Here is a 72089-nt window from a genome sequence, read left to right as displayed (position 1 = left end):
ATTCACAGAACAGACTCTGTTGGCAAAAGGAGGTGAGGAGCAATGCAGTGCTGTTTAGAATCAGTAACTTGTCAATGATTAATTTAAAGAAAACTATCATCTGACATGATCAAAACTGAGAAATAGTCCACCATAACAAGAGTCAAACAAGGGAGTGAATTGCCCAACCCTTGAGAAACAAAAATGGAGCTGGAGGAATCAGGCTCCCTGACTTCAGACTATACTACAAAGTTACACTAATCAAGGAAGTATGGTACTGGCACAAAAACAGAAATACAGATCAGTGGAATAGGATAGAAAGCCCAGAGATAAATCCACTAACCTATGGTCACCTAATCTATGACAAAGGAAGCCAGAATATACAATGGAGCAAAGATAGCCTTTTCAATAAGTGGTGCTGGGGAAACTGGACAGCTACATGTAAAAGAATGAAATTAGAACACTCACTAACACCATAAACAAAAATAAACTCTAAATGGATTAAAGACCTAAACGTAAGGCCAGACACTATAAAACTCTTAGATGAAAACATAGGCAGAACACTCTTTGACATAAATCACAGCAAGATCTTTTTTGACCCACCTCCTAGAGCAATGGAAATAAAAACAAAAATAAACAAATGGGACCTAATGAAACTTAAAAGCTTTTGCACAGCAAAAAAACCCATAAACAAGAAGAAAAGACAACCCTCAGAATGGGAGAAAATATTTGCAAATGAAGCAACTGACAAAGGATTAATCTCCAAAATATACAAACAGCTCATGAAGCACAATATCAAAAAAAAAAAACAACCCAATTAAAATATGGGCAGAAGACCTAAATAGACTTTCCTCCAAAGAATACCTACAGATGGCCAACAAACACATGAGAAGATGCTCAACATCATTAATTATTAGAGAAATGCAAATCAAAACTACAATGAGGTATCACCTTACACCAGTCAGAATGGCCATCATGAAAAAATCTACAAACAATAAAGGCTGGAGAGGTTGTGGAGAAAAGGGAACCCTCTTGCACTGTTGGTGGAATGTAAATTGATACAGCCACTATGGAGAACAGTATGGAGTTTCCTCAAAAAACTAAAAATAGAACTACCATATGACCCAGCAATCCCACTACTGGGCATATACCCAGAGAAAACCGTAATTCAAAAAGACACATGCACCCCAGTGTTCATTGCAGCACTATTTACAACAGCCAGGACATGAAAACAACCTAAATGTCCATCAACAGAGGAATGGATAAAGAAGATGTGGTACATATATACAATGGAATATTACTCAGCCATAAGAAGGAACGAAACTGGGTCATTTGTAAAGATGTGGATGGACCTAGAGACTGTCATACAGAGTGAAGTAAGTCAGAAAGAGAAAAACAAGTATTAATGCATATATGTGGAATCTGAAAAAATTGGTATAGATGATCTTATTTACAAAGGAGAAATAGAGACACACACGTAGAGAACAAACGTATGGATACCAAGGGGGAAAGGGGAAGGGGTGGGATGAATTGGGAGATTGGGATTGACATATATACACTATTGATACTATGCATAAAATAGATAACTAGTGAGAACCTACTATATAGCACAGGGAACCCTATTCAGTGCTCTGTGGTGACCTAAATGAGAAGGAAATCCAAAAAAGAGGGGATATATGTATACATATAGCTGATTCACTTTGCTGTACAGTATAAACTAACAGAATATTGTAAAGCAACTATACTCCAATAAATTTTTTTTAATAGAGGATGATTCTGGAACAGACTGTTACACTCATGAAACAGGTTCCTTTTGTTCTTTTTATTTATTGTGAATTTTTTAAAAATTTATTGTGATATAAATTGACATTAAAATTTTTTAATGCTATAAAAAAGGTGAGGAGCAATGCAATGCTGCTTAGAATCAGTAACTTGTCAATGATTAATTTAAAGATGACTATCATCTGACACGATCAAAACTGAGAAATAATCCTCCATAATAAGAGTCAAACAAGGGCATGAATTGCCCAACCATCGTTTCTTATTCAAGAATCACTAGAGTTCATTTAGGAATTTCATTTTGTAACTGAAATAAAAGAGTTGAATGTACATTGCAGGATGTTCTCTCCATTTTTCAGGCCAGTGTTTGAGATGCTAAATATCAAAGGCAACAGAGATTTTTGTATCAGTGCTTGAGAAAATTGACATTCTGTGTTCTGTCATCCAGACAAGAAATGTGGTGGGGGTGGGGGTGGAGTGAATGCCACTTTCCTCATTTCAATTCATTCTGAAAACCCCTTCTAAGGGAAATATAACAAGTGCTTAGTGGAATGTTTTTCTAGGCTTTATTTGAATTTTAATGTGTTAATTAAGCCCCCAAACTGTGTTTTCACTTCATCTGTAATTAGATACTTGAGTTTTTGAAAGCGACATTGCAGCTAAGTGGGGAAAGGTTAGTCATCCCGTAACTGAGCAGGACCCTATGAGGCCTTCCCAGAATAGACCCCCCCACCCATGTCCTCCGCCTGCCTTTTGTCTGTAGAAAAACTTTAGCCAAAGAATAAATTTAATCAGAGAAGTGAGAAAATGCATGAAAAAAGGGAAACAGTCAATCAAGACAAAATAATAATAACTTAGCCATTAAACAAGTCAAGGACATTTAGTTTTTCCTCAAGGACTATAGATAATATTCTGAGCCATGTCCTTTAAGCTGTTTTGCAGATACTGACACTCCCACCAGGTGGAAGAGATTAACCATATGCTGACCCCAAGCACATTTTTGCTGTGCCGCACAGTTTGCGGGATCTCAGCTCCCCCACCAGGAATTGAACCCAGGCCACAGCAGTGAAAGCACCAAATCCTAACCACTAGACCACCAGGGAACTTCTGGGACACACAGTCCTGAGGTTACTAGCCCACTGTGGCCCCCTTTGCCTGGAAAAGCAATAAATCTACTCTTTTCTACTTCACCCAGCACACTGTCTCCACATTTCTACTTGGCACTGGTAAACAGAAAGCAAGTTTGGGCAACAATCCATGTAGAAGAAAGAATGAAATGGAATCCCTACCTCACACCAAACATAAAGATCAGTTCTAGACAAATTAAGTAAAACAGAGATAAAAACTTCATCAAATTAAGCCCTGAATCCAAATGGCTTTACTGGTATAATGCTGTTCATAGTATTCTCTTATTATATGACCAAGTTCTACAGTTTATAGAATCAACCCATATTACAGGCATACCTTGGAGATATTGCAGGTTCAGTTCGAGACCACTGAAATAAAGTGAATATTCAAATAAAGTGAGTCATACAAATTTTTTTGGTTTCCTAGTGCATATAAAAGTTATGTTTATACTCTAGTCTATGAAATGAGCAATAGCATCGTGTCTAAAAATATAATGTACATACCTTAATTTAAAGCAATACCTCCTTGGGAATTCCTAGCAGTCCAGTGGTTAGGACTCTGAGCTTTCACTGCCAAGGACATGGGTTCAATCTCTGGGCTAAGATCTCACAAGCCACATGGCATGGCCAAAAAAAAAAAAAAAAAAACTTTCTTTCTAAAAAATGCTAACCATCATCTGAGCCTTCAGCAAGTCATAATCTTTTTGCAATAGCAACATCAAAGATCACTGATCAATGAGCCAGCTCTCTTTACCTGTGACTTGCGAGAGTGGCACCTCCAGTGGAATCCTGTGGGACATAACTCATTTTCCATGTGGATAGGAATTATCAAAGCAAAAACTGCACTGGGCAGAGTTATAGAGATTTCAAAAATTTTGTCTTGAAGTGGACCTTCAGGATGACGGAGGAGTAAGATGTGGAGATCACCTTCCTCCCCACAAATACATCAAAAATACATCTACACGTGGAACAACTCCTACAGAACACCTAATGAACGCTGGCATAAGACCTCAGACTTCCCAAAAGGCAAGAAAATCCCCCACATACCTGGGTAGGGCAAAAGAATAAACAGAGACAAAAGGATAGGGATGGGACCTGCACATCTGGGAGGGAGCTGTGAAGGAGGAAAAGTTTCCACACACTAGGAAGCCCTTTCACTGGCGGAGATGGGGGTTGAGTGGGGGGGTGGGGTGGGGGGAAGCTTCAGAGCCACAGAGGAGAGCACAGTAACAGGGGTGCAGAGGGCAAAGCGGAGAGATTCCTGCACAGAGGAACAGTGCCAACAAGCACTCACCAGCCTGACAGGCTTGTCTGCTCACCCGCCAGGGCTGATGGGGGCTGGGAGCTGAGGCTCGGGCTTCGGAGGTGAGATCCCAGGGAGAGGACTGGGGTTGGTGGTGTAAACACAGCCTGAAGGGGGCTAGTGCACCACAGCTACCCAGGAGGGAGTCCGGGAAAAAGTCTGGAACTGCCTAAGTGTCAAGAGACCATTTTTTCGAGGTGCACGAGGAGAGGGGATTCCCTCCCTGTCTGCCCACGGAAGGCAGAGCACTGCCTAAACGAGCTCCAGAGATGGGCGTGAGCTCTGGCTATCAGCTCGGACCCCAGAGACGGGCATGAAACGCTAAGGCTGCTGCTGTAGCCACCAAGAATCCTGTGTCCAAGCACAGGTCACTATATACACCCCCCAGGAGCCTGTGTAGCACATCACTGCCAGGGCCCTGTGATCGAGGGACAACTTCCCAGGGAGAACACACAGCGTGCCTCAGGCTGTTGCAATGTCACACCAGCCTCTGCTGCCACAGGCTCCACCCACATTCCAATTATAACTACTGTACCCCTTCCTCCCCCTGGCCTGAATGAGCCAGAGCCCCCTAATCAGCCGCTGCTTTAACCCCGTCCTGTCTGGGTGGAGAACAGAAGCCCTCAGGCAACCTACCCGCAGAGGCAGGGCCAAATCCAAAGCTGAACCTCAGGAGCTGTGCGAACAAAGAAGAGAAAGGAGAATCTCTCCCAGCAGCCTCAGGAGCAGCGGATTAAATTCTCACAATCAACATGATGTACCTGCATCTGTGGAATACCTGAATAGACAACGAATCATCCCAAAATTGAGGCAGTGGACTTTGGGAGCAACTGTAGACTTGGGGTTTGCTGTCTGTGACTGATTTGTTTCTGATTTTTATGTTTATCTTAGTATAGTTTTTAGTGCTTGTTATCATTGGTGGATTTGTTTATTGGTTTGGTTGCTCTGTTTTTAAAATTATTATTTTATTTCTTTATTTTAATAAATTTTTATTTATTATTACTTTAAAATTTTTCTTTCTTTTTTTCTTTCTTTTTTTCTCCCTTTTCTTCTGAGCTGTGTGGCTGACAGGGTCTTGGTGCTCCAGCTGGGTGTCAGGCCTGAGCCTCTGAGGTGGGAGAGACAAGTTCAGGACATTGGACCACCAGAGACCTCCAAGCCCCACATAATATCAATCAGCAGGAGCTCTCCCAGAGATCTCCATCTCAATGATAAGACCCAGCTCCACCCAACAGCCAGCAAGCTCCAGTGCTGGACGTCCCATGGCAAACAACTAGTAAGACAGGAACACAACCCCACCCATTAGCAGAGAGGCTACCTAAAATCATAATAAGTTCACAGATACCCCAAATCACACCACTGGTCACAGCCCTGCCCACCAGAAAGACAAGATACAGCCCCACCCACTAGAACACAGGCACAATTCCCCTCCACCAGGAAGCCTACACAACCCACTGAACTAACTTCACCCACTGGGGGCAGACACCAAAAACAATGGCAACTATGAACCTGCAGCCTGCAAAAAGGAGACCCCAAACACAGTAAGTTAAGCAAGATGAGAAGACAGAGAAATATGCAGCAAATGAAGGAGCAAGGTAAAAATCCAGCACATCAAACAGATGAAGAGGAAATAGGCAGTCTACCTGAAAAAGAATTCAGAGTAATGATAGTAAAGATGATCCAAAATCTTGGCAATAGAATGGGGAAAATACAAGAAACATTTAACAAGGACCTAGAAGAACTAAAGAGAAAATAAACACTGATGAACAACACAATAAATGAAATTTAAAATTCTCTAGAAGGAATCAATAGCAGAATAACTGAGGCAGAAGAATGGATGTGACCTGGAAGATAAAACAGTGGAAACAACTACAGCAGAGCAGAAAAAGAATGAAAAGAATTGAGAACAGTCTCAGAGACCTCTGGGACAACACTAAACACACCAACATTCGAATTATAAGGGTCCCAGAAGAAGAAGAGAAAAAGAAAGGGACTGATAAAATATTTGAAGAGATTATAGTTGAAAACTTCCCTAACATGGGAAAGAAGATAGTCAATCAGGCCCAGGAAATGCAGAGAGTCCTATACAGGATAAATCCAAGGAGAAACATGCCAAGACACATATTAACCAAACTATCAAAAATTAAATACAAAGAAAAAATATTAAAAGCAGGAAAGGAAAAGCAACAAATAACATACAAGGGAATCCCCATAAGGTTAACAGCTGATCTTTCAGCAGAAACTCTACAAGCCAGAGGGAGTGTCAGGACATATTTAAAATGATGAAAGGGAAGAACCTACAACCAAGATTACTCTACCCAGCAAGGATCTCATTCAGATTCAACGGACAGAGAAATTAAAACCTTTACAGAAAAGCAAAAGTTAAGAGAATTCAGTACCAACAAATGCTAAAGGAACTTCTCTAGGCAGGAAACACAAGAGAAGGAAAAGACCCACAAAAACAAACCCAAAACAATTAAGAAAATGGTAATAGGAACATACATATTGACAATTACCTTAAATGTAAATGGATTAAATGCTCCAACCAAAAGACATAGACTGGCTGAATGGATACAAAAACAAGACCCATATATATGCTGTCTACAAGAGACCCACTTCAGACCTAGGGACACATACAGACTGAAAGTGAGGGATGGAAAAAGATATTCCATGCAAATGGAAGTCAAAAAAAAGCTGAAGTAAAAGGGTTTCCCTGGTGGCGCAGAGGTTAAAAATCCACGTGCCAACTTAAGTGTCCATTGACAGATGAATGGATAAAGAAGATGTGGCACATATATACAATGGAATATTACTCAGTCATAAAAAGAAATGAAATTGAGTTATTTGTAGTGAGGTGGATGGACCTAGAGACTGTCATACAGAGTGAAGTAAGTTAGAAAGAGAAAAACAAATATCATACACTAACACATATATATGGAATCTAAAAAAAAAAAAAAAGGGTTCTGAAGAACCTAGGGGCAGGACAGTAATAAAGACGCAGACATAAAGAATGGACTTGAGGACATGGGGAGGGGGAAGTGTAAGCTGGGATGAAGTGAGAGGGGTATAGACATATATACACTACCAAATGTAAAATAGATAGTTAGTGGGAAAGAGCCACATAGCACAGGGAGATCAGCTCAGTGCTTTGTGTCCACCTAGAGGGGTGGGATAGGGAGGGTGGGAGGGAGACGCAAGAGGGAGGGGATGTGGGGATATATGTATGTATATAGCTGATTCACTTTGATATACAGCAGAAACTAACACACCATTGTAAAGCAATTATACTCCAATAAAGAGGTTAAAAAAAAAGAAGCCATCTGCCAATGCAGGGGATACAGGTTTGGGTCCTGGTCCGGGAAGATCCCACGTGCCATGGAGGAAAAAGGCCTGTGGGCCACAACTACTGAACATGTGCTCTAGAGCCTGCGAGCTGCAACTACTGAAGCCCATGTGCCACAATTACCGAAGCCCACACACCTAGAGCCCGTGCTCCACAACTAGAGAAGCCACCACAATGAGAAGCCTGCATACCACAATGAGGAGTAGCCCCTGCTCACTGCAACTAGAGAAAGCCCATGCACAGCAATGAAGATACAACACAGCCAGAAATAAATTAAAAAATAAAAATAATTTAAAAAAAACTGGAGTAGCAATTCTCATATAAAACAAAATAGACTTTAAAATAAAGACTATTATAAGAGACAAAGAAGGACACTACGTAATGATTAAAGGATCAATCCAAGAAGAAGATATAACAATTGTAAATATTTATGCACCCAACTTAGGATCACCTCAATACATAAGGCAAATGCTAACAGCCATAAAAGGGGAAATCAACAGTAACACAATAAAAGTAGGAGACTTTAACACCCCACTTTCACCAATGGACAGATCATCCAAAATGAAAATAAATAAGGAAACATGAGCTTTAAATGACATATTTAAAAAGATGGACTTAATTGATATTTATAGGACATTCCATCCCAAAACAACAGATTACACTTTCTTCTCAAGTTCTCTTGGAACATTCTCCAGGATAGACCATATCTTGGGTCACAAATCAAGCCTTGGTAAACCTAAGAAAATTGAAATTGTATCAGGTATCTTTTCCAACCACAATGCTATGTGACTAGATATGAATTACAGGAAAAAAAACTGTAAAAAATACAAACACATGGAGGCTAAACAATACACTACTAAATAACCAAGAGATCACTGAAGAAATCAAAGAGGAAATCAAAAAATACCTAAACAAGTTACAACTAAAACATGATGATCCAAAACCTATGGGATGCAGTAAAAGCAGTTCTAAGAGGGAAGTTTATAGCAATACAATCCTACCTCAAGAAACAAGAAAAATCTCAAATAAACAACCTATCCTTACACCTAAAGCAATTAGAGGAAGAAGAACAAAAAAAACCCCCAAAGTTGGCAGAAGGAAAGAAATCATAAAGATCAGATCAGAAATAAATGAAAAAGAAACAAAGAAAATAAGAAAGATCAATAAAACTAAAAGCTGGTTATTTGAGAAAATAAACAAAATTGATAAACCATTAGCCAGACTCATCAGGAAAAAAAGGGAGAAGACTCAAATCAACAGAATTAGAAATGAAAAAGAAGTAACAACAGACACTGCAGAAATACAAAGGATCATGAGAGATTACTACATACAACTCTATGCCAATAAAATGGACAACCTGGAAGAAATGGACAAATCCTTAGAAAAGTACAACCTTCCAAGACTGAACCAGGAAGAAATAGAAAATATAAACAGACAAATCACAAGCAGTGAAATTGACACTGTGATTAAAAATCTTCCAACAAACAAAAGCTCAGGACCAGATGGCTTCACAGGCGAATTCTATCAAAAATTTAGAGAAGAGCTAACACTTTTCCTTCTCAAACTCTTCCAAAATACAGCAGAGAGGGGAATACTCCCTGACTCATTCTATGAGGCCACTATCACCCTGATACCAAAACCAAAGACGTCACAAAAAAAAGAAAAGTACAGGCCAATATCACTGATGAATATAGATGCAAAAATCCTCAACAAAATACTAGCAAACAGAATCCAACAGCACATGAAAAGGATTATACACCATGGTCAAGTGGGGTATATGCCAGGAGTGCAAGAATTCTTCAATATACACAAATCATTCAATGTGATACACCATATTAACAAACTGAAGGATAAAAACCATATGATCATCTCAATAGATGCAGAAAAAGCTTTCAACAAAATTCAACACCCATTTATGATAAAAACTCTCTAGAAAGTAGGCATAGAGGGAACATACCTCAACATAATAAAGGCCATATATGACAAACCCACAGCAAATATCATTCTCAATGGTGAAAAACCAAAACCATTTCTTCTAAGATCAGGAACAAGACAAGGTTGCCCACTCTCACCACTATCATTCAACATAGTTTTGGAAGTTTTAGCCACAGCAATCAGAGAAGAAAAAGAAATAAAAGGAACCCAAATCAGAAAAGAAGAAGTAAAACTGCCACTGTTTGCAGATCACATGATACTATGCATAAAGAATCCTAAAGATGCTACCAGAAAACTACTAGAGCTAATCAGTGAATTTGGTAGAGTAGCAGGATACAAAATTAATGCACAGAAATATCTTGCATTCCTATACACTAATGATGAAAAATCTGAAAGTGTAATTAAGGAAACACTCCCATTTACCATTGCAACAAAAAGAATAAAATACCTAGGAATAAACCTACCTAGGGAGACAAAAGACCTGTATGCAGAAAACTATAAGACACTGATGAAAGAAATTAAAAATGATACAAACATATGGAGAGATATATCATATTCTTGGATTAGAAGAATCAATATTGTGAAAATGACTATACTACCCAAAGCAATCTACAGATTCAGTGCAATCCCTATAACACTACCAATGGCATTTTTCACAGAACTAGAACAAAAAATTTCACAATTTGTATGGAAACACAAAAGATCCCATATAGCCAAAGCAATCTTGAGAAAGAAAAACAGAGCTGGAGGAATCAGGCTCCCAGACTTCAGACTATACTACAAAGCTACAGTAATCAAGACAGTATGGTACTGGCACAAAACAGAAATATAGATCAATGGAACAGGATAGAACACCCAGAGATAAACCCATGCACATATGGTCACCCTATCTTTGATAAAGGAGGCAAGAGTATACAATGGAGAAAAGATATCCTCTTCAATAAGTGGTGCTGGGAAAACTGGACAACTACACATAAAAGAATGAAATTAGAACACTTCCTAACACCATACACAAAAATAAACTCAAAATGGGTTAAAGACCTAAATGTAAGGCCAAACACTATAAAATTCGTAGAGGAAAACATAGGCAGAACACCCTATGACATACATCACAGCAAGATCCTTTTTGAACCACCTCCTAGAGAAATGGAAATAAAAACAAAAATAAACAAGTGGGACCTAATGAAACTTCAAAGCTTTTGCACAGCAAAGGAAACCATAAAAAGACAAAAAGACAACCCTCAGAATGGGAGAAAATATTTGCAAACAAAGCAATTGACAAAGGATTAATCTCTGAATTATCCAAGCAACACATGCAGCTCAATATCAAAAAAAACAAACAACCCAATCCAAAAATAGGCAGAAGATCTAAACAGATATTTCTCCAAAGAAGATATACAGATTGCCAACAAACACACAAAAGGATGCTCAACATCACTAATCATTAGAGAAATGCAAATCAAAACTACAATGAGGTATCACCTCACACCAGTCAGAGTGGGCATCATCAAAAAATCTACAAACAATAAATGCTGGAGAGGGTGTGGAGAAAAGGGAACCCTCTTGCACTGTTGGTGGAGTGTAAATTGATACAGCCACTATGGAGAGCAGTATGGAGGTTCCTTAAAAAACTAAAAATAGAACTACCATATGACCCAGCAATCTCACTACTGGGCATATACCCTGAGATAACCATAATTCAAAGAGTCATGTAACACAATGTTCATTACAACACTATTTACAATAGTCAGGATATGGAAGCAACAGATGAATGGATAAAGAAGATGTGGCCCATATACACAATGGAATATTATTCAGCCATAAAAAGAAAAGAAATTGAGTCATTTGTAGTTAGGTGGATGGATCTATAGTCTGTCATGCAGAGTGAAGTAAGTCAGAAAGGGAAAAATAAACACCATATATTAACACATATATATGGAACATAAAAAAAATTGGTTCTGATGAACCTAGGGGCAGGACAGGAATAAAGATGCAGATGTAGAGAATGGAATTGAGGACATGGGGAGGGAGAAGTGTAAGCTGGGATGAAGTGAGAGAGTAGCATTGACATATACACACTACCAAATGTAAAATAGTTGGCTAGTGGGAAGCAGCTGCATAGCACAGGGAGATCAGCTTGGTGCTTTGTGACCACTAGAGGGGTGAGATAGGGAGGGGGGGGGGGAGATGCAGGAGGGAGGGCATATGGGTATATATGTATGCATACAGCCGATTCACTTTGTTATACAGTAGAAACTAACACAACATTGTAAAGCAATTATACTCCAATAAAGATGTTAAAATTATTAATTAATTAATTAATTAATTAAAAATGCCTAGAGAACAATGAAAATGGAAACACAACAATCCAAAATCTATGGCACACAGCAGAAGCAGTTCTAGGAGGGAAACTTATAGTGATACAAGCCTACTTCAGCAAACAAGAAAAATCTTGAATAAATAATCTAACATTATGCCTAAAGAAATAGAAAAAGAAGAAAAAAACAAAATGCATAGTTAGTAGAAGGAAAAAATAAAGATCAGATCAATAAAATAGCATCTAAAAATAGAAAAGATTAATAAAACTAAGAGCTGATTCTTTAAAATATAAACAAAATTAATAAATCTTTAGCCAGATTCATCAAGAAAAAAACAAGGTCTAAATAAATAAATTCAGAAACAAAAGATGAAACATTACAACTGATATCACAGAAATACAAGGGATAATGAAAGATTACTATCATACACCAATAAAATGAACAATCTAGAGTAATGGGTAAATTCCTAGAAATGTGCAGTATTCCAAGACTGAATCAGGAAGAAATAGAAAATATGAATAGACTGATTACCAGTAATTAAATTGAATCAATAATAATAATTTTAAAAACTCCCAATAAACAAAAGTTCAGGACCAGATGGCTTCACAAATGAATTCTACCAATCACTTAAAGAAGAGACAACACCTGTCTTTCTCAAGTTGTTCTCAAAAAATTGAAGAGGAAGAAATGCTTCCCAATGTGTTCAAAGCTAGCATCACCTTGATACCTAAACCAGACAAAAACACCACACACACAAAAATTACAGGACAATATCACTGATGAACACAGGTGCAAAAATCCTTAAGAAAATATTAGCAAACCAAATTCAATAATACATTAAAAGGATCACACACCACGATCAAGTGGAATTTATCCTAGAGATGCAAGGATGGTTCAATATCTGCAAATCAATCAGAGTGATACATCATATTTACAAATTGATTAACAAATTCATTTTCAAAGAATGAAAATCATATGACCATCTGTATAGATGCAGAAAAAGCTTTTGACAAAATCCAACATCCATTTATGATAAAAACTCTCAACAAGTGGATATAGAGGGAACATACCTCAACATAATAAGGGTCATATATGATAAATCTACAGACAACATCATACTCAAATGTGAAAAGCTGAAAGAATTTCCTCTAAGACAAGGAACAAGCAAGGATGCCCAATCTTGCCACTTTCATTCAACAAAGTATCAGAAATCCTAGCCATAGAAATCAGACAAGAAAAAGAAATAAAAGGTAATCAAGTTGGAAAGGAAGAAGCAAAACTGTCACTGTTTGCAGATGATGAAATATTATATATAGAAAATCCTAAGGACACCACCAAAAAACTATTAGAATAAACAAATTCACTAAAGTTGCAAGATATAAAATTAATATACAGAAATCTGTTGCATTTCTATACACCAACAACAATCAGAAAGAGAAATTAAGAAAGCAATCTCATTTACAACTGCATCAAAAAGAATAAAATACCTGGGAATAAATTTAACCAAGGAAGTAAAAGACTTGCACTTGGAAGACTATAACACACTGATGAAATAAATTGAAGACAACACAAACAAATGGAAAGTTATACCTTTCTTATTGATTGGAGGAATTAATATTGTTAAAATGACCATACTACCCAAGGCAATCTATAAATTCAAAGCAAAGTGTGTATGGAAACACAAAAGACCTCAAATAGGGGCTTCCCTGGTGACACAGTGGTTGAGAATCCTCCTGCCAATGCAGGGGACATGGGTTCGAGCCCTGGTCCGGGAAGATCCCACATGCCGTGGAGCAACTAAGCCCATGTACCACAACTACTGAGCCTGCACTCTAGAGCCCATGAGCCACAACTACTGAAGCTCGTGCACCTAGAGCCCATGTTCCACAACAAGAGAAGCCACCGCAGTGAGAAGCCCGTGCATGGCAACGAAGAGTAGCCCCCACTTGCCACAACTAGAGAAAAGTCCTCATGCAGCAACAAAGACCCAACGCAGCCAAAAATAAATAAATAAATAAAATTATTTTTTTTAAAAAAAGACCTCAAATAGCAAAAGCAATCTTGAGAAAGAAGAACAAAGCTGGAGGTATCATGCTCCCTGATTTCAAACTATATTACAAGGTGAATGTAATCAAAACAGTATGGTATTGGCACTAAAACAGACACATAGATCATTGGAACAGAATAGAGATCCCAGAAATAAACCCACACATATATGGTCAATTAATCTGCAACAAAAGAGGCAAGAAAATACAATGGGGAAAAGACAGACTCTTCAATAAATGGTTTTGGGAAAACTGGACAGCTACATGCAAAAGAATCAAACTGGACTACTTTCTCTTACCATATACAAAAATAAATTCAAAATGGATTAAAGACTTAAATTTAAGACCTAAAACCATATAACTCCTAGCAGAAAACATAGGTAGAGCACTCTTTGACATCATTCTTGGCAATTTTTTTTGTTTTATCTCTCAGGCAAGGGAAACAAAAGCAAATATAAACAAATGAGACTACATCAAACTAAAAAACTTTTACACAGCAGAGGAAACTATCAACAAAAGGAAAAGGTAGCCTATTGAATGGGAGGAGATATTTGCAAACAATATATCCGATAAGAGGTTAATATCCAAAATATACAAGGAACTCATTCAACTCAACATCAAAAAAACCCAATTAAAAGATAGAGGACTTGAATAGATATTTTTCTATAGAAGACATACAGATGTTCACAGACACATGAAAATCTGTGCAACATCACTAATTATTGGGGAAATGCAAATCAAAACCACAATAAGATATCACAGCACACCTGTCAGAATGGCCATCATTAAAAAGAACAAATACCAAGTGTTGGCAAGGATGTGGGGAAGAGGGAACTCTTGTGCACTGTTGATGGGAATGAAAATTGGTGCAGCCACTGTGGAAAATAATATGGAGGTTTCTCAAAAAATTGAAAATAGAACTGCCACGTGATCCAGCAATTTCACTTCTGGGTATTTACCTGAAGAAAACAAAAACACTAATCTGAAAAGATATCTGTACCCCAATGTTCACTGCGGCATTATTTACAATTGCCAAAATATAGAAGCAACCCAAGCATCGATCAATAGATGAATGGATAATGAAGATGTGGCATATGTACAATGGACTATTATGCAGCCCAAAAAAAAAAAGAAAAAGAAGAAATCTTGCCATTTGCAACAACATGGATGAATCTAGAGGATATTATGCTAAGTGAAATAAGTCAGACAGAGAAAGACAAATACCGTATGATCTCACTTATACATGGAATCTAAAAAACAAAACAAAAACAGACTCACAGATGCAGAGAACAAATAGTTGGCTGCCAGAAGGGGGGACTGGTGGGGTTGCAAAATAGGTGAAGGAGAGTAAGAGGTACAAACCTCCAGTTATATAATATATAAGCAACAGTGATATAATATATAACATAAAGAGTATGTTCCATAATACTGTAATAACTTTGTATGGGAACAGATGGTTACTAGAATTATTGTGCTGGTCATTTTATAATGTATGCAAATGTCAGATCATTATGGAGTACACTTGAAACTAACTTAATACTGCATGTCAACAATATTTCAATAAAAAAGAAGTGATTGAATTACAGGAAACTGTATTATAAACATGTCATTAGAAAACTTTGGGAAAAAAATGAACATTCACAATGCTGTGTAACCATTGCCACTATTTCCAGAACTTTTACATCATCCTTACCCCAGTCCCTGTTAAAGGACAATTTTGCAACACCTGTAAACATATTATTTTATTTCATTTTATTTCATTTTAAAATGCAAAATATTTTGATTTTTGTTTTAATCAATTTGGAACATGTATTGAAATATAAAACAAATAATAGCTATTTCCTCTCAATTCATCCATATTTATAATAAATCTGGATAGCACATGGAAGAGGGCCTCTCTGAAAGTAATGATTTAGATATGCCAGGTTATTTGGTATTCAAAATACCTTTCAGAAAATTTTTGTTAAATACCATGAAAAACACAAAATTGTAGAAAGCTTAATGGAATTTCATTGAATCTACAGGTAAATATTTTAAAATATTACTTTTTTCTTATCAGAAAATATGGCTTTCCTTCACTTTTCTCCCTATATGTGTACCTTGCATACCTTTTATATGATTTTTTTTTAGTTTTTATTGGAGTATAGCTGATTTACAATGTTGTGTTAGTTTCTGCTGTACAGCAAAGTGAATCAGTTATCCATATACATACATCCACTGTTTTTTAGATACTTTTCCCATTACAGAGTATTGAGTAGAGTTCCCTGTGCTGCACAGTACTTATAAAGATTTTAAATTCACATGCCCTATAGTCCAGCAGTTTCACCTCCAGGGCTCTATAAAAATATTCATAAGCATGAAAGAAGAAATTCATTGCTGTATTAATATTCAACTTAGGGACTCCCCTGGTGGTCCAGTGGTAAAGAATCTGCCGTGCATGCAGGGGACATGGGTTCGATCCCTGGTCTGGGAACTAAGATCCCACATGCCACGGGGCAACTAAGGCCGCACGCCACAACTACTGAGGTCGCCCGCCTCAACGGGAGCGCCCACGGGCTGCAAAACTACAGAGCCCACGCGCCACAACTAGAGGAGAGAAAACCCGCACGCCACAACTAGAGAGAAGCCCGCGTGAAACAACAAAGAGCCCACACGTCTCAATGAAAGATCCCGCATGCCTCAACAAAGATCCCACGGGCCGCAACTAAGACCCAACACAGCAAAAGATAATAAATAAATATATATTAAGAAATAGCACAAAAAAATTCAACTTAATAATTAATAAGTCATGGTAGAGTGGTATGGCCTAATTTTAAAATATTGCAAATGCATCATGGAAAACAAATTTGTTTTTACTAATTATCTGTAGCAATTTAAGCATTTATCATTTGAGACAGTTTTGACGCTCTTATTCCATATCTTTATTTAAAATTTATATCTCAAAAATTATTAAGGCTAAGCACTGATACCTAAAAATTCTAAAAGAGCAGTATTTTTCCATAGTATTCTCCATGAACATTTAACTTTATTTTAAGAATGCTTCATATTTGAGATCTATAGGCCAGAAGAAGAATTCTATTTTTAAAAAGTGTTCTTGTGACACAGGAATAAGCATAGCGTAGGGTAATTTCATGTACCAAACATATTTATTCATTAACATTACACAAGCCATGAAGGAATTTGTCTTTTAAAATAAGGGAACATTGTTCCACTGTCAAACATATACACAGAATTCACTTGTAAAGCTTAATACATGGAATGTTTTACTTTAGATGGAAGTCCCTGCTATTTCAACTTCCTGTATTTTTTTCAGTGAAGAAGGAAGAATTGGAACACAGCCATGGTTATCAGAGTGCAAAATTGCACAGGAGGTAAGCAGGCGTCCCCACATCGGACAGCTGTGCTAGGATTGATTTCTTGGGGCCTCTTAGAACCAGACCAGCCAGTGTCTATATTTGGAAACACCATAATTGCAGGATGTGTGATTATAATTACACTGAGTTAACAGCATTTGTTGCAATCAGAAATGTTAAATTGCTCAATAGAATTGTACATGCTTATTTAATAAGAATATGATAAGATGGCTTCTTGAGCACTTGGCTTGTGAGGGACACGGTGCCACAGGCCTTATTTATGTCATCTTAGCAACTGCCCCATGTCATTTTACAAAGGAGGAAACCAAGGCTTAGAGCATACGTTGACTCAGCCACAAGGCATGAGGGCAGTGATCAAACCTCAAACTGGCTGAGTCCAACACCCATGAACTTAACCCAAGTACTATATGGCCTCAAGCTGTCTTAGCAGGTGTATCAGATGGAAGAGTTCTCAATAGATTCTGGCTTGTTATGTGACTTGAATAAGAGTGAAAAGAAATCTTGAAAAAGCGCAACCCAGGATTTCTTATGTATGCCAGCATGTGCTGGTCTAATGCCACCTCATCTCAGCTCTCAGTGTTTGACAGGTTGTCTCTTCCACACCGGGGTAAAGTGTTTATTTCACAGGATCTTGCCAACACCAAGAGCAGAAGATGAAATCCCATCTCAGATCCTCTGAACAGAAGCAAAATCAGGGAATGATATGCATCCCAAATGGAAGATACAATCTTTAACTTTTCCCCCAATCACCCCAAAGTGGAAAAGAACACTTATATGTTGCTCAGCCTTCTTACAAGTCCCTGCTAAGACCAGCAATCATGATCGAAGTTGGAAGAAAATAAACCGCTATCAATCTTAAAGCTCTTAGTAACCATAGAGAGCAACTCACCCAACCTCTGTCTTCACTGGGTAAAAGGTAGAAGAGAATTTGGCGGGATCTTATTACAATAAATGAAAGGTGTTGGTGTTGCAGAAATATTTTCTTGAAAATTATGCAAAAAGCGGGTGGCTCTCAGTGTGCCTACCTGATCTCATTCATTCAGTCGTTCATTCAACCCACAGTTACTGGCACTTTCCAAGGGTCACAGCAGAAATTCAGTGGTTGCCAGACAATAAAGAAGAAAGAATTATACAATGTGATGTTAGGTGGTGAGGATTATGTCTGGTTACAGTGAGTTCTCTCCAGTACACAATGTATACAACAGTCTGTACACCCAGGCTTTGTCATGGTCAAAGCCATATTCTGGTATCAAAGGCTCTGAGCTCTTCTTATTCCATGCAGGCTGGGGGTGGAGTGGGAGGTTTAAAGTGGGGAGAGAGGAAGGACAGCACTTTTCAGCTGACTTCCTTCCCTTGCTGACGTCCATTTCCTCCTTGAAATTCTCATGCACTAGAGGAGGCTGTTTTGCTATATGCTGCTGCCGGAGCCCTAACATTACCCTGTGAGTTAAGTGTTTTTGGTAACCTGTCTTCAGAAACATTGAATGATGTACTATAATGGCCTTTATAGAAAGTACCTAGTTCGCGTGTAAAATCTGAACTTGGAATCTTTTTGCAACTCTCTTGCCAATATCTTCAACTTCCTTCTCCCGCTGACCTCTGTCACTCCCTCCTGGAAAACCCCGGCCCCAGGGGTGAGGGGTGGGCAGTTCACTCGGTGTCTTCTGAGACCTTGCAGGAAGCTCGGCCCTAGTGGATCAGGACCCGCCGCCCCTGCAGGGTGAAGCTCTTACCTGGAAGGAGCTCGCCAACCCTCCAATAAAATGAGCTCTTTATCTCCCATCCTTCAGCCTCCCCTACACCCTCCACACCGGCAGAGGATCCCAGAGAACCTTCTGTCAGGCAGCTCCCCCTCCTTCCATCTAGCCCAGCACCTGTATTCGTCTGGCCCCCATGGATACTTCCACCCTCACTCCCTGCGCTCCAGCCACACCCTGTCCACCCCTCAGGCACTGCCCGCCCGCCCACCCCCAACCCCCAACCCCCAACCTGATTCCCGTTATAGACTCACTCTTATTTATTTATTTATTTAGTTAGTTGCATCAGGTCTTAGTTGCGGCTCCAGGGCTCCTTAGTTGCGGCTTTCCAGCTCCTTAGTTGCGGCATGCATGTGGGATCTAGTTCCCCCACCAGGGATGGAACCCAGGCCCCCCGCATCGGGAGCACAGTCTTATCCACTGCGCCACCATGGAAGTCCCTAGACTCTCCCTTTAACATCTGCATCTCACCTTGCTCAAGTCTCTCTGATTAAAAGAGAACCAAATACTCCCCCTTAACGAGGTTTGCCAAATTTAGCAAATAAAAATACAGGTCGCCCATGGGAATTCGTTCCAGTGGTTAGGAGTCTGAGCTCTCACTGCAAGGGCTCCGGGTTCAATCCCTGGTCAGGGAACTAAAATCCCACAAGCCACGTGGCCCAGCCAAAAAAACAAAAACAAAACAAAACAGGACGCCAGGGAAATTTGAATTTCAGATAAACCACAGACAATTTTCACTAAAAGCATGTCCCAAATAGTGCATGGGACCTATTTATACTGAGAAATTATTCACCTCTTCTCTAAAATTCAAATTTAATGGGGAGTGCCGTGTTTTATTCGATAACTCTACCCCAGGACCCCTGGTGGCTCCCCAGTTCCCATGCCATCACCTTTCTTTTACCATCTAACTTTTGAAAGGTTTGAGTTCGCCTGCTGTCTCTTACCATGCATTCCCATGGCCTGGCTTTCCCCTGAAAGAGTTCCCATTAAGGTTAATACCTTGTAGCTAAACCCAGTATCTGTTTTTTTCTTTGTCTTTGTCTTTTTTTTTTTTTTTTTTTGCGGCACGCGGGCCTCTCCCTGCTGTGGCCTCTCCCGTTGCGGAGCACAGGCTCCGGACGCGCAGGCTCAGCGGCCATGGCTCACGGGCCCAGCCGCTCCGCGGCATGTGGGATCTTCCCGGACCGGGGCACGAACCCGTGTCCCCTGCATCGGCAGGCGGACTCTCAACCACTGCGCCACCAGGGAAGCCCGCCAGTATCTGTTTTATTGTCAACTCTCCTGGCATCTTGGTGGCCTTGGATGGTCCTGACTCTACCGTCATCTGCTGGATTCTGGAGACCCTGCCCTGGCCTCTGCGATGCCCCTTTCCGCATCCCCCATCTCCCCCCCAACCCCCTGCACCATGTGGCCCCTCCGCTGGGGTATACCACAGGGTCTGGGGCTGACACTGGACCTGCCCCTTCCTCCTCCAGGGTTTCTCTCTTCTGCTGACAGTACCACTGTCTTCCCAACTGCCCAAGCCAGGAACCAGGGCCTTGTGCCCCATCCCCAGATGTGTCTCTCCTGGAGGCGCCCCCCATCCCTTTAATCCATTTTCCTCACTGTAGTCAGGGAGATCTTTTGAAAACGCAAATCACATCAAATCCCTTCCCTGGCTCCCCAGTCAGTGTCCACAGTTTAAAATCCGAGCTTCTAAATTTAGCTTCTAAACTCTGGGGACTTGGTCCCTGCTGACCCTGCAGCTCCCTTCATCTCCCCTCCATTCCCTGACCCCAACGCTCACTCCCATTTGCCTGGGACCCTCGCTTCTTCTGGAAAACACACAGCCTGAGTAGATACCACCTACTCCTCCCAGTTGTCCTCACCGTCCCCAGGAAGTCCTCCCTCCACCCCTGCTGCGTGTGCTTTTCCCCCTTCCCCACCAAACACGCAGGCACCCTGATGCACTGCTGTCTCTTTACCAGGCTGGAAGTTCCAGGAGATCAGCGCTCTTGCCTCCCACTTCACGAGTCTACTCCTGGCACATAGTAGGTCCTGGTAACATTGTGTCTCTTATCAGTCCCCTGGCCTCAAAGCCCTCAAGGGGGAGGTGGGTCCGTTGTCTTCGTGTCCTAGCACGGGGCTGATCAGAGCTTCCAGAGGATACCGGTCCAATGAAGAAGTCACCTATTTCAGAGTCATCCCTTCAGTGCGTTTGTCAGAATCAGCCTCTTCCGTGAATTTGTGAAAGACGTGTTAACTGAAAGGCTTCAGTGACAATTTGAAATACAGCTATCTGAATCAATATTGATATAAAAAAACAGCATTCATGTTTGTATGTGACTAAAAAGTCAGGTGTTGGGAGACAAAGAAATCGCAAACTTGAAATCTTTCTCGTACCTAGGCACTAAAGTCTGTTTCCATCGTTTACAAAGAATAGCACGTTATTTCACTATTAATTAGCCTTATGATTTGACATTGCAACAGGAATAGAACTTTAAAAAAAATAAGCGTTTTTCTTAGATATTCTTTTTTTCTGTGAAATGACCAATGTGTGTTTTATTATAGAGGTTTTTTTTTTTAAAAAGAGAGGTAAGGCTTCCCTGGTGGCACAGTGGTTGAGAGTCCGCCTGCCGATGCGGGGGACACGGGTTCGTGCCCCGGTCTGGGAAGATCCCACATGCCACGGAGCGGCTGGGCCCGTGAGCCATGGCCGCTGAGCCTGCGCGTCCGGAGCCTGTGCTCCGCAACGGGAGAGGCCACAGCAGTGAGAGGCCCGCGTACCGCAAAAAAAAAAAAAAAAAAAAAAAAAAGAGGTAATGACTGCTCCTCTGGCCTTACCACACACAGACCACACATAACTCACACTCTCTGTGGTCCGTGAGCACACCTCACCCACAGTGGAAAGATCGGCTCTGCAGAGGAGGGAGACACCCACTTTAGCCGTAGGCCCCTCGTATCAAAAGTTTCCACCAGAGTGATACCTTCCACCAAAGACGAAAATCCAAATTTGCTTCAGAAGTAACCGAAGCTTGTTTTGCAGCATTTAGAAAACTGTTTGCAACTTGTACATCCCTAAATATGTTCATTTATTTGGATCAGAGAAATTTCCATGCATTTCTATTAAACTTAATTATTGGATTTCCTAAATTAATCCTCAAAGGGGACCATTTAATTCTGTCTTTATTTTCATTCTTTGTTAACTGTCATTTAGGGGGAAAGGTGACTCATACCCCCAAGTTCCTGTGTTTTTCATTTATAACATTTAGACATTATACCAAAATATACTATGATAAGAGTATGGTACAGTCTGTGTAATAAACATAACCTCTGTCAGATAAGCAGAATAAATGGTGGATTTTCTGTGTTTATAACCTGGGACAAATGAATTAGCCTGGGTGACCCAAGCCTGTGGGGCATGACTGGTCCCTTTGTGTTTGTGGATAATGGACAACAGAGAATTAAACATCAAAAGTCCAAAGCTGAGAGTGAAAGCCACGTTGGAATTTAGTGCTGTAGTTTGGAAAAGGGAGAAAAAAGTTATACCTAGCTCTGTTCTGAAGCAGCACTGGTGAACGCCCTCAGCTTTGCTTTGCCTCTTATTTTAAAAGGATTGTAGCACCAATGACTGTTCTCTTATTCTTACCAGAATACCAGGTTAACAGAATTTTTGCCTGAAACCTCCTGGTCAGGCTCCCAAAATACCAACCGGCTCCACCCAGAGACCGCATATGAGCCATTCAGAGAAGGTCAAAGTGCTCAAGTCAAGTCTCAAACGTTCTTGTTCTGGAAAAGTAATCATGCCCATTCGTACTTTTTCATGTGTTTGGTGAGATTGGCTAGAAAGTTTCAAAAAATCCTCCATAAATATTACCTTCATCTTTTACTATAAATAAAACTCTTATCAAAACAGTAAAGAAAGAGCCAAATGGAGGTACTTCATCTATTTAAATTAAAACAAAAAATGTTTCTGAACACATTATTATATCATACACCAAAGCTTCCTTTAAGGGGGAGGGAGGAATACCTATTATTACACTCGTTATTGCATTAAATTTCTTTCCAACAGTAATTTTCTTGGAATCTGACCAAAGAGTAGATCCAAGTCAATGTGAAAGAACAATTAACTGAGTCATCCGTAATCAAATGCTTTTGTTTTCTTCCAGAAAAATCATTTGATATAACTCAACACCCTTTCGTGATTACAAAATGAAAAACTAGCCCTCTGCACTAACCAGGAATAGAAGGGAACTTCCTTAAGCTGATCAAGTATATTTACCCAAAAAATACCCTGAAAGTGTCCTCTATAAATAGGATAAAAAACAGACTATCACATTGTACTGGAGGTCCTGACGATAAGTCAAGCTTACCCCAAGCAAAAGAAATAAATGACAAAAGACTAGAAATGCAAGAAACTATTATTATGACAAATACCATGATTGTGTGTATAGAAAACCCCAAAGAATCCACATACATACTATTAGAAAATAAAAGGAAGCTTAGGAAAGAGGCAGGCTATAAAGCAATGAACGCAAATCAACGACATCTCTCTACTCCGACAACAAAAAAAAAACTGCTTAAGAAGCAACAACAACGAACCTAGAGATAAATCTAACTAAAGATGTACAACTTCTGGAGAAACTTGAAACTTTATATGAAACTTTATTGAAGGACATTAAAGATTTGTCCTGCCAGGTATCAAGAGCTATTATTAAGCTACTGTAACAAAGACAGTGCGTATTGGCACACGGACAGACAAACTGACAAATGGAACAGAATAGAGAGCCTAGAAACCGCCTGTGGATAGATGGAAATTTGATAAATGACAGAAGTGTATTGCAGATCCATAGGGAAAAAGGGGAGCATTGAATAAATGCTGGGACTAGTACTGGGACTAGTGGTTATCCACAAACAAAAGTCAACATTGGATCATTTCTCACGACATACACAAAAATGATTCCTGATAGGTTAGAATTAAATACAAAAGACAAAACTTAAAACTTTTAGAATAAAATGTGAGGAAATATCTTTATGATATTGGGGCAGAGAAGCATTTCTTTAATCAGGACACCAAAAAAAATGTTAACTATGTAAGAAAAGAGTTGTAAACTGAACCATATTAAATTAAGAACGTTTCCTCTTATTACCACAAAGAAAAAGAGAGACACAGTTAAAAAGAGAAAAAACAAATTGCAAACAAATATTTATAACACATATAAGTAACCAAAGATTAGTATCTAGACTACATAAAGAACTTTTATGAATCAATAAGAAAAAGAGAAATAACCAAATTTTTAAAATGGTTTAAAAAACACGAGCAAGCATTTCTCAAAAAAGAAACACAAAATATATAAAAACGTGACAGAAATGCAAAATAAGACTATGGTGAGATGCCATCCTAAACCCACTAGGTTGGCAAAATGGAGTCTGAAAATGCCTGAGGGTGGCAAGGATGGGACTCACTGCTGACAGGAGCACAAATTAGAACAACCTCGGTGAAAAGCAGTTCAGCCCTGCAGTAGACTTTTTATTGTTCAGAAATATTTGCTGCCCCTCCTTGTGTGACGATTATACTTTCTGCCCTGTTATTGCCAAGCATGGCTGCAGGCATTTTTCTTAAAGTTAGAATCTAGCCAACTACCTATGAGTGTGTTCCTTTGCCACAAGATGGTCAATGTCCCAAGTAGAAGCTGCTCTCTCCACCTAAATCCCGGAGGGAAATAACATGGGACAGAGTCACAGTCAGCCTTCAACAGGCATGTAATGACATCCAGAAATGCACCTCTGTTGTGTGGTTGTAATCTGTTAAGATTGGGGGGGGCTCATTTGTCATTTCTGCATAATTTAGCATATCCTTACTGACATGGGGCTAGCTCATAAAGTTGAACATTCATACGCCCTAAGATCCAGAAATTCTACTTTAAGGAAGTTTCCCTAGAGACACTCTTAAATAGAAAACATATAAAAGAACATTCATAGCAATATTTTCCATAATTGAAGAAAAAAAACCTGGAAACAACCCAAGTGTCCTTTGATTCAGAGTGGGTTGATAAATAATGGTATATTTGCAAAGCTGTACCTCAGTCAAAATGAATGCATTCTAGCTAGCTACACACAATAACATGAATGTCTTACAAATATACTTCTGAGTGATTAAAGCACAAGTCTCCATACAGCACAATACCATGTTCATAAAGCTCAAAAACAAACAAAACTAAGTAAAATAGTTGTGGGGTACATAATTATATGATACGTGATTTTCTTTTAAGCAAGGAAATGAGAGACAACATTCCTGTGAGAAGTTGCCTGGAGTTGGGGTGGGGAGGTAGACAGGAGATGAGGGAGGGAAGCAGCACACAGATGGATGCTCTGATCCTGACTTTGACCCTATAAAGGGTCACTTATTAAATATTCTAGGTTTTGTGGGCCATACAATCTCTGTCACAGCTACTCAACTCTGCTGTTGCAATGCAAAGGCCACCTGAGGGTGCCTTGTGTGCTCCAGGAAAACTACTTATGGACTCTGAAATTTGAATTTCAGATAATTGTATGCGTCATGAGGTATTATTCTTATTCTGATTTGTTTTTGATTATTTAAACATGTAAAACCATTCTTAGTTCATAAACTGTATAAAGGCACATGGCATCTCAGATTTGGCCCGTGGGAGTTTGGCAACTCCTGCTCTAGCGCTCGGGTTGGGTTATGTGTTCACGGGTCTGCACTTCTGTTTCATTTACTAGTTTATGTATATAAAATATTACTGATAAAGTTTTTAAGAATAAAATAAAAAGTAAGCTGTGGCTCAGAGGGGAGTAGGACAAAGGCAGAAGATGGGAAGATGGAGAGGACCAAGGATATACAGGGACATTTGACTCTTTCCAAAACTGTTCCTCAAGGTCTGCTTTTTCTTCTTTTGTTCATTTGTTTGTTTGTTTGGTTTTGACCACATTGTGCAGCATGTAGGCTCTTAGTTCCCTGACCTGGGATTGAACCTGTGCCCCCTGCATTGGGAGTGAGGTGTCTTAACCATTGGACCACCAGGGAAGTCCCAAGGTCTGTTATTTTTTAGTTTTTTGCTCTTGACCCCAAACTTGGGCAATGATGATGACTGTCCTCATTCTCCCCTGACAATGGAGGATGTCTTGTGTTGAATGATTGAACCCATGGAAAATTTGATGGGGGATAGTGCCTGCATCTTATGGCTATTGCCATATGTCATATTAGCACCAAAAAAAAAAAATAGAATTGATTTTGATTATAATTTTAGCTGCACGATTGGCCTACATGATTAAATTTAAAATATAATTCTCTTTGGATTTCAAGAAAACTAGCCCAAACCTCTTAAGCAGTATCTAGAAAATATCACTTTTACCACCATTTATGTCCCATTTTTCTGTCTGTTAAAAGTGGTACATCTTGAAAGGCCAAGTCGTTAGCATTTAGGAAAAAAAACTTGTTAGGGTAACCGTTGGTATTATCCAGTATGGAGTTTTTAAATTTGAAAGGTACAGTAGTGGGATCCCTCATATTTCTCCTGTGATTCTTCTAAAGAGAGTTCCAACACATCTGTGGATTTCCTCTTCACAGTTCACACACTCCTTCCTCTTCTTCTGGAAACCGGCAACTGCAGGCATCTTCCTCTTGGGCTGTTTGTACTGGTCTCATAAATGCTAAAAGTAATTTAAAAGAGAGTTATCTTTTGTTGTCTGTTTGAATCATTTAACATTCATTTTCCATAAATCCCATTTGCAGAACATCTCTCAGCAGCAAACATTTTCAACTTTAGTTTGAACCAACTCATCAGCAAGAAAGGTAATAGCAAGTATAAACGTTTTTTCAGGATTATTTAAGATTTTTTTTCGTTTTACCAAATACTTTTTTATTGGTCCTGAAAAATACTAGTTTCTTTATTGTCTACAAAGGCTAAAAACAGTCTTGAGCATGAATCATTATAGCATAAAGTTAGTCATGTGCCAAACGTAACTGTAGTTTCAATTCAGCAGCACATGTTTTAGTCTTGAGGGTTACTTAGATTACACATTAGATGGCTTCTTTTGAATGAAATGCTTATGGCATCGAGATTTTAAAGTTACTCCCACTGCTTCCATCAATTAGTAAGTAAAGAACTGATTTGTGCACTAGCTTCCAGATTTTCATTTACATGGTAGTGTATAGTATTTGTGTTATTGCCGAGCAACTTTCAATCTTAAAATATATATTAAATTATATATGTATATATACATATATATATACACACACACACATATATAACTATATCCCCACACCCAAGCCCACCAGTAAATATAGATTATTTTTATAGCCTGTCAAAGCAAAAGGTCCTACCCCAATTTTACTTGCTTGTTACTATAAAAAATAACCAAAACCCAACAAGCACACTATCTCCAAGAACTTATGAAAACCTAGCAAGACATCCAGGAATACCAATGAGACGTTCTTTTCCTTTGAAATAGCATCAAAGATGAATTTTTAAATGGAAATCTGCTTCTGGAAAGATACAGTAGTCATACTTTTCCCTATTCTTCCTGCCAAGTATTGCTGAAAAGGCTGGACGTTTTATGTATAACAAACGTAAGAGGAATCTGAAAGGTGGCAAGAAAGCAGACCAGTTAAGGAGCTTGGAACCCAAGGAGAAATATGGCCTTGAGTTCCCTGAGTATTCTCTCTGTTTCACATGTCCCAGACTGGGAACTGGAGAAGTAGGCTAATAAAAAAAAAATGCCCCAAGAGAAGTCTGATCTCTCTAGCTATGAAACCAGGAAAAGAGCAGAGTAACAAGACTAAAAGCTTTTAGATAATCACAGCTCTACTCTAGCAAAAAAAACCATGGACCCACACCCGAGCACACCACTAAAGACACAGTAGAGAGCATAGACTTACACCCTTGCCAAGCTCTATCAAGGCTCACTGCCACATCCTCATTGGGGCAGCATCAGAGGAGTCCGAGTGGAGAGCTAGGACTTCACCACCACTCAACAGTAACAAGGCCACCCCACACCCCACCCATTCAGTGTCAGTGGAAACCATGTGGGGAGCAGGAACAAAGTGTCTTTCCTCATCCCAGACAGGGTAGTATCTGTGGGAGCTTAGTGGGGAGCAATAACAAGGATCTACCACCCCCAGGAGGTCTAGTATAGAACCTGGACTTCCACCTCCACCTGGCAGCATCCTCCTTCCTCTGCCAGAGTGGTGTTAGAGGAACCCTGAATAAACACCAGCTTTCAATTATATCCAAAGTCTGATAACATCATAGCCAATGTCTAGGTTTCAATTTTTAAAAAAATCACTTGTCATTCTAAGAACCAGGAAGATCTCAACTTGAATAAGAAAAGGCAACAGATGCTAGCATCTAGGTGATATAGATGTTAGAGTTATCTGGCAAGGACGTAAAAGCAGCCATCATAAAGATGCCTCACGGAATTCCCTGATGGTCGAGTGGCTAAGACTCAGCAGTTTCACTGCTGAGGGCCCAAGTTCAATCCCTGGTTGGAGGAACAAAGATCCCACAAGCTGCGTGGCATGGTAAAAAAAAAAGAAGCTTCAACAAGCAATTGGGAACACATTTGAAACAAATTAAAAAAAGAAAAGAAAATTTTAAAAAAGAACCAGGTGACAATTTTAGAACTGAAAAATTACAATAACCAAAATGTAAAATATCAATGAATGGGCTCAGCACAAGAATGGAGAAGACAAAGGAAAGAATCATTACCCAATGTGAACAACAGAGAGAAAAGACTAGGGAAAAAAATGAACAAAGCCTCAGAGACATGTGGGGCTATAGCCAAAAAAACTTAATATCATGTCATTGGAGTCCTTGAAGAAGAAGAGAAAGAGAGTAGGGCTGAAAAAGTATTTGAAGGAATAATGGCCAAAAATTTCCCAAATCTGGAAAAAGTCATAAATCTACAGATTCAGGAAGCTAAGTGAATGCTAAACAGGATAATCCAAAGAAATCCACACCAAGATACATTGTAGTTTAAGTTTGGAAAACGAAAAACCAAAAAAAGAAAAAAAAGAAAGAAAGAAAGAAAGAAATCTTGAAAGCAGCCAGCGAGAAGCAACACATCACTTATAGGGGAAAAACAAATTGAATGACAGTGAATTTCTTACCAGAAACCAGGCAGGCCAGAAGAAGTAGCACAACATTTTTCAAGTGCTTAAAGAAAAGAACTCTCAAGCCCAAATTCTATATCCAGTGAAAATATCTTTCAGGAGTGAAGGGGAAATCAAGAAATTTTCAGACAAAAGAAAGCCTACCCTAAAAGAATGGCTCAAGAAAATTCTCTGAACAGAAGAGAGATGATTAAAAAAAAGGTATCTTGGAACATCAGGAAGGAAGAAAGAACAACAGAAAGAGCAAATATATGGGTAAATAAAATAAACGTTCTTTCTCTTGAGTTTTCTAAATTATGTTTGATGGTTGAAGCAAAAATTATAACACTAAGATGGTTCTCAAAGCATGTAGCAGAAATATTTTAGGCAAGTATATTATAAATTGGAAGAGGTTAAAAGGATGTAAAAGGAGGTAAGATTTCTATACTTTTTTCAAACTGTTAAAATGTTGATGTAGTCTATATAAATATGTATGGTACTTAGAGCAACCACACAAGAGCTATACAGAGATACACTCGAAAAATATAAGGAGGGCTTCCCTGGTGGCGCAGTGGTTGAGAGTCCGCCTGCTGAGGCAGAGGACGCGGGTTCGTGCCCCGGTCCAGGAGGATCCCACGTGCCATGGAGCAGCTGGGCCCGTGGGCCATGGACGCTGGGCCTGCACGTCCAGAGCCTGTGCTCCGCAATGGGAGAGGCTGCAGCAGTGAGGGGCACGCGTACCACAAAAAAAAAAAAGATAAACCAAAATGGAATTCTAAAAAATGTTCAAGTAATCCACAGGAATGCAGAAAAAGAAAACAGAGAAATGAATGCCAGAGAAAGCAAACAGAAAACAAAAAAATAAAATAATATCTTGAGCCCTATCATATAAATAATTACAATATATGTACATTGTTTAAATGTACCAATCAAAAGATAGAAATTAGTAGTGTGACCATTGTATGTAGTCTATAAGAAATTCACTTCAAATATAAAAATGTGGGAAGGTTGAAAGTAAAAGGATGGAAAAAGATATACCATGTATATTATTAATTTTTAAAAAAGCAGGAGTGGTTGTATTACTATCAGATAAAGTAGACTTCAGAGCAAAGAAAACCAGACATAGAGAGGGACCTTACATAATTATAAGAGTTAATTCACCAAGAAGGCATAGCAGTACTAAATATGTATACAACAAGCAACAGAGCTACAAAATAGGAGAAACAAAACTGACAAAACTGAAATGAGAAATATACAAATCCAGAATTATATTTGAAGAATTAAATGGCCTTCTCCCAAGAGTTGATAGAAACACTTGACAGAAAATCAGCAATGATATAGAAGAACTCAACAACATTATCAATCAACAGGATCAAATCAATATTTAAGAACACTCCACCCATCTTTTCAAGTGTCTATAGAACAGAGACCAAGATAGACAGTAACCTGGACCATGAACCAAACCTCAGCAAATTTAAAAGAAATCATACAGAGAGTGTCCTCTTATTATAGTGGAATTAAAATACACATCAACAGCAGAAAGAAAACAAGAAAATCACCAAAAACTTGGAAACTGAAAAACACACTTTTAAATAATCAAGAGAAAAACAAAAAATACACCAAACTGAATGAAAATGAAAAAAACAACATATCAAAATGTGTGGATGCAGCTAATTCAGTACTGAGAAAGAAATTTATAATGTGAAGTTCTTATATTAGAAAGACAAAAAGTCCCAAGGTTCGGAACCAAGATGGCGGAGTAGAAGGACCTGCACTCACTCCCTCTTGAGAGAACACCAGAATCACAAGTAGCTGCCGGACAATCATCGACAGGAAGACACTGGAACTCATCAAAAAAGATGCCTCACGTGCAAAGACAAAGGAGAAGCCACAATGAGATGGTAGGAGCGGTGCAATCACAGTAAAATCAAATCTCATAAATGCTGGGTGGGTGACTCACAGACTGGAGAACACTTATACCACAGAAGTCCACCACTGGAGTGAAGGTTCTGAGTCCCACATCAGCTTCCCAACCTGGGGGTCTGGCAACGGGAAGAGGAATTCCTAGAGAATCAGACTTTGAAGGCCAGTGGGATTTGATTGCAGTACTTTGACAGGACTGGGGTAAACAGAGACTCCACTCCTGGAGGGCACACACAAAGTTGTGTGCGCATCGGGACCCAGGGAAGGAGCAGTGATCCCATAGGAGACTGAACCAGACCTACCTGCTAGTGTTGGAGGGTCTCCTGCAGACGTGGGGGGTGGCTGTGGCTCACCAGGGGGACAAGGACACTAGTAGCAAAAGTTCTGGGAAGTACTCCTTGGCGTGAGCCCTCCAAGAGTCTGTCACTAGCCCCATCAAAGAGCCCAGGTAGGTTTCAGTGTTGGGTTGCCTCAGGCCAAACAACCAACAGGGAGGGAACCCAGCCCCACTCATCAGCAGTCAAGTGGATTAAAGTTTTACTGAGCTCTGCCCACCAGAGCAACAGCCAGCTCTACCCACCACCAGTCCCTCTCATCAGGAAGCTTGCACAAGCTCCTTAGATAGCCTCATCCACCAGAGAGCAGACAGCAGAAGCAAGAAGAACTACAGTCCTGCAGCCTGTGGAACGAAAACCACATTCACAGAAAGATAGACAAGATGAAAAGTCAGAGGGCTATGTACCAGATGAAGGAACAAGATAAAACCCCAGAAAAACAACTAAACGAAATGGAGATAGGCAACCTTCCAGAAAAAGAACTCAGAATAATGATAGTGAAGATGATCCAGGACCACGGAAAAAAAATGGAGGCAAAGATCGAGAAGATGCAAGAAATGTTTAACAAAGACCTAGAAGAAATAAAGAACAAACAAACAGAGATGAACAATACAATAAGTGAAATGAAAGCTACACTAGAAGGATTCAATATCAGAATAACTGAGGCAGAAGAACGGATAAGTGATCTGGAAGACAGAATGGTGGAATTCACTGCCATAGAACAGAATAAAGAAAATAGAATGAAAAGAAATGAAGGCAGCCTAAGAGACTTCTGGGGCAACATTAAACGCAAAAACATTCACATTTTAGGGGTCCCAGAAGGAGAAGAGAGAGAGAAAGGACCAGAGAAAATATTTCAAGAGATTATAGTCAAAAACTTCCCTAACATGGGAAAGGAAATAGCCACCCAAGGCCAGGAAGTGCAGAGAGTCCCATACAGGATAAACCCAACGAGAAACACGCTGAGACACATAGTACTCAAACTGGCAAAAATTAAAGACAAAGAAAAACAATTGAAAGCAGCAAGGGAAAAATGACAAATAACATACAAGGGAGCTCCCATAAGGTTAACAGCTGATTTCTCAGCAGAAACTCTACAAACCAGAAGGGAGTGGCATGATATACTTAAAGTGATGAAAGGGAAGAACCTACAACCAAGATTACTCTACACAGCAAGCATCTCATTCAGATTTGATGGAGAAATCAAAAGCTTTACAGATAAGCAAAAGCTAAGAGAATTCAGCACCACCAAACCAGCTCTACAACAAACGTTAAAGAAACTTCTCTAAGTGGGAAACACAAGAGAATAGGACCTACAAAAACAAACCCAAAACAATTAAGAAAATGGTCATATGAACATACATATCGATAATTACCTTAAATGTGAATGGATTAAATGCTCCAACCAAAAAACACAGGCTTGTTGAATAGCAAGATCCATCTATATGCTGTCTACAAGAGACCCACTTCAGAACTAGGAACGCATACAGACTGAAAGTGAGGGGATGGAAAAAGGTATTCCAGGCAGATGGAAATCCAAAGAAAGCTGGAGTAGCAATACTCATATCAGATAGAATATACTTTAAAATAAAGAATCTTACAAGAGACAAGGATGGACACTACATAATGATCAAGGGATCAATCTCAGAAGAAGATATATCAATTATAAATATATATGCACCCAACATAGGAGCACCTAAATACATAAGGCAACTGCTAACAGCTATAAAAGAGGAAATCGACAGTAACACAATAATAGTGGGGGGCTGAAACACCTCACTTACACCAATGGACAGATCATCCGAAATGAAAATAAATAAGGAAAGAGAAGCGTTAAATGACACAATAGACCAGAGAGATTTAATTAATATTTATAAGACATTCTATCCAAAAACAGCAGATTACACTTTCTTCTCAAGTGCACATGGAACATTCTCCAGGATAGATCACATCTTGGGGCACAAATCAAGCCTCAGTAAATTTAAGAAAACTGAAATCACATCAAGCATCTTTTCTGACCACAACGCTATGAGATTAGAAATCAATTACAGGGAAAAACCGTAAAAAACACAAAACATGGATGCTAAACAATATGTTACTAAATATCCAAGAGATCACTTAAGAAATCAAAGAGGAAATCAAAAATTACCTAGAGACAAATGACAATGAAACACGATGATCCAAAACCTATGGGATGCAGCAAAAGCAGTTCTAAGAGGGAAGTTTATAGCTATACAAGCCTACCTCAAGAACAAGAAAACTCTCAAATAAACAACTAACCTTACACCTAAAGGAACTAGAGAAAGAAGAACAAACAAAACCCAAAGTTGGCAGAAGGAAAGAAATCATAAAGATCAGAGCAGAAATAAATGAAATAGAAACACAGAAAACAATAGCAAAGATCAATAAAACTAAAAGCTGGTTCTTTGAGACGATAAGCAAAATTGATAAACCATTAGCCAGACTCATCAAGAAAAAGAGGGAGAGGACTCAAATCAATAAAATTAGAAATGAAAAAGGAGAAGTTACAAGTGACACCACAGAAATACAAAGCATCCTAAGAGACTACTACAAGCAACTCTATGCCAATAAAATGGACAACCTGGAAGAAATGGACAAATTCTTAGAAAGATATAACCTTCCAAGACTGAACCAGGAAGAAATAGAAAATATGAACAGACCAATCACAAGGAATGAAATTGAAACTGTGATTAAAAATCTTCCAACAAACAAAAGTCCAGGACCAGGTGGCTTCACAGGTGAATTCTATCAAACATTTAGAGAAGAGCTAACACCCATCCTTCTCAAACTCTTCCAAAAAATTGCAGAGGAAGGAACACTCCCAAACTCATTCTACGAGGTCACCATCACCCTGATACCAAAACCAGACAAAGATGTCACAAAAAAAGAAAATGACAGACCAATATCACTGATGAATATAGATGCAAAAATCCTCAACAAAATACTAGCAAACAGAATCCAACAACACATTAAAAGGATCATACACCATGATCAAGTGGGATTTATCCCAGGGATGCAAGCCTTCTTCAATATATGCAAATCAATCAATGTGATAAACCATTTAACAAATGGAAGAATAAAAACCATACGATCATCTCAATAGAGGCAGAAAAAGCTTTTGACAAAATTCAACACCCATTTATGATAAAAGCTCTCCATAAAGTGGGCATAGAGGGAACCTACCTCAACATATTAAAGGCCATATATGAGAAACACACAGCAGACATCATTCTCAATGGTGAAAAACTGAAAGCATTTCCTCTAAGATCAGGAACAAGACAAGGATGTCCACTCTCACCACTATTATTCAACATAGTTTTGGAATTCCTAGCCATGGCAATCAGAGAAGAAAAAGAAATAAAAGGAACCCAAATCAGAAAAGAAGAAACAACACTGTCACTTTGCAGATGACATGATACTATACATAGAGAAATCTAAAGATGCCACCAGGGCTTCAGTGATGGTGCAGTGGTTGAGAATCCGCCTGCCGATGCAGGGGACATGGGTTCGTGCCCCAGTCCGGGAAGATCCCACATGCCGCGGAGTGGCTAAGCCCATTAGACATGGCCGCTGAGCCTGCGGGTCCGGAGCCTGTGCTCCTCAACGGGAGAGGCCACAGCAGTGAGAGGACTGCGTACTGCAAAAAAAAAAATGCCACCAGAAAACTACTAGAGCTAATCAATGAATTTGGTAAAGTTTCAGGATACAAAATTAATGCACAGAAATCTCATGCGTTCCTATATACTAATGATGAAAAATCTGAAAGAGAAATTAAGGAAACACTCCTATTTACCATTGCAACAAAAAGAATAAAATACCTAGGAATAAACCAACCTAACAAGACAAAAGACCTGTATGCAGAAAACTATAAGACACTGATGAAATAAATTAAAGATAATACCAACAGATGGAGAGATATACCATGTTCTTGGGTTGGAAGAATCAATATTGTGAAAATGACTATACTACCCAAAGCAATCTACAGATTCAATGCAATCCCTATCAAATTACCAATGGCATTTTTTACGGAACTAGTACAAAAAATCTTAAAATTTGTGTGGAGACACAAAAGACCCCTAATAGCCAAAGCGGTCTTGAGGGAAAAAAATGGAGCTGGAGGAATCAGACTCCCTGACTTCAGACTATACTACAAAGCTACAGTAATCAAGACAATATGATACTGGCACAAAAACAGAAACATAGATCAATGGAACAGGATAGAAAGCCCAGAGATACACCCACACACCTATAGTCAACTAATCTAGGACAAAGGAGGCAAGGATATACAAAGGAGAAAAGACAGTCTCTTCAATAAGTGGTGCTGGGAAAACTGGACAGCTACATGTAAAAGAATGAAATTAGAACACTCCCTAACACCATACACAAAAATAAACTCAAAATGGATTAAAGACCTAAATGTAAGACCGGACACTATAAAACTCTTAGAGGAAAACATAGGAAGAACACTCTTTGACATAAATCACAGCAAGAGCTTTTTTGACCCACCTCCTAGAGTAATGGAAATAAAAACAAAAATAAACAAATGGGATCTCATGAAACTTAAAAGCTTTTGCACAGCAAAGGAAACCATAAACAGGATGGAAAGGCAACCCTCAAAATGGGAGAAAATATTTGCAAAATGAATCAATGGACAAAGGATTAATCTCCAAAATATATAAACAGCTCATGCAGCTCAATATTAAAAAAACAAACAACCTAATCCAAAAATGGGCAGAAGATTTAAATAGACATTTCTCCAAAGAAGACAAAACAGATGGCCAAGAAGCACATGAAAAGCTGCTCAACATTTCTAATTATTAGAGAAATGCAAATCAAAACTACAATGAGGTATCCCCTCACACCAGTTAGAATGGGCATCATCAGAAAATCTACAAACAACAAATGCTGGAGAGGGTGTGGAGAAAAGGGTACCCTCTTGCACTGTTGGTGGGAATGTAAATTGATACAGCCACTATGGAGAGCAGTATGGAGGTTCCTTAAAAAACTAAGAATAGAATTACCATATGATCCAGCAATCCCACTACTGGGCATATACCCAGAGAAAACCATAATTCAAAAAGACACATACACCCCAATGTTCATTACAGCACTATTTACAATAGCCAGGTCAGGGAAGCAACCTAAATGCTCATCGACAGATGAATGGATAAAGAAGATGTGGTACATATATACAATGGAATATTAGCCATAAAAAGGAATGAAATTGGGTCATTTGTAGAGACGTGGATGGATCTAGAGACTGTCATACAGAGTGAAGTAAGTCAGAAAGAGACAAACAAATATCGTATATTAATGCATATATGTGGAACCTAGAAAAATGGTACAGATGAACCAGTTTTCAGGGCAGAAATTGAGACACAGATGTAAAGAACAAACGTATGGACACGAAGAGGGGAAAGCGGCTGCGGGGGGGGAGGGGGTGTGATGAACTGGGAGATTGGGATTGACATGTATACACTGATGTGTATAAAATTGATGACTAATAAGAAACTGCTGTATAAAATAATAAATAGGGCTCCCCGGGTGGCGCAGTGGTTGAGAGTCCACCTGCCGATGCAAGGAACACGGGTTCGTGCCCCAGTCCGGGAAGATCCCACATGCCACGGAGTGGCTGGGCCCTTGAGCCATGGCTGCTGAGCCTGCGCATCTGGAGCCTGTGCTCCACAACGGGAGCGGTCACAACAGTAAGAGGCCTGCGTACCGCAAAAAATTAATTAATTAATTAAATTAAAAAAATATAATCCCCCCCACGAAAAAAATAAATAAAAATAAAGCACTAACCTTGGAAATGGTCATTATATCATTAAAAAAAAAAAGAAAGAGAAAATGTCTCAAACCAATAACATAAGCTTCCACCTGAATAGAAAAAGAACAAAATAAATCCAAAGCAAGCAAAAGAAATGAAATAATAAAGGTAAAAGCAGAAACTAGTGAAATTGAAAACAGAAAAATAATAGAGCAAATCAATGAAACAAAGACCTGGTTCTTTGAAAAGTTCAATAAAATTGACAAATCTCTATCAAGACTGATTCAGAAAAAAAAGAGAGAAGACACACATTACCAATATCAGTAGGTGATATCACTACAGACCTGCATACAACAGAAAATAGTAAGGAAATAGTATAAATAACTTAAACACATAAATTTGACAACTTAGATGAAATGGACCAAGTCCTCAAAAAACTTAAACTATCACAATTCACTCAGTATGATCAAATAACTTGAGTCCCTATAATTATTAAGGCAATTGAATTTGTAATTAAGGGGCTCCAAAAAGAAAGCTCCAGGTTCAGATAGTTTCACTAGAGAATTCTATAAACTATTTAAAGAAGAATTAACACCAATTCTACACAACCTCTTCCAGAAAACAGAAGAGGGAACATGTCTCAACTTATCTGAGGAAGTCAATATTACCCTGATACCAAAACCAGACAAAGACAGTACTAGAAAAGAAAACCACAGATCAATATTCCTCATGAATATAGCTGCAAAAATTCTTAACAAAATATTAGTGAAGAGAATTCAGACATATATAAAAATAATTATATACCATGACTAAGTGGAGTTTAGTCCAGGGATCCAAGGCTAGTTTGAAATTCAAAAATCAATCTGGGGCTTCCCTGGTGGCGCAGTGGTTAAGAGTCCGCCTGCAGATGCAGGGGACGCAGGTTCGTGCCCCGGTCTGGGAAGATCCCACATGCCGCGGAGCGGCTGGGCCCGTGAGCCATGGCCACGGAGCCTGTGCTCCGTAAGGGGAGAGGCCACGACAGTGAGAGGCCCGTGTACCGCCAAAAAAAAAAAAAAATCAATCTGTATCATTCATCATCTCAACAGGCTAAAGAACAAAAATCACATAATCAAATCAATTGATACAGAAAAAAGCACCTGACAAAATTCAACCCTCATTCATGATTTAAAAAAAAAAATCTTCAGAACACTTTCTAAACTTGATAAAGAATATCTACTTAAGATCTGTAGCTCACATCATACCTACTGGTGAAAGACTGAATGCTTTTCCCCAAAGATTAGAAGCAAGGCGAAGATGTTCCCTCTCGCCACTCTTATTCAACATAGTACTGGACATTCTAGCCAGAATAATAAGGCAAGAAAAGAAATAAAAGGCATATAGACGGGAAATGAAAAGAAATAAAGCTATTTTTTTTTTTGCAGATGACACTACAGTCTATGTAAAAAATCCCAAGGAATCTACAAAATAACCTAGAACTAGTAAGCAAGTTCAGCAAAATCACAGGACACAAAATCAAACTACAAAAACCAACTGTATTTCTATATACTAGCAATGAACACGTCAAAACCAAAATTTAAGATACCATATCATCTGCAATTGTTAAATGTAAATACTAAGGCCTAAATTTAACAAAACATGTGTGGGACTTGTATGCTGAAAACCACAAAATGCTGATGAAAGAAATCAAAGAAAATATACATAAATGGAGAGACATACTGTGTTCACGGATTGGAATAGTTAACATAGTAAAGATGTCAATTCTCCCTGAATTGATATACAGATTTAACACAATTGCTGTCAGAATCCCAGCCCACTTTTTGCAGATAGGGATAAGATTATCTAAAATTTGTATAGAAATGCAAACAAACTAGAATAGCCAAAACAATTTTGAAAAAGAAGAATAACGTGGGAGGACTCACTCTACCCTATAGCCAATTTCAAGACTGTTTTACAGCTACCGTAACCAAGACTGTGTGGTATTGGCAGAAGGTAAAGCACACATATCAGTGGAACAGAAGAGAGAAACCAGAAAGAGTCCCCACACAAGTACAGCCAACTGATTTTTGACAAAAGTGCAAAAGCAATTCAATGGAGGAAGGATAATCTTCTCAATAAATGATGCTGAAGCTGTTGGACACCCATCAGCAAAAAAAAAAATAAAATAAATTTAAAATATTGACTTGAAACTCTCACACCTTATATAAAACTTAACTAAAAATGAAGCATAGATTTAAATCTAAAACATTTGGAAGATAACATAGGAGAAAGTCTAAATCTTTGGGACCTAGGACTTGGTAAAGAGTTCTTCGGCATAATCCCATAAATGAAAAAAATTGGCCAATTGGACTTCATCAAAATTAAACACTTTTTATCTGCAGAAGATCATGTGAAGAGGATGAAAAGGCAAGCTACAGACTGGGAGAAAATACTTACAAACCTCACCTCTGATAAAGGACTCATATCGAGGAGATATAAAAAACTCTCAAATGTCAAAAGTAAAACAAAGAGTCCAGTTAGAAAATGGGTAAAAGACATGAAGGAACATTTCACTGAAGAAGATATACAGATGGGAAATAAGTACATGAAAAGATGTTCAACCCTTAGGGAAAGGAAAATTAAGACCACAGTGAGATATCAGTACATACCTATTAGAACAGCTGAAATTAAAAATTGCTGCAATACAAACTGCTGGTGAAGATGAGGAGAAACTCTCCTACGTTGCTGGTGGAATGTTAAATGGTACAACTCCTCTGGAAAAGTGTTTAGCAGTTTCTTAAAAAACTAAATACACACTTAGCATATGACCCAGTAATTGCACTCCTGGGCATTTATCTTAAAGATATGGAAACTTATGTCCACACAGATCTGTACTTGATTATTCATAGCAGCTCTAATGTAACAGTCATAAACTGGAAACAACCAAAATGTCTCTCGATAGGTGAATGGTAAAACACACTGTGGTACAACCTCACCTTACAACACTAGTCAGCAATAAAAAAAGAGTCAACTATTGAAACACAACTCAGACGGATCTCAATGGCATTTGCTGAGGGGAAAAAGCCAGTCTTAAAAGGTCTCTTATTTATGATCCATTTATATATCGTATGATACTATTTATATAACATTCTTGAAATGACAAAATTACAGAGATGGAAAACATATCTGTAGTTAGGAGGGGTTAGGGATGGTGGGGGAAAGGGAGTGTTTGGAGTATAAAGCACTAGCAGGAGGAGACCTTTGTGGCGATAGAATAGTTCTGTATTTTGATTGTGCTAGTGGTTTACACCAAACTACACATGTGATAAAATGACATACAGTAAACTAAACACACGCCATGTGCCAATGTCAGTTGCCTGGTTTTGATATTGTACTGTAGTTACGTACGGTGTAACCCCATGAGTGGCACATCAGACTTTTCTGTACTGTTTTTACAACTTCCTGTGAATCCCTATTTCAAAATAGAAAGTTTTTAAAAATAACCTAAAAATTTTTTAAATGGATTACTGTTCCATTGAAACTCACTAATTACTCATAAGTACTTTTGAAAATCATTTTATAAAGACCTTTATTGTAGATTGGGGTAAAGCTGGGAGGGATAGTTGTTTAAAACAGAGGTTTCAGTGAGAACTTAAAGCTTAAATCAGAGGGTTAGACCTCAAAAAGAGAGTCAAAGACCTCAAAAAGAGAGTCAAACCACAGGGTCGGAAAATATATTTGCAGCACATGAACAGTAGACTAAAACATTCCTATAGGTTAATAAGAAAAGGACAAACAACCCAGTGGGAAAAGGCTCAAAAGATCAGGCACTTTGCAAGAGAGGAAATCCAAATGACAAATATAACATGAAAAGATGTCCAATCTCACTAGTAATCAGGGAAATGCAAATTAAAACCACGAGATACTACAATACACCCACCAGACAGATAAAAATTAAGAAGTCTGATGACACTAGGTAGTAGCAAGGGTTGGAGCAAAAAGAACTCTCATATGCTGCTGTGAAAGTGTAAATGAGGTCTATTATTCTGGAAAACAGTTTGGTAAATCTAGTACTAAGGACCAAGATACATATTCCTCATGTCCCAGCAATTTTATTCGCAGGTTAAAAACAAAACAAAAACAGAAACATGTGCTTATGTGTACTGAGATACGTAGACAAAAATATTCAAATATCACTGTCTGTAAGAGCCCCAAATTGGAAACAACCCAAGTGTCCAGGAATATTAAGATGGGTAAACAAACTATGATACAGTCATTCAAGAGAAGAGTATTCAACACTGGAAATCAACTAAAGATAAATGCCACACGTGGATGAATCATAAAGATACAAAGTTGAGTGAAAAGGGGAAGGAAAATGTAGAACAGATACAGCGTGATTCCACTTGTCTGAAGTTCACAAGCAACCAAATTAAACCCTGTTCTTAGGTAGCAAAACTATAAATAAGAGCAAGGAAGTGAACACCGTAAGAATCTAGTTGTGGTTAGCACTAGTGGAAGGAAGGTTTTCATCTGGAAGGAACACAAGAAGCGCTTCCGGGGAGCAGAGTATGTTCTGTTTCTTGACCTGGGTAGAGTTACACATGTGTTCATCTTACAGTTTGTTAAACTTTATGCCTATGCATTTTCCTGTATATTTCAAAATGTTCAAAAGTTTTATATTGTTTTCAGAAAGAAACTATACAAATTAATGTACTGCATCTTTAGATAAGACTTTACTAATACTTCCCCTCCTATATTTTTAACAACCCACAAACTGACACTCTCTAGTCTTATGGTGGCTTGGGCTACATCACAGAGCTCTCCTCCTATACATGAATCCCTCTTAGTAAGTCTAGCCTGCTATCTATGGTTCTGTTCTCCACAAAGACAAAAATGCAGTGCTTCCCTGGTGGTGCAGTGGTTGAGAGTCCGCCTGCCGATGCAGGGGACACGGGTTCGTGCCCCAGTCCAGGAAGATCCCACATGCCGCGGAGCGGCTGGACCAGTGAGCCATGGCCGCTGAGCCTGCGCGTCCGGAGCCTGTGCTCCGCAACGGGAGAGGCCACAACAGTGAGAGGCCCGCGTACCGCAAAAAAAAAAGAAAAGAAAAATGCAGATTGCCCCCATCTCTAAGCCTTTTGGAATAAATGTTAATAGCGTTCATTTAGTGAGTATTGACCCTGTGCCAGGCACTTGCCCGGTTCCTTATAGAAATACTATCTGGCTTCATGAATGGCATCCATTATTGAAATTTCTCATTTAATCCAGATCAGTGTCCTAATAATTCATCTCATTAGACCCACTTTAAGCTCCCTTCTTGTTCTCTAGGCCTTCTTCTAGCTGTGGGTCTAGTTCAGGTTAAGGCCATTCATCAGCCAGAGGAGAAGTGCGAGAAGGGGCAACGTTATTTTTGATTCCTCTTTGTCAGTGTCCTGTATCCACAGCTGAGTGGCCACACACACACACACACACACACACAGTGGCCCAAGGCTGCAGCATACTTAAAGTGGTCATTTTTCTGGAACCTTTGGATTATGTACTGCCATCACCAGGCTTTCTCCACGTCAGCATCACTGACATCTGGGGGCGGCTAACTCTTTGTTGTGGGGCCGTCCTGTGTATTGTAGGAAATTTAGCAGCATTGCTGAACTCCACTCACTAGATGCCAGGAGCAAAGCACTCCCTACCCCACCGCTTAGGCTGTGACCACCAGAACTGTCTCCAGGCATTGCCAAATGTCCCCTTGGGGGCCAAATTGTCCCACTTGATAACCACTGTGCTATACTAACCTAGCTTCTGTAACTTAAAACGAATCAGCTTTCTCTTTCTACTGTAAAAAGCCTAGCCTCGAAAAGCTCATAATGAATTTCCCCGGTGGCACAGTGGTTAAGAATGCACCTGCCAATGCAGAGGACACGGGTTCGAGCCCTGGTCCGGGAAGATCCCACATGCCGTGGAGCAACTAACCCCGCGAGCCACAGCTACTGAGCCCATGTGCCACAACTACTGAAGCCCTCAAGCCTAGAGCCCGTGCTCCGCAGCAAGAGAAGCCACCGCAATGAGAAGCCCGTGCACCGCAATGAAGAGTAGCCCCCGCTCACCGCAGCTAGAGAAAGCCCGCGCGCGGCAACGAAGACCCAATGCAGCCAAAAATAAATAAATAGTTGTTTTTTTTTAAAAGGCTCATATCTAACACTTTTATGTTCCTCTTACGTTGTTTGAATATATACAGAAGCTTCTTTCTGCCCTGTTTAACCACAGAGAAACGGAGCACCACGAAGGACGCCAAGAACAGCACTGCAGTCGACGTCAGTGCAAGAAAGAAGATAATGATCCGGTTGGTGTGACCTTTAAAACAGAACAAAAGGAGAAATTCAGACAAAAATAAAAGTTTGCAAATATGCTGATATTTATATTTGCGTTTGTAAACCCTTAAGCATGGGAAGTCGTGCCTTGGGCATCTCCCACCAGCTATCTTAGTAAACTTGCCTGCTTGCTAAGAAAACTTTTTTTACAACCTTAGTCATTTTCCTAGAAGCCCACAGAAATTAAGTGGTTTGGCCTTTCTAGCCTATAGGAAACATGGAACTCTATAATCGCCATTACTTGGCGTTATCAAAGGTGTAGTGTCTGTTTGGGTGCAGTCTCACCTCGCTCTGTTACTAATGTGGAATTCAGAGTGAATAAGAAACACCCGAAGAAATGGATGGGTCCCTTGAAGCCAGGGTAAGAGAAGGAAGGCATGTCGAGGTGCCTGCTAGAGGCAGAGATGCAAGGCATCAGGAGTGACTCAGACACCAATCCGAATGGCCACATACATTCATTTGAATTAACAGCAACAAACCAGCTACCTGGCTCTCCCCCAGGGGCAGGCGTGATGGTGGAGGATGCACCTGGAGAGAAGTCAGCTGATGCCGGTCCGCATACCACATCGCTTTCCTTCGTCCCATTCACAAGGACAGACTTCCCATCCAAAGAACAGCTTAGATGGTCCAATGAAAAGAGTTCAAATCATTAATTCAGGTACGGATCATTCTAATTAAAAAAGACTGACATTTTCTACCCAGGAAAGCAGTTCTGGTGAAAAAGATGTGTGGATCTGGGTTCATAGGCAAAGCAAAGATATTTTGAAAAACTTCTACTTGACCATCTGGGCTTCTACCAATGTTCACTTGGCTTTCATGGCTCTCCACAATTCATCCCACTCTATCTACCTAATTGGATTCTTCTTTCTTCCCAGGCTGGGGAGTCCTGTCCCACGACAGCTTACTTCAGGCTGTTGCCTGGTTAGTCTCTCACCCCCACCTTCTTAAGCATATTTGACCATCTCTGGCACACAGGAAGGACAGACAAGTTAGCCTAGGGTTAGGAGCTCCTAACTCCCAGGCTAGTTAGGAGACTCCTGGCCAGTCTGATGTGTTGGCATCAGACTGACCAGGGTTTGAGCCCTGGCTCAGTCCCTTCGTAGAATGACCTTGGGCAAGTTGGGAGATCGCTCTAAGCCTCAGTTTTCTCATCTGAAAAATAAGATATACATGTCCCAGGGCTGTTGTGAAGAGTAAACGACACTACGTGCCTGACTTACTCCCTATAAACGGTAGCCATCCATCATCATTGTCAACATCACCATCATCATTGTCCTGTGTCTTTCCCCTGCCTCTTTTTATCTAAAACAAACCCACCTATTCTCCAAAACCCAGTTCGATCCCACTGTCCATGCAGACTCACTTCCCTGCTCTGAACTATTTGTGTCAAAAGACAAACAAAAAACAACAAAAACAACTTTCTAATCTGTTATGGACCAATATTTTTGTAACACACAATAAGAATGTAAATGTAAAATAATGATAAAAATGATTTTCTAGTAAGAAGATCAAATGCAAAAAGAACAAAGGTGTACAAGATACACTGTTGGCTATTTTATTACCTGTGATAGTCTTGTTTCCCCAAGACTATGTTAAAGCTTTTGAGGGAAGGAAACATACTTTACCCTCTTCTGTATCATTATCAAGGCTGGCACTGAACACTTGAAGGTGGATTGATCACTGGGGGAAAGTCAGAGGCAGCAAAGAGATTGGAAGGACACAGAAGAACACCTGGGGCAGACAGTAGCTAAGTTCCACTGGCAAATCTGACCTCATTGTTCTGGGCAGTACTTCTGGAGAAAATGCCCACTTTGGCAATCTAGTCACAATTACCCCATACTGTTCCCATACCACCTATTTGCATGTTATTCTATGTCTACACTTGATAGGTTTAAAAAAGCATCAGTGATCACATTCCTTGTCTTTAGAAAAGTTAAGCCAGATACTTTATGTTGTAAGCAGAAAGAAATGATACATACTCTGTCCAAGGTTTACAGTCACCATGTTCCCGATCATTAAATGTCCCAAAGGAACAGTCTTTACAACCTTTCGTAAAAATTAAAGGAATAATAAAAAAAGGAAGCATTTTAATCATTTTTAACTTTCTCTGTGATGAACATGATCACATAATAATAAAGTCATTAACTTAATAAAATCTGTACCAATTTGTCTAACACTTCTTCCTGAATTTCATTAGTGATGAACAATTCTTCTTGAATAGTTTGTGATGAACATAATCCCATGATAAAGTCATTAACTGAATACAATCTACATAGATTGTCCAACAGTTTTTCTTGAAATGAAACCTTAATGCGACTAAAGGTTTTATTCTAGTTGTACATAGAGTATTGTATATGCATGTATAGGATGCATGAAAAGGCATGGTTCTGGCGAAAAACAAATGTTGTGATTTCAAATTATTTCCATTGATTGAGAAATAATTTTGTAAATATCAGATACTTAGCAGTTCATTACTATTACTTAAAGGTTCTACAAATCTACGTTTTATTTTGTAATCAAAGGACCAAGAACTAAGTTAACAACATATGACTAGACAACAAATTGGCACTAGATAGAAGAGGAAACCTACCCTCTTTTGTTAATTCTTGACCTTGTTTACAGTCCTCTTCACACATGTTACATCCTTCTCCCAGGCAGTAGAATCCCGGCACACACTCACACTCTGCATTGCTGGTGGAGGAACACGCTTTCTTGGTCCTGAAAACACCTACAAAGTCCCCCAGTGTTATAATACCCTTGATCTCCAAATCCAGGAAGCAAATTTATGTTCTGCAATAAAAACCATGCTTGTTCTACTTAGAATGGTCCTAATGGTCTCAGAGTATAAAGTTGACTTTTAAATATCTATAGAAGACTTTTTTACATTTTGCTAATTAAAAAATTCTCTCTTGTCTAATGAATATTTCCTCTACTATTTAAAAAGCTCAATCCACCAATAGTTGCCATTACAGTAAATTATTTTACTGGACCTTCCTATTAACAGAGGAACCAGCCTACTTGACACTTCAGATTTTCAAAAGAGATCAATACACTCGGGAATAAAAGCTTGTCTTCCCAACACATATCTGGATGAAGAATATATCTTTTAAATCATACCTTCACACTTCCTGCATACGTCACAGGCCTTTTGTCCACTTGTGCTGGAGAAACTATTTGAAGGACAAGGAGTGCAAAGCTCATGCTTGTTTTTCCCACAGAAAGTACCTAAAAAGGGTAGATAAGAGCTGTACATGTTTGACAATGGACCATCATCACCCAAAGCATTGTGAGGTTCACAAGAAAACCAGAATATGAAACAAAGATTCGTTTTCTAGGTACCACAGTGATAGACTTTATTTGTTGATTGACTGTTTTAAATTATCCATTTGAAAGATTGCCCTAAGCATAATCACAGAATTAAAAATAACAAAGTATAGATATTGCAACAAAAAAATCAATGGAAAGAAAATAGTTTCCTTTACCTATTGAATAAAACAGAATGATTTCTCATGATTGATCCAGGACACCAGTGACTGGATTCAGGAGATCAATGTTCTTTATTGGCACACCACAATTGAAAGGTGTCTGCCTTTTCCCACTCTGTTAAGCCTCCTGCCACTTGCTATTCCCTGCTGCACCCCCCAGTCTGAACACTGTCTGCACACACAAAACTAACATTTGTTGAGGTCTTTCCCTGTGCCGTGCACTGATCTAAGTCCATCATAGGATCCTCCCAGCAATCAATCCTATGAGATAGGTTCTCATATCATCCCCAGATGATGACGCTGGAGCACAAGAGTTTAAGTGACAAGCCTGCATTCACACAGCTAAGATGTAGCGTTCAAGAAATGTAATGCAGGTTCTTGTAAATGAATGAATCAAAGATCATTATTGCGGGGGAGGGATAAATTAGGAGTTTGGGATTAACAGATACACACCACTGTATATAAAATAGATAAACAACAAGGACCTACTGTACAGCACAGGGGACTATATTCAATATCTTGTAATATACATATATATAAAAATATCTTTGCTGTATGCCTGAAACTAACACAATATTGTAAATCAGCTATAGTTCAATTTTTTTAAAAAATCATTAAAACTGAGCTCATAAGCCCTGACTACCAGACTAACTGAACCATGTTTTCAGCAGAACAGATCAAGCACACATGTTAATTTGGTCCTTACCCGCTGAACAGTTACTGCAGAAATCCTGCAATGATCTTGTCCTCTCGAAATTCATGACCAACAGCACAGTAGCCACTATGTTGTAATAGCAATTTCCCATGATGAAATCTTGCATAGACGTATTAGCCAAGCAGATTCCAAAAGAATTTTAATCAAAGTAGCTGGTTTCACATGTACCACTCTGCAAAAGGTGAAAGTTTCCTAGGATGAGGTGGTTTCTCCTTTCAGAATTACCTACAGTTCAGCTATCATCTGTACAATTCTACACGATCATAACTCAGGGTTTGCAGGAAAAATTAATGATGGAATACCATGGAAAAGGTAGCAAATTCATAGAAACTTCTAGGATAAGAGAAGCATGACTCAACACATAGCTTTCTGTAGATTTGCCAAAGTCTAAGAGTGTACTTTCCAACATGTTTTGCTGAAATGCAGAAATAACAATAGCAAGAACTTTTGGGGACTTTCATAGATATCTAGCATTAGCATCTAGATTTCAACAATGCCTGTGGCTTGTTGCCCCTGAAATATAGTCCTTAAAGAGAGAATCTGTCAGGGGCATCCAACAGTTCAGCTCAGTGAGAAGACATCTCATTATTACTATTCTCCCTTTGTCCAAACAGCATGTGGAATTTCAACACCTAGTTGCTAAAATGTTGAAACACCTCCTTGGTCAACTCATTGTCACATTTTCTTAATAGACATGTATCTGCTCATTTTGAGATTTAAAGCTCATCTAGTCATAAAACTAAAGAGTCCAACAATCTCTATAGGCCAGGTTCTTGATCCTTATTTAATGGGCTATGGAATAAAAGTTATTAGAAATTAGGAGGGAAAAGGTCTAGAAATGTACAAAGGGAACAAAGCTTCATCCTCATCCCTCCTCGGTTCCCCCCATCTATCTGCCCCAAATGGACAAACCTTGAGATCGCAGGGATGGTGGAGAACTTTCCTACTCCTTGATCTTCAGAGCAGTGAGGTTCTGCAGCTGACAAGGGCTGCAGGTCAAAGACTCAAAGAGGGGAGTTTGGTGACTCAACCGGGGGCGGGGCCTCGTGGGAAATCCCCAGAGACAGCTCTGTGAGGTAGTTCACTTGATATTTGCTGACCTCAAAGTCCCCTAGAGCTTCTGTCCCCACTTAGTAACACACTTCATACTAAAAGCAGCCCTCTGCTGTTAGGGCATTTTTCAGATGACTTTGGCAAACAGATTTTGTCACTTAAAGTAGTTCTCCATGTCAAAGCTTTTAAGGCATCCTTAAAATATTTGAGATTTGAAGGATGAAACCCACTTCTACTAAAGAAAGGTCAGGGGCTTCCCTGGTGGCGCAGTGGTTGAGAGTCCGCCTGCCGATGCAGGGGACACGGGTTCGTGCCCTGGTCCGGGAAGATCCCACGTGCCGCGGAGTGGCTGGGCCCGTGAGCCATGGCCGCTGAGCCTGCGCGTCTGGAGCCTGTGCTCCACAACCGGAGAGGCCACAGCAGTGAGAGGCCCGCGTACCAAGCAAAAAAAAAAAAAAAAAGGTCAGCACTCCTGTCAATCACTACCCCTTAACCCTATAATAATAGTGATGCTATAGCTATAACTTATTGACTGCAGCTGATGTACCAGGCATCAGATAAGCGACTTAGTTGCAAATGAACCCTAGGTGTTGATATGATGTTGAAGATGCGTATGACAGCATTATGCAAATAAGATCATTGAGCTATGAGTCTAGCCAGATTATCAGCAGGACGGGGAGCCAGGATTAGAAACAAAGATGACCTGACTCCTTTTGACTGTGTTCCTTGCTATCTGGGTGAGATGGAGGAAGAAGGAGGAAGAAATGGAGGGGAACTGGAGACAAAGGAAGCATAGAATTTATATGGCAGGTGACTTTATTGGGTGAAGTTAGGATCTATGAGGGCTTTTAGAAAACCATTATTTCAAATTAAAAAAAAAAAAGAAAGAATAAGAGGAGAGGAAGAGGAGGAGGTTGCTTTCAAGATGCTAAAACTCACCCAGCACTGAGTGGCTAGAGGCCCTCAGGAAGACGACTGGGGAGCCAAGAGCCAGAGTGGTTTTCAATAAAACAGATGGTTTTCTATTAGGATCCAAACAGAAGAGTTCTTTTTCCACAGGAGACAGGGTGGCTTTGTCTTGAATTGGGGGATGAAGGGGGAGGGGAGCAAATATTTATTAAACACTTGCTGTGTGCTAAGCACCTTACACATCTCCACGACTCCTATGATGCCATCAACCTCCTTAGAAACTTCCAGTGGCTCCCTGTTGTCCACAGAAGAAAACCTGGACCCTATAGTCCAGTATTCAAGGACATCCCAGATCTGACCTGAAGTTGCCTTTAAAAAACAAAACAAAACAAAACATACAGTTCACATAAATGTCACCATTTTAAAGGGTACATTTCAGTGGATTTTAGTATTCACTACATTGTGCAATCATCACCAGTATATAATTTCAAAACATTTTCATTGGTCCGAAAAGAAACCCCATATCCATTAGCAGCCACTCCTCAATCTCCCTCCCCCCAGCTGCCAGTAGCCACTAATCTGCTTTCTGTTTCAATGAATTTGCCAATTCTGGACATTTCATATACATAGATCATACGACAGCTGGTCTTTCATATTGGGCTTCTTTGACTTAGCATAATACTTTCAAGGTTCTTCCATGATGTAGTACATATCAGTACTTCATTCCTTTTTTAGGGCTGAATACTATTCCATTCTGTAGATTTACCACATTTTGTTCATCCATTCATCAGCTGATGGACATATGGGTCGTTGCCACTTTTTGACTATTACGAATAACACTGCTATGAAGATATGTGTACAAGTTTTTGTACGAACGTATGTTTTCAGTTCTCTTGGGTGTGGAATTGCTCCATTGTGTGGTCAGCCTGTTTCACTTTTTGAGGAATTGCCAGACTGTCTCCCACAGCAGCTGCAGCATTTTACATTCCCACCGGCAATGTACAAGGGTTTCAATTTCTCCACATCCTTGCTACCACTTGTTGGTTTTCTGTGGGTTTTTTTTTTTTAACAACAACAAAAAACTTTTTTATTATAGCCATCCAAGTAGGTGTGAAGTATCTCATTGTGGTTTTGATTTGCTACCCACGCCCCAATTTTATCAACCCTCACCCACACCCCATGTAATGGGAATAGTAGAGTATAGCACACGGTTAAGAGTCCAAGCTTTACTATCAGGCTGATTTGGATTGAATCTAGGCTCTGCCATCACGCAACCTTGGGCAAGTTTCTTCACCTCCCTAAATCTCAGTTTTTCCAACCATACCTTACAGATACAGGAACGCTGTACCCCACCCTCATTTAGTGAGGATTAAATGAAACAATGAATATGAAATGCTTCGTTCAATGCCTGGCACATAGTTCTCAAGAAAATAGTAACTGTTATTATGAGACTTATTATTTCAAAAATTTCCCTCCCCAGCCTCCCACAGTGATTGTCAGTAAAGCAACCAGGGCAAGTAGCAAGAGAGAAGGAGAAAAATGCCTGGGCTATCTACAGAATTTATTCCCCAATTCTGAGCATCATCTGAGAGTCATTCTCCCTGTGATAATTGTGGGATCCCCTCCACCAACTTCAGCAGAGTTGGCCGAATAGAGGAGCATCACGCCATAGAAACCACACAGCTGCTAATTTCCTAGCACTTTCAGTGTCACCATCTAACCTCATTTAACTGTGGGACTCTGGGTTTAACATGACAGCATGACATTTAACTGGACTATATTTTTATTTCACTTACTGTTACTTGCTAATTTACATTTTGGATATTCTGTGGGCAGAGGTATTACCTCCCCTGAAAGTGATGTGTGTCCTTTCCTAGCACAGTAATTAGCTCACCTTTTGAAGCTGGGTCAATGACATAAGAGTCTTTACTGAGCTAAAAGGTTCTCAAGATTAGTTTTACCAGCCTATGGTTAAACAAAATCAGCCACTTCAGAATGATTCTACCAGAGGTTGCGCACAGCCTCATTCAGCTGTGTGAAGAGTTTTATAATATTCACTTTTCTGCATTTTATTTGATAAAATCATGATAAGAAGCTAAGGCAAATTCTATTGCTAACTAGATGCACATGATATTCAAGCTAGCCAAAGCTGTAATACTCTTTTAGTACAATTTTCATTTGCTTTAGAATATCAATACATATCACATTGCTTTATCCATTTTAGTCTTCTAAACAGTCAAAGGCCACAAAAAAACTCACCTCTTCTAAAAAGTCTTCCCAAACTAAACAGAGATAGACCCAACAAAACATCAACACTTTAGCCGTATCAGCAATAATCTTTGTTCCATCACATTCTGAACATCTCGCTCTAAGCCAAGGAAGAGATTTTGTTTTAACGTGACTGGCTGTGGGTCTAAGATTGAAGGTCTTGAGTGAGTATAGCTTGAGGTTAAACAGCATGAAGGCTCAACTACTCTAAATAAGATAAAGACAAACTTAGAAAGGGAAACAGCCCCTCAAAATAAGCTTCCTGTAAAGTATGCTCCTTTCCTGCCAGCACACACCTTAGAGGTAATCTCACCCATGGAATGTTCACTACCTACATTTGTTATTTCCCCCAAAATGGATTCATTCAAGATGCAGTGTCCTTACCCCTCCCTCAAGCATCTATCCATCCAGCCATCCAGGTAGCAGTTGCTGTTAGGGATGGTGGATGCTTGTGATGCCAATGGGAGTCATGACACATGGGAAGGAAGAAACTAAAAAGGAATTGGTAAAAGGAATGAGTGAGAAATCAGAGAAGAGGAAGGAGGTAGAGTGGGGCAGAGAAGGAAGCATATACTGTAAGGAAAAGTGGAATGTTAGCAGCCATCCAATTTGCTCACTTTTCCTCCCTCTTCACACTTTCTCTGTGTGATATCCACATCTATGTTAGTGACTCATAGATCTGTACCTCCAACTTCAGACCACCTCCAATCCTGCAGCTCCCAGGGCAAGAGGGCAAATGGAGGCCCGCATAGCCTATGTCCGGATATTCAGAAGTTACACATCAAGATAAATACACTGTTAAATAAACTCCATTCTACCCAGGACAGGGCCCCACAAATCAAACACACACAATGAACACACGGTGCCTCTGATCGGGGGTCTGGTGCTTCATGCTGGCATAGAGAATACATAATGCTACCAACAGTTCTATTGCCCTCGGAGATAACACTGTCTGTCCCCAGGTCAACTCCTCCCCACAGCTCTTTTCTACATCCTGAAATGCAAGGTGACGGGGTCTCTGTGCTTTTTTACTGCCAAACAGAGCAGCCTTGCCTTGGAGCACAGCGAGCATGAGCCACAGAAGTAGGGGGCTGGGAAAAGGCAAATCAAGTAATCAAATCCTGGAACTTCCATGGTGACACAGTGGTTAAGAATCCGCCTGCCAATGCAGGGCACACGGGTTCGATCCCTGGTCCAGGAAGATCCCACATGCCGTGGAGCAACTAGGCCCGTGCACCACAACTACTGAGCCCACGCTCTAGAACACACAAGCCACAACTACTGAGCCCACGTGCCACAACTACTGAAGCCCATGTGCCTAGAGCAGCCCATGCTCTGCAACAAGAGAAGCCATGGCAATGAGAAGCCTGCGCACCACAACAAAGAGCAGCCCCCTCGCGGATTGATTCAAGATGGTGGAGTAGAAGGATGTGCACTCACTCCCTCTTGTAAGAGCACCAGAATCACAACTAACTGCTGAACAATCACTGACAGGAAGATAGTGGAACTCACCAAAAAAGATACCCCACATCCAAAGAAAAAGGAGAAGCCACAATGAGATGGTAGGAGGGGCTCAGTCACAATAAAATCAAATCCCATAACTGCTGGGTAGGTGACTCAAACTGGAGAACACTTATACCACAGAAGTCCCCCAACTGCAGTGAAGGTTCTGAACCCCATGTCAGGCTTCCCAACCTGGGAGTCCGGCAACAGGATGAGGAATTCCTAGAGGATCAGACTTTGAAGACCAGTGGGACTTGATTGCAGGACTTTGACAGGACTGGGGAAACAGAGACTCCACTCCTGGAGGGCACACACAAAGTAGTATGTGAATCGGGACCCAGGGGAAGGAGCAGTGATCCCATTGGAGACTGAACCAGACCTACCTGCTAGTGTTGGAGGGTCTCCTGCAGAGGTGGGGGTTGGCTGTGGCTCACCATGGGGACAAGGACACTGGCAGCAGAAGTTCTGGGAAGTACTCCTTGGCGTGAGCCCTTCCAGTGTGCGCCATTAGCCCCACCAAAGAGCCGGGTAGGCTCCAGTGTTGGGTCACCTCAGGCCAAACAACCAACAGGGAGGGAACCCAGCCCCACCCATCATCAGAGAAGTGGATTAAAGTTTTACAGAGCTCTGCCCACCAGAGCAACAGTCACCTCTACCCACCACCAGTCCCTCCCATCAGGAAGCTTGCACAAGCCTCTTAGACAGCCTCATCCACCAGAGGGCAGACAGAAGAAGCAAGAAGAACTACAATTCTGCAGCCTGTGGAAGGAAAACCACATTCACAGAAAGATAGACAAAATGAAAAGGCAGAGGACTTTGTACCAGATGAAGGAACAAGATAAAACTCCAGAAAAACAACTAAATGAAGTGGAGATAGGCAACCTTCCAGAAAAAGAATTCAGAATAATGATAGTGAAGATGATCCAGGACCTCGGAAACAGAATGGAGGCAAAGGACTTCCCTGGTGATGCAGTGGTTAAGAATCCGTCTGCCAATGCAGGGGGCACGGGTTCGAGTGCTGGTACAGGAAGATCCCACAGGCAGCAGAGCAACGAACCCTGTGCACCACAGCTACTGAGCCTGCACTCTGGAGCCCTCGAGCCACAACTACTGAGCCCATGTGCCACAACTACTGAGCCCACAAGCCTAGAGCCTTTGCACCATAACAAGAGAAGCCACCGCAGTAGGAAGCCCATGCACTGCAACCAAGTTGGCCCCCACTCACCGCAACTAGAGAAAGCCTGTGCACAGCGACGAACACACAATGCAGCCAAAAATAAAAAAATTAAAAGAATGGAGGCAAAGATCGAGAAGATGCAAGGAATGTTTAAAAAGACCTAGAAGAATTAAAGAACAAGCACCTAGAAGAATGAAAGAACAAACAAACAGAGATGAATAGTACAATAACTGAAATGAAAAATACACTAGAAGGAATCAATAGCAGAATAACTGAGACAGAAGAATGGATAAGTGACCTGGAAGAGAGAATGGTGGAATTCACTGCCACAGAACAGAATAAAGAAAAAAGAATGAAAAGAAATGAAGGCAGCCTAAGAGACCTTTGGGACAACATTAAACGCAACAACATTCGCATTATAGGTGTCCCAGAAGGAGAAGAGAGAGAGAAAGGACCAGAGAAAATATTTCAAGAGATTATAGTCAAAAACTTCCCTAACATGGGAAAGGAAATAGCCACCCAAGGCCAGGAAGTGCAGAGAGTCCCATACAGGATAAACCCAATGAGAAACATGCCGAGACACATAGTAATCAAATTGGCAAAAATTAAAGACAAAGAAAAATTATTGAAAGCAGCAAGGGAAAAGGATAAATAACATACAAGGGAACTCCCATAAGGTTAACAGTTGATTTCTCAGCAGAAACTCTACAAACCAGAAGGGAGTGGCATGATATACTTAAAGTGATGAAAGGGAAGAACCTACAACCAAGATTACTCAACCCAGCAAGGATCTCATTCAGATTTGATGGAGAAATCAAAAGCTTTACAGATAAGCAAAAGCTAAGAATTCAGCACTACCAAACCAGCTCTATAACAAATGCTAAAGGAACTTCTCCAAGTGGGAAACACAAGAGAAGAATAGGACCTACAAAAACAAACCAAAAACAGTTAAGAAAATGGTCATAGGAACATACATATCGATAATTACCTTAAATGTGAATGGATTAAATGCTCCAACCAAACAACACAGGCTTGCTGAATGGATACAAAAACAAGAACCGTCTATATGCTGTCTACAAGAAACCCACATCAGACCTAGGGATACATACAGACTGAAAGTGAGGGGATGGAAAAAGATATTCCATGCAAATAGAAATCCAAAGAAAGCTGGAGTAGCAGTACTCATATCAGATAAAATAGATTTTAAAATAAAGAATCTTACAAGAGACAAGGAAGAACACTACATAATGATCAAAGGATCAATCCAAGAAGAAGATATAACAATTATAAATATACATACACCCAACATAGGAGCACCTCAATACATAAGGTAACTACTAAGAGCTGTAAAAGAGAAATTCAACAGTAACACAATAATACTGGAGGACTTTAACATCTCACTTACACGAATGGACAGATCATCCGAAATGAAAATAAATAAGGAAACAGAAACTTTAAATGACACAATAGACCACATAGATTTAATTGATATTTATAGGACATTCCATCCAAAAACAGCAGATTACACTTTCTTCTCAAGTGTGCATGGAACATTCTCCAGGATAGATCACATCTTGGGTCACAAATCAAGCCCAGTAAATTTAAGAAAATTGAAATCATATCAAGCATCTTCTCTGACCCCAGTGCTATGAGATTAGAAATCAATTACAGGGGAAAAAACGTAAAAAACACAAGCACATGGAGGCTAAACAATACATTACTAAATAACCAAGACATCACTGAAGAAATCAAAGAGGAAATCAAAAAATACCTACAGACAAATGACAATGAAAACACGATGATCCTAAATCTATGGGATGCAGCAAAAGCAGCTCTAAGAGGGATGTGTATAGCTATACAAGCCTACCTCAAGAAACAAGAAAACTCTCAAATAAACAATCTAACCTTACACCTAAAGGAACTAGAGAAAGAAGAAAAAACAAAACCCAAAGTTGGCAGAAGGAAAGAAATCATAAAGATCAGAGCAGAAATAAATGAAATAGAAACACAGAAAACAATAGCAAAGATCAATAAAACTAAAAGCTGGTTCTTTGAGACGATAAACAAAATTGATAAACCATTAGCCAGACTCATCAAGAAAAAGAGAGAGAGGACTCAAATCAATAAAATTAGAAATGAAAAAGGAGAAGTTACAAGAGACACCACAGAAATACAAAGCATCCTAAGAGACTACTACAAGCAACTCTATGCCAATAAAATGGACAACCTGGAAGAAATGGACAAATTCTTAGAAAGGTATAACCTTCCAAGAGTGAACCAGGAATAAATAAAAATATGAACAGACCAATCACAAGGAGTGAAGTTGAAGCTGTGATTAAAAATCTTCCAATAAACAAAAGTCCAGGACCAGATGGCTTCACAGGTGAATTCTATCAAACATTTAGAGAAGAGTTAACACCCATCCTTCTCAAACTCTTCCAAAAAATTGCAGAGGAAGGAACACTCCCAAACTCATTCTACGAGGTCACCATCACCCTGATACCAAAACCAGACAAAGATGTCACAAAAAAAGAAAATTACAGACCAATATCACTGATGAATATAGATGCAAAAATCCTCAACAAATACTAGCAGACAGAATCCAACAGCACATTAAAAGGATCATACACCATGATCAAGTGGGATTTATCCCAGGGATGCAAGAATTCTTCAATATATGCAAATCAATCAATGTGATACACCATATTAACAAATGGAAGAATAAAAACCATATGATCATCTCAATAGATGCAGAAAAAGCTTTTGACAAAATTCAACATCAATTTATGATAAAAACTCTCCAGAAAGTGGAGTGGGCATAGAGGCAACCTACCTCAACATAATAAAGGTCATATATGACAAACTCACAGCAAACATCATTCTCAATGGTGAAAAACTGAAAGCATTTCCTCTAAGATCAGGAACGAGAGAAGGATGTCCACTCTCACCACTATTATTCAACATAGTTTTGGAAGTCCTAGCCATGGCAATCAGAGAAGAAAAAGAAAAAAAAGAAATACAAATTGTAAAAGAAGAAGTAAATCTGTCACTGTTTGCAGATGACATGATACTTTACATAGAGAATCCTAAAGATGCCACCAGAAAACTGCTAGAGCTAATCAATGAATTTGGCAAAGTTGCAGGATACAAAATTAATGCACAGAAATCTCTTACATTCCTATACACTAACGATGAAAAATCTGAAAGAGAAATTAAGGAAACACTCTCATGTACCACTGCAACAAAAAGAATAAAATACCTAGGAATAAACCTATCTAGGGAGACCAAAGACCTGTATGCAGAAAACTATAAGACACTGATGAAAGAAATTAAAGATGATACCAACAGATGGAGAGATATATTATGTTCTTGGATTGGAAGAATGAATATTGTGGAAATGACTCTACTACCCAAAGCAATCTACAGATTCAGTGCAATCCCTATCAAATCACCAATGGCATTTTTTATGGAACTAGAATAAAAAATCTTAAAATTTGTATGGAGACACAAAAGACCTGAATAGCCAAAGCGGTCTTGAGGGCAAAAAACGGAGCTGGAGGAATCAGACTCCCTGACTTCAGACTATACTACAAAGCTACAGTAATCAAGACAATATGGTACTGGCACAAAAACAGAAATACAGATCAATGTAGCAAGATGGAAAGCCCAGAGATAAACCCACACACCTATGGTCAACTAATCTAGGACAAAGGAGACAAGGATATACAAAGGAGAAAAGACAGTCTCTTCAATAAGTGGTGCTGGGAAAATTGGACAGCTATATGTAAAAGAATGAAATTAGAACACTCCCTAACACCATACACAAAAATAAACTCAAAATGGATTAGAGACCTAAATGTAAGACCAGACACTATAAAACTCTTAGAGGAAAACATAGGAAGAACACACTTTGATATAAATCACAGCAAGATCTTTTTTGACCCACCTCCTAGAGTAATGGAAACAAAAACAAAAATAAAGAAATGGGACCTCATGAAACTAAAAGCTTTTGCACAGCAAAGGAAGCCATAAGCAAGACAAAAATATAACCCTCAAAATGGGAGAAAACATTTGCAAACGAATCAACAAAGGATTAATCTCCAAATTATATAAACAGCTCATGCAGCTCAATATTTAAAGGACAAACAACCCAATCCAAAAATGGGCAGAAGACCTAAATAGACATTTCTCCAAAGAAGACATACAGGTGGCCAAAAACACATGAAAAGCTGCTCAACATTTCTAATTATTAGAGAAATGCAAATCAAAACTACAATGAGGTATCCCCTCACACCAGTTAGAATGGGCATCATCAGTAAATCTACAAACAACAAATGCTGGAGAGGGTGTGGAGAAATGGAACCCTCTTGCACTGTTCGTGGGAGTGTAAATTTATATAGCCACTGTGGAGAGCAGTATGGAGGTTCCTTAAAAAACTAAAAATAGGGCTTTCCTGGTGGTGCAGTGGCAAAGAATCCGCCTGCCAATGCAGGGGACACGGGTTCGAGGCCTGGTCCAGGAAGATCCCACATGCCGCGGGGCAAGTAAGCCCGTGCGCCACTACTACTGAGACTGCGCTGTAGAGCCCGCAAGCCACAACTACTGAGCCCGTGTGCCACAACTACTGAAGCCCGCGCTCCTAGAACCCGTTGTCCACAACAAAGAGAAGCCACCGCAATGAGAAGCCCATGCACCGCAATGAAGAGCCAACGCAGCCAAAAATAAATAAATAAATTTTAAAAAACCCCAAAAACTAAAAGTAGAATTACCATATGACCCAGCAATCCCAATACTGGGCATATACCCAGAGAAAACCATAATTCAAAAAGACAGGGCTTCCCTGTTGGCGTAGTGGTTGAGAGTCCACCTGCCGATGCAGGGGATGCGGGTTCGTGCCCCGGTCCGGGAAGATCCCACATGCCGTGGAGCAGCTGGGCCCGTGAGCCATGGCCGCTGAGTTGCGCGTCTGGAGCCTGTGCTCCGCAACAGGAGAGGCCACAACAGTGAGAGGCCCGCATACCGCTAAAAAAAAAATAAAAAAAAAAAAGACACATGCACCCCAATGTTCACAGCAGCACCATTTACAATAGCCAGGTCATGGAAGCAACCTAAATGCCCATCTGCAGATGAATGTATAGAAGATGTGGCACATATATACAATGGATTATTACTCAGCCATAAAAAGGAACAAAATGGGTCATTTATAGAGACGTAGATGGATCTAGAGACTGTCATACAGAGTGAAGTAAGTCAGAAAGAGAAAAACAAATATCGTATACTAACACATATATGTGGAACCTAGAAAAATGGTACAGATGAACCGGTTTGCAGGGCAGAAATTGAGACACAGATGTAGAGAACAAACGTATGGACACCAGGGGGGAAAGTGGCAGGGGTGCTAGTGGTGGGATGAACTGGGAGATTGGGATTGACATGTATACACTAATATGTATAAAATGGATAACTAATAAGAACCTGTTGTATAAAAAAATAAATAAAATAAAATTCAAAATGAAAAAAAGAGTATCCCCCTCTTGCCACAACTAGAGAAAGTCTGCACGCAGCAATGAAGACCCAATGCAGCCAAAAAAAAAAAAACCTGGAAAAAATAAAAATCAACATGAGATTTAAAAAAAAAATTAATCAAATCCCTCTTAGAGGTCTAGGATGCGATAAATTCTTGCATAATCTGTTATTATGCAGGAACATTCTGGAAACTGTAGCTTCCCAGGAGTCCCAAGTGTCTATTATCTTGATGCTACTTATGCTCCCTTTTGTGGTTTTGGAAGTCCTTGTGAATTACCATGGAATTCAAAATAGTTGCACAAGAAATCTGAGGAAGGCTTTGCAATATTAAATGATTCATCTGACTGTTAAATCTCCACATATGTAGGAAGTAGCATGAGAACTGTAATAGTGGTTCTTTACAGGAATTAACTAGAGGGACATTGAACCCCAGAATGGCAAACAGTTTTAATTTTTATAAAAGTATTTAATAAAATTTAATTAAATTTCACAAAATAAAAAGGTCAGATATATTTAAACAAACTAGATATTTGATTTTTATCAAGTATACTATTTTAATTTTATAGATAATTTTGAAACTTTCAGAAGAAAAATACTTTTTTTCTGGCTGCACCATGCAGCTTGCGGGATCTTAGTTCCCCCACCCGGGATTGAACCTGCACCCTCAGCAGTGAAAGTGTGGAGTCCTAACCACTGGACCGCCAGGGAAGTCCCAGAAAAATAACTTTAAAACAACATGAAAAAATTTTAACTTAATTTAATTTAATATTATGGACCAAATATATACTAATTTATGAATTGTGTGTCTTTACCACCCATGCAAACATTTCTAGGCCATCAAAGAACGTAGACACCTGTAATAATTAAATCCAGTCATCTTTGATATTTTCGTACCTTTGTCACATAAAAGCAATTTTTTTTTATTTTGTTATTTTGAAGATTTCTCTGTTGAAGTGGAAAAGAACACATTCAACACTGGCTGGGTTTGCCACTTATTTAGATGTAGGGTGTATGAGCTCCATTTCTACACTTGCTCAAGGCCCACAAGTGGTAGTGAATGTGTTGAGAGGCACATAGTAGGCAGTCAAGAAACCTTTCTTGAATGAATGGAGTGATTGAATGAATGAGTGAATGAATCAATGAATAACTCCAGTCTCAGAGTCTGCCTATTTCTTCACGACCTAAAGTTTTACTTCTCCCCCTCTTCCTTGGGAAATCGTTCTGGTGTGTAAACCCAGCCAAAGCTGTACGGTTTTCCTTTCTCACACTTGCTTTTCTGCAAATGGCTCACATTTACTGAGGGTTTACTACCTGCGAGGCACTGCTTTATGTTTACATAGTCCCCTAAATTATACCTCACAGCACCCTTCATCCCTAGGGCACAAGAAGCTGGGTAGCCTGCCCAGTGTCCCCTGGCTGGAAAGGAACCGAGAAAGGGTTCAAACTCAGCTGTTTGGCTCTGCAGCCCATGCTCCTATCAAGGACTCTTAACCTTTAATCTTGTAGACCTGACGCTTGTGGTGTCCCACAGAATGATGTTCTTAAGTTTGTAAATATAATACAAAGGATTACAAAGGAGACCGATTGTATTGAAATATACTTACCAAATATTTAAAAACCGATTTGTGATGTAGTAATACATGGACTTCTTCATGATCACATACCTTCAAATTCACCTTTGGGTAAATGGTATTTGGGGATATCTGCAAGAACCGTAATGTGATATGAAAACTAATTTCTATTGGTGCAACACCACAGGTACTGTTTCTTTGTCTATGTTTGTGAATTTTTTAATTCAAAATTGAAGGCTAGGGCTTCCCTGGTGGCGCAGTGGTTGAGAGTCCGCCTGCTGCTGCAGGGGACACGGGTTCGTGCCCCGGTCCGGGAAGATCCCACATGCCGCGGAGCGGCTGGGCCCATGAGCCATGGCCGCTGAGCCTGCGCGTGCGGAGCCTGTGCTCCGCAACGGGAGAGGCCACAACAGTGAGAGGCCCGCGTACCGCAAAAAAAAAAAAAAAAATTGAAGCCTAGGTTTCCATTAGATATTAGTGAAAATGAAAGATGTAGTTGTCCCCATCCAAATTCACACACCCCTGAACTTTGTGCCCCTTGGGCATCTGCAGAGCTCCACATCACAACCCCTGTACCAAGTCCCTTTGTTGCCTTTCAGGCCAAGATAAATGTCTTGTTTTGAGACAGGTACTCAAAGCTTAAATAGGTTTAGCTCTGGGAATCTGCTCTGACTCTAAGAAGAGCCATTTGCACTTTATTTTTTTCAAATCCTTCCATGAAATCCTGTCACTGTATCTCAAGGCAAAAACTTTAACTATACAATTTCTAGCCCTCATCTTCTTCAACAAGATGGTATATCTTTATGGCATATCATTTTCTCTGTTCCTCTCCTGTGATCCCATCACCACTGAATTTAAACAGATTGCAACTATTGATAAATAAATGTTTTCTAATCTTAATAATAGTAAATACTTACGGGTGGCTTCCTGCATTGCAGTAGTGTTTCAGCACATTATTTTATGTAGCCTCTTACCAATTCTAGGAGGTAAGAACTAATGTAACTCTTCTAATGCTAAAGAAACAGAAGCTGAGAGAGTTCAAGTAACAGCCAAGTATTAATGGCAGCATTTGAGTATTTATTCTAGGCCAATGTTCTAGCTCTGTCTTTATAAACTCTTTTAATCCTTATGAGAACACTTTGAAGTTATCCCTGTTCTATAGGTGGGGAACCCAAGGCTTGAAGGATAAGTAATTTGCTCAGGATCACTTAGCTAGCATGGGGCAGATCTGGGCTGGACCCCAGACAGGCCACGCTCAGAGCAAATATCAATACTTTCCCACTACTCATGCTGCCACATTTAAGGAACGAGGAAGCCAGGGATGGAATGAAGTCTCATTCCAAGGTTGCCTTAACATTTGGCCACCGGTTGTGACTAACTCAGGAACTGCCCGTAATGGAACTACTCATTCCTGTGAATGAATAAAACGATGTGTTGACTCAGCAGCCAAGACTGAGACAGTCAACTCAGTGGTTTGAGAGCTGAGTCGAAAACCACAATCTCATATACATGAATGATTGCCAAGAAACTGACAGTTTAAACTTTGAGAAGTGTTACAAAGAGTGGAATCAATAGCCCATAGTAGCCACTTTTTAGAGGGAGCCAAACCGAAATAATAATAGTAACAAAATTCAAAAATTTTTTAAAGTTAAGAGCTTGTCATCAAAAACTATTAAGTAAACAAGTGTTCTGTATTTTTAAATTCTGCTGGAGAGAGTTGCCATGAGCCACTAAGGGTTGGGCTGCAAATGACAACTGTTGCCACAGCAATATCACTCCAACAAGCAACGTGACCTTGAAGTTTATGACTTAGAGCTAAAGGTCAAGTTCTGCCTGTAGGGTATTGGCTCCCTGCCCCTAGCGTTCCCTTTAGCCATGGGGAAGGTAGGGGTTTTAAAATGTATCTGATTATCTCATACACTCAACTTTTGTCAACTAACATTCAAATATTTTTCCTGCAAATAAAAAGGACAACATCAGGAGATGGATTTTGTTTCCTTCCTAAATTTATTTTTATAATTTTTATTGGAGTATAATTGATTTAAAATGTTGTGTTAGGGACTTCTCTGGTGGCACAGGGGTCGAGAATCCACCTGCCGATGCAGGGGACACGGGTTCGATCCCTGGTCTGGAAAGATCCCACGTGCCGCGGAGCAACTAAGACTGTGGGCCACAACTACTGAGCCTGCACTCTAGAGCCCACGAGCCACAAATACTGAGCCCGTGTGCCACAACTACTGAAGCCCGCATGCCTAGAGCCCGTGCTCCACAACAAAGAGAAGCCTCCACAATGAGAAGTCTGCACACCCCAACAAAGAGTAGCCCCCGCTCGCCCCAAAGAGAAAGCCCGCGCAAGTAACAAAGACCCAACACAGCCAAAAAACAAAAAAATGTTGTGCTAGTTTCTGCTATACAACAAAATGAATGAATTAAACATACACAGATATCCACTCTTTAATAGATTCTTTTTCCATATAGATCATTGCAGAGTATTGAGGAGTTCCCTGTGTCATACAGTAGGTCCTTATTAGTTATCTATTTTATGTATAGTAATGTACATATGTCCATCCCAATCTCCCAGTTTATCCCTCCCCCCCTTCTCCCTGGTAACCATAAATTTGTTTTCTACATCTGTGACTCTATTTCTGTTTTCTACATAAGTTAATTTGTACCATTTTTTTAGATTCCACATGTGATATCATAGATCTTTCTCTGTCTGACTTATTTCACTCAGTATGACAATCTCTAGGTCGGCCCATGTTTCTGCAAATGACATTATTATTATATTTTGTTCTTTTTTATGGCTGAGTAATATTCCCTGGTGGTCCAGTAGTTAGGACTCCATGCTTTCATTGCCGAGGGTATGGGTTCAGTCCCTGGTCAGGGAACTAAGATCCTGCAAACCGCGCAGCATGGCCAATAAATAAATAAATAAATCAAAAGTGCATTCCCTCCGAACTTTTTTTTTTTTTTTTTTGTGGTACGTGGGCCTCTCACTGTTGTGGCCTCTCCCGTTGTGGAACACAGGCTCCGGACGTGCAGGCTCAGCGGCCATGGCTCATGGGCCCAGCCGCTCCGCGGCATGTGGGATCTTCCCGGACCAGGGCACGAACCCACGTCCCCTGCATCGGCAGGCGGACTCTCAACCACTGTGCCACCAGGGAAGCCCCCCTCCGAACTTTTTAAGAGCAATCGGTATTATCTACCAAATAATTCCACTCACTGGAGTGATGTCAATCCATTTCTTCCTCCAAGAAATCTACCTCCTCGTCTTCTGGGTTTCCATTCTAATGGAAGATCCCTGCATTAACCATTGGTTTTCACTAAGATTTTTTTCAGTGAAATGTCGCCGCACTAAATAACAGTTCCAACGTATGTGTGTGCAAACTGTGAATACTTTATATATGCCTACTGGGTCTATCCCATCCAAGCCATCTCCAAGTTTCCTTGTTACTGTCGTTATTCTCCATCCCTTATCGATTTAATAAATTCAATCCAACAAGCATTTCTTGAATGTCTAATGTAAGTGTGTCATGATCTAACCCCCTACCTTCTCCTGCTTTAAGTCCCACCACTCCCCTCTGGTCTGACTCCCTTGCTGTTTTTTAACATACTAAACACACTTCTGCTTCAGGGCCTTTACGCTGCTCCCTCATCTAAAATCTCTTCCTCCTGCTTTCTATATGACTTCATTTTACTCAGGTTTCCTCCTCAGGAAAAAAAAAAAAAAAAAAAAAAAAGGCTTCCTTGACCACTCTCTATTCCCTGTCATTCTCCATCTCCTTTGGAGGACATTGTTTTTTCACTGCTGTGTTCATGGCACCCAGAGTAGGACTGTGCACGTGATAGGCCCTCAGTAAGTGCTTCTTGAATGAGTTTTGCTGTTTTGTGAGGCATAGAAAGATAAGGAACCATCCCAATAGCTTTTACAACCTAGAGAGGGAGGAAGAAGTTTATGCACATTAGGTAAGGCCACACAGCCTTATAGATTCTATATTAGGAGGACAAAGTACTATGGGAATATAGAGAGTTTCCTGGAGGGATTGGCACTGCGACTGGGTTTTGCAGGATGGATAATGCATTGAAAGTATAGTACAGAAGCATAGGGGCATTCCAGTTAAGAGGGAGAAGCATGAAGCTTGAAGAAGGCAAATACAGGGTATGTTCAAGGAACAGATAAAGTGAGCGAGGGAGAGTAAGAGGTCAGAATGTGGCAGATCAGGCAGAAAAGAAGTTTGAACCACAGTGTGGAGGGATTTGAATGTCATTGGCAAACCTCCTATTGATTTTAATCCCCTACATAGCGGCGCACTGCCAGTCCGCAGATCCACAGAATGTTGCAGACATGCAAAAGGTCTCCAGGTTCTCACCCTGGTGCAGCCACAGTTTAACAATCTGTGGAGTACGTGGGCCTCAAGAAAAGAAAGGGATACAAGATGCAGTCAACAGGTAGGGAGTCAGGAAAGTTCTGCTAGGTTCAAATGTGTGTTGCTGGGTGGAATGTTGATTACTTTGCACGTTGAGAGAAACGTTGGCATAGCTCCTGGATTATATGAAGACATTACTGAAGCAGAATTAAAGAACTACAACAGGAAATAACAAAAAGGGACTCAACATTTCAATTCCTTTGAGCTTAGCGTTTTAGGTAAGAGAGATCTAGGGCCTCACCAAGCTACGGACAGGCATTACTATTCACATTTTACAACTGAAAAGGGTTTTTTAAAGCTTTGATAACCCATATTGAAACCCTAATCAGATCTTACTCTACTTCCAGAAATAAGGTGCCAGTAAAAGCAGAGCACAGCAGCAGCTGTTTTCCGGGAGAAATGAGAAACAAATAACGGAGCCCATGGCAGAGCCTTGTTTTCCCACAGGGCTCTGCAGGTTTTCCAATAAGTTATCAATGAGGTGATGAATACACAGGATGCTGCAGAGCCTGGGTTTTGATTCTTCAAAACACCCATGGCTCCAGAGACCGGGGACAGGGTCAATGTCGTTCCCTCGCGCATCCACCGCCCTCTGCCACCAATCGGCCACCGGAGCCAATCTGGGACGAGGAGGTGGGGAGCGTCGATTTCCTGCCTCCCCCTCCCAGAGCGCAACCTTCCCCAGAAGTCCGCAAGGTCGTTACGGGGCAGCGACCCCAACGTGACTGGCCGCGTGGTTCAGGGCCCGTTCTCACCGCCCACAACGAGTGGGCCTGAGGGGTCACGTCGCGCAGCGCCTAGAGGTGTCCATGAACGCAGACAGCGTCCCACCACCGAGCCGCGTGCCGCCCCCGCCTCCTCGCGCCCGACCCGCCCCGACCCGCCCACTGCGGTGCGGCTCAACCAATCCAGGCGCAGCACGACCAGGCCGAGACGGAAGTGGGTCTGACGTCACTGCGGGTCAGCCGGCCCGTTTCCGGCGCTCGGCTGGCCGTGGGAGTTGTGCGTCGTGGCCCGCGGCTGGGGGGGGGCTTTTCACACGGGGTGGGAGCAGAGGCGAAGGTATCCTCCGGGCCCTCACAGACCTCGGTGTCAGAATTTCCCCCTTTGAGCCATCGCTGCTTCAAATGTCAGGGCTCGCCCACTCTTCTCCGGTCTCGCCAGCCTAACCTTTTGGGGGCTTTTAGGGGAAATTCGCAGTTCCTGTCGGACCTCTCTAGGGAGTGCCCTGAACCCAGCCCTTACTGGATATTGAAAAAATGCATTTATTTGATGCCACAAATGGGTTCTTTATGCCCAGTAACTGCAATTAGAGCTTCCATCCCCCCAACCCTCCCCCGCCTTTCAGTGAAGAGAAAGCAGGTGAAAATAAAATGACGTGGGAAATAAGATTAAAATAGGAACAAGAAATTGGTTGAAATCACATCGTGAACTTCAGTATTCTGCAAATGTAAAGTATTAATCTATAGCCATAGTCAAAGAAAGGAAGGAACGTCTTACAGGGTGAAATCAGGATAACACCTGCAAGAATTTATCAAACACCTGCTATGCGCCAGAGGCTGCAATAGATGCTAGGGATTCAGCAGTGACCAAGACAGGAAGGTCCTATCATGGCGTTCACAGGATTAAAGGGAGACATAATAAACAAGTAAACAAAAGATAAGAAAATGCTGAATAAGTGCTATCAATGAAATAAAAGGATACATTCATAGAAAATGAGTGTTATTAAGCAAGATGTAAGTGACCCATGAAAAAATAATAAATAACCTGGCAGCAGCTTCTTTGCTATTTATTGTGATATGGCTACTTCCAGGAAGTTGCTTTGTAGAACCAGTATCAGAAGGGCCATGGTTGGCTGTTGGCTAATGTAGGGGCCGCAAAAACTTTACCTTCTTAAGGCCTCTGGCTGGACCTGAGAATTAAATTGACATTAAGATTTAGAAAAAGCATGCAAATTAATATAAACTTTACCATGACCTGGGAGATTTTGTAAGGAATTGGAAGACCCAAAGAAGAAATAAAACCCAGGTGTATATACACTGGGTTGAGCAAAAAGTGGGAATTGTGGGAAAGTAGAAGAAAATGGGGGAAATTAGAGGAAGTTGAGAGTTATTTTAACAAAGTCTCTTTGTACAAATTCTAACAGACCCTTCTCCCTCTCTGGTGATAAGAATGTTTCTTTCTTCTTGGTATAGGGAGGGAAGTTCCTACATAAGAGCGTCATTTGCTTTGGGGAAGGAAAAATGGGAATCAGAGTGCTGATTGTTTTTCATATGCCTTTAACTCAAAATAATCGATATGCTAAAGTGGCATACTTGGAGGTGGCACATCCTAAAGTCCTTCACTAACATTAGCAACACCATTTCTCCACTGTTGGATTGTGAGCTCCACAAGGCAGCTCAAGATCTCTTAAATAAATGTTTCAACAGCTGCAAGAAACTGACAATTTTAAGCTCCTCGAAAACAGGGAGAGTCTTTTAGTATGTACTTGCTCCAATGCCTAAAGACTTGTCAAATGTTGAATTAAAAATGCAGTGGATAGGATGGCATTGTTCTACCTGGAAAAAGGGACTGAACTAAGGGATGTCTTCATTTCCAGTACTAGAGCAAGGTTTTTTGGTAAGTGGTTTAATTTTTTGGCTTAGTTTTGTAAATGTGTGATGAGAAATAGGTATGAACTCTAAGGTTGAAAGAGTGTTGAGTTGCTGACTTATCAATAAGTAATATTGATAGAGTCTATGGTGGGTAGAGTGTGAAATCTGGCATCAGAATATCTGAATTGGACCAAGACTCTGCAGGACCTTATACAGTCACTTCACCCCTCTGGACCTCAACCTCTGCATCTGTGAAATGAAAACTATGTTAATACCTGCCAGGAAGTCTATATATAATGTCTAAAACAAACACGTGAGAAATAACAGTATTAGCGTATTGTTTTAAAATAGAGATAATTACCAGAAGAAATCATTTAAAGAGCTGAAAATATTTGCCTCTGGAGAGCAGGGCTGAGGAGTATGAAGGACAGAGTCAGAAGGCTGCTGTTTTTTCCTGATGAGCCTTTGAAGGCAGTCATCAGTGGGCTATCACTGTGCAACAAAATCTGGGTACTGCATTCTGTTCCCTGGGGGGCAGTCTCTTCCTATGGCAAGGCCAAAGTACAAGCGAGCAAACCTAATCCTCAGGTCGGTGCTTTTCAAGGCTTTGATCAGGTCATGTCTGTTAGACAAAGCAAGGACAAACCCAAAGTCAAGGGGCTGCAGGTGGAGAGGAAAGAGGGCACATTTCTGAAAAATAATCCAATCTACCCTAAGTAATAATTTGGGTTTTTAAAACTGTACGTAATGTATTCATTTGGCAAAAATTCACACTGACTCAGGTCCATTTCAGCTCCTGATGGTGATGCAGATGTCTCAGGAGTGTTAACTCAGATTCTTTCTCTCTCTCTTTTACTGAACCTTTGTCTTGCCATTTTTATTCTGTCCTGGTTGTCTCATGCTGTGGCAGGTATGGTTGTCTCCTTACAAGAGTTTACCATGGGCTCTAGAGCAAAACAGCCCGTCTTCTCTTAGTTTTCCTTCTATCCACCTAAATCCCTCCTTGGTTCTTTTTTTTTTAATATATAACGTATTTTTTTTTTTGGCTGCATTGGGTCTTCATTGCTGTGTGCAGGCTTTCTCTAGCTGCAGTGAGCAGGGGCTACTCTTCGTTGCGGTGCTCAGGCTCTAGATGCGCGGGCTTCAGTAGTTGTAGCACACGGGCTCAGTAGTTGTGGCTCTCGGGCTTGGTTGCTCCACGGCATGTGGGATCTTCCCAGACCAGGGCTTGAACCCACGTCCCCTGCATCGGCAGGGGGATTCTTAACCACTGCGCCACCAGGGAAGTCCCTTCCTTTGTTCTTGAAGTGTGTCTGACCACTTGTCTCCTCTCCTTCTTTGTCTCTATTTCCCACACCCCTTCAAAATTAAAAGGGGGCAACTTTTGCCTGCTTTCTTCACAAAGAGCCAAAGGTGAAGTCATTCCAGAACTCCCCAAACATTTTCTTCTTAAAATGCAAAATGACTGGAGGCACTTAAATTTTTTGCATGAGTGCAGTGCTGCATAAATTAATATAGTTACAATTTTTAAAAATTAAATAAAAACCAGTCACCACCATTGTAAGGATAACATGAAATATATGAAAGTGTTCTGCAAATAAAAATGGCGTGTTATTTCTTGAAAAGAAACAGGTTTTTAATATCTAAATCAAAACTTTAAAAACACTGACACTTAAAAATACTGTTTGATCTCATACATTAATGGTGAGAATGCTAAGTGATTCAACTTGTACGGAGTTGCTCAAATTTATTTCCCACTTCTGGGAATTTACCCTCCAGTTATCCTTGCACAAGTAGGACATATGAACATGGTCAGTCAATGCAGTGCTTTTGGCAGAAAACGACTGGAAATAACCTAAGTGTTAACGATAGGGCACCAGTAAATAATCTACGAAACGTGTCCACAATGGCATACTATTTATCCGTGGGGAAAAAAATGAGGAACTTCTTGATATGGAAAATCTTCAAGATATTCTTAATATGGTAGTGGCAGCAGGTAGGGAAGTGCAGAACAATATAGAGTCTGCTACATTTCTATGAGAAAGAAGGAAAATAATAGTATATATTGGTATTTGCTTGTGCATGCATAAATAATGGAAGGATGCCCAAGAAACTAAGAACATTGTTACCTAGGAGGTGGGAATGGAACTGGATGGGGACCCGGATAGGAGTTGTCTGTTCAGTGTAACCATATCATTTTGGATTCTGAAACCAGTAAAAGTATCACTAACCAGACTTTTAAAAACATAATTTGAGATTGTTGACCTTAAAACAAATAAAATAGTAAGACCTTTAGCTAGCCAAGATGAGTTTACTTGGGAATAGCAGAGGAATTGCAATTCAGGACAAGCCAACTATGGTGAAAACCACAGGCAAGTTCAAGGAGGCCAACGGAAGGTCAGTTTTTACTAGATTCTGAAGGAAATTGGGAAGGGCTGTGGCAGGTTTTTTATTGGCTGCAATTATAGGCAGCTTGTTGCTGTGTCAGAAGGAAATTTTCTTTCTTTCCCTGGGGCCTGTAAGATGCAGTGAGTGATACGTGTGTTAGAACCCTCCCTTCATGGTTTCCCCAGCCCATTTTGATTTAGGTTTCCTTTGTGCATTTTCACAAGATTGTAATTTCAATAAATTAATTAATCAAATACAGACATACTTCATTTTATCGCACTTCACTTTATTGTGCTTCGTAGACATTTCATTTCTTACAAATAGAAAGTTTGTGGCAACCCTGCATCAAGCAAGTCTACCAGCACCATTTTTCCAACAGCGCTTGCTCCCTTCGTGTCTGTGGCACATTTTGGTAATTCTCCCAGAATTAAAAGTGGAACCTGAAGATGTAACTCAGTTGCTGCGATTTCATGATCAAACTTTACCTTAAGGAGATGAGATGTTACTTCTTATGGATGCGCTAAGTAAGTGGTTTCTTGAGCTGGAATCTACTAATGAAGATGCTCTGAAATTATTGAAATGGCAACAAAGGATTTAGAATATGACATCAACTTACCCGACAAAGCAGTGGCAGGACTTGAGAGGGCTGACTCCAATCTTAAAAAGTTCTAAAGCATTTGGTAAAATGCTACCAAACAGCACTGCATGCTGTAGAGAAATCCTTCATGAAAAGCAGAGTCAATTGATATATTTTCATTGTTTTAGTTTAAGAAATTGCTACAGCCGCCCCCAACCTTCAGCAAGCATCACCCTATTCAGTCAGCAGCCATCCACATCCCAGGCTCCACCAGCAAAACCCTTTCATCAGCAAAAAGATTAGGACTCCATGAAGGCTCAGGTGATGGTTAGCATTTTTTAGGAATAATAATAATAAAAAAAAAGCACATACTCTTTTTGGACGTAATGCTATTGCGCACTTAACAGACTACAGTATAGTGTTAATATAACTCTTATTTGCACTGGAACACCA

At 40.1% G+C, this 72089-nt stretch overlaps 1 protein-coding gene across 1 annotated transcript; it reads right to left on the bottom strand.

Moving 5' to 3' along the window:
• Positions 1 to 24093: 24093 nt before the first annotated feature.
• TNFRSF9 (TNF receptor superfamily member 9) lies at positions 24094 to 47796 on the bottom strand. The gene is made up of 7 exons (XM_027110735.1): positions 47635 to 47796; positions 46561 to 46668; positions 46034 to 46171; positions 45423 to 45489; positions 43930 to 44060; positions 43292 to 43426; positions 24094 to 26613 (listed from the first exon to the last, which is right to left on the bottom strand). Exons 1-7 carry the CDS (start codon positions 47747 to 47749, stop codon positions 26525 to 26527), a joined length of 783 nt encoding a protein of 260 aa, XP_026966536.1. The 5' UTR covers positions 47750 to 47796; the 3' UTR covers positions 24094 to 26524.
• Between the last annotated feature and the right edge of the window lie 24293 nt (positions 47797 to 72089).

This window comes from Aethalodelphis obliquidens, unplaced genomic scaffold, assembly GCF_003676395.1.
Source record: "Aethalodelphis obliquidens isolate GAN/ISIS:26980383/991018 unplaced genomic scaffold, ASM367639v1 scaffold9, whole genome shotgun sequence".
NCBI classification, from domain to species: Eukaryota; Metazoa; Chordata; class Mammalia; order Artiodactyla; family Delphinidae; genus Aethalodelphis; species Aethalodelphis obliquidens.
This window is presented reverse-complemented; position numbering and strand designations above follow the sequence as displayed.

What these genes read in the sequence shown, in the direction of transcription:
- TNFRSF9 (XM_027110735.1), bottom strand. Translation starts at nt 47,749, where the DNA reads ATGCAAGATTTCATCATGGGAAATTGCTATTACAACATAGTGGCTACT. An exon ending in CTGCAGTAACTGTTCAGCGG is followed by an intron (nt 46,669 to 47,634) that starts GTAAGGACCAAA and finishes TACCCTTTTTAG; the next exon opens with GTACTTTCTGTGGGAAAAAC. An exon ending in TCAAGAATTAACAAAAGAGG is followed by an intron (nt 45,490 to 46,033) that starts GTAGGTTTCCTC and finishes TTTTTACGAAAG; the next exon opens with GTTGTAAAGACTGTTCCTTT.